Source organism: Calonectris borealis, chromosome 4, assembly GCF_964195595.1.
Source record: "Calonectris borealis chromosome 4, bCalBor7.hap1.2, whole genome shotgun sequence".
NCBI lineage: Eukaryota > Metazoa > Chordata > Aves > Procellariiformes > Procellariidae > Calonectris > Calonectris borealis.
Genome location: NC_134315.1, coordinates 43,113,735 through 43,185,823, shown reverse-complemented (window position 1 = coordinate 43,185,823; position 72,089 = coordinate 43,113,735). Strand labels below are relative to the sequence as shown.

The 72,089-nt window shown below is 39.2% G+C and overlaps 1 protein-coding gene across 4 annotated transcripts; it reads right to left on the bottom strand.

The window, feature by feature from the left end:
- Window positions 1-24,867: 24,867 nt before the first annotated feature.
- AADAT (aminoadipate aminotransferase) lies at window positions 24,868-43,616 on the bottom strand. 4 transcript variants are annotated; one of them, XM_075149332.1, is made up of 14 exons: window positions 43,390-43,616; window positions 41,973-42,041; window positions 40,112-40,280; window positions 38,935-39,067; window positions 38,201-38,275; window positions 36,707-36,916; window positions 36,114-36,179; window positions 34,807-34,889; window positions 33,447-33,543; window positions 32,558-32,619; window positions 30,173-30,237; window positions 28,589-28,695; window positions 27,814-27,915; window positions 24,868-26,632 (listed from the first exon to the last, which is right to left on the bottom strand). In XM_075149332.1, the coding sequence occupies exons 1-14, from the start codon at window positions 43,460-43,462 to the stop codon at window positions 26,582-26,584; spliced, it is 1,362 nt and encodes a 453-aa protein (XP_075005433.1). In that variant the 5' UTR covers window positions 43,463-43,616; the 3' UTR covers window positions 24,868-26,581. The 4 variants fall into 4 exon arrangements, with proteins under 4 accessions (XP_075005433.1, XP_075005432.1, XP_075005434.1 ...); XM_075149331.1 differs by having other exon boundaries at window positions 36,707-36,937; window positions 43,390-43,482; XM_075149333.1 differs by lacking the exon at window positions 43,390-43,616 and adding an exon at window positions 42,961-43,383.
- Window positions 43,617-72,089: the final 28,473 nt, after the last annotated feature.

Genomic DNA, 72,089 nt, shown 5'->3' with positions numbered 1-72,089 from the left:
ACTTTTCAGAATAGACAGAAGTACTAAACTTCTCTGAAAAACAGGAAAAACAGAGCAGAGTATCCATCTGCCCAGCCTCCCACCCGTAACCCTTCCTGCTCCGAAGGTGGGAATGGCTGCTGTGAATAAATTGAGCATGGTCAGGAAAGGGTAACCACAATAACTCCAACTGGCAGAACAAAGAGGGTATATTTGGTGTTTCTTCTGTGTTCTGTAGAATTTTATTCTGTCTTTTATTTTCATTTGTGCCAAATACCCATCAGCACTTGCACTGAGTAGCAGGGAATTGTACCTCCATTCTGAAGAGGAGGATGGTGTCTGTTCACCTTTACAGTCGAAATGCACTGGAGGGAAGAAATGTAGTGGCAGGAGCAGTACACCCCGACATGCTCTTTCCCCCATTCTTTATGCACTTACAAGCCAGGAATCATCTTAGATAAACCCAGCTGATGTGAGCCATGTTCAGCCACCTCACAGGTGCAGTTGGGCAAACATATTCAAGCTATCCACATCAGATATTCGGTGGGAAATGGAGCTGTGCATTTCAAGCAAATAGGTAATTCAAGATAATTGATTCCTCACAGCAACAGGAGCACACAGCTTTCTTTTCACTGCACATGAACCGATACGTGGGTAATTGGTTTCTCTTTGCATGATATATATAGCCCAGGTATTGATGACAAGCAGTTGTTGAAAGTATTTGCAGTTCTGGAAAAATAAAGCGCTTCCACTCTTGGTGTTTATTGTTCGATGAAAGATACATAATTTTGCTTGAGGAGTTTATTTCTGGAGTCCAGAGAACAGCTTAATCACTTTAGAAGGCTAATTTATGAAACTGCTGGAAAATATCACAGTCCATAGAGTAACTTAACATGTGTACAGTGTGGCTCATAAACAGTATTTAAGCATAAAAAGTGAGAAAATTATTTGATAGTATATCTATTATTTTAAAAATTTTAGATGGGAAATCAAGATGTATTAGAAAAAACAGTACTCTCTTATTTTATTTGGAAAATATAAATTGGTGGTAAAATGCATTAGTTGTAATATCTATTGATTTTAAAGTCAACTGAGACTTTTAAAATGAAAAAATTAAATGGTTATTCACTCAAATGTCATTCATTCTCCTAAAAATAAAGCAAACTGTCAGTTTGTCTGCGTGGGAATTTCCTATTATTTGTTTGTTTGGAAATAGTTTATGAAGACATTTTCATAACTAAACTTTTTCTTTTGAAATAACATTATTATTAAAAATTACCAAGATGTTAAGGAAAAGGGACTCTGCGCTGCAAAAGAGATTTAACTTTGGTGACATTTCTTTATGGAATGTAAGGACCACTTGCTTAGGTCCTGTGTGGAGGTACGTAGAGGTGCTGCTGGGTGGTTGCAGGCTGCTCTCATGGTTCTCCTCTCCCTCATATGCTGTGCAAGGAGGATTGCAAATACTCAGATTTTATGTGGGGAATGTAGAATTCATCCTTTTGGGTCTGCTCTGCTCAGAGCGCTAGAAAAAGTATATGAAGCCACCAGGTGTATGCAGCCACTTTCTTTAGTATTACAAACCTTATGGCTGACATGGTAGTGATACTGCTGAGCAGCCAGTATTTCTTTCTCATGGGGGTTCTTGGGCTGCTTGTTGACGAGCATAAACACACTTATTAAAAAGGAAACAAAATCATTGTGCACTTTGGTCTCACAGAGAGGCAACAATAGTCTTAAGTCACACGTCCAGGGGGCTGAATGCTCTGAACTCCCGGGCTCTCAGTAAGGTGGGGTGTATTCTTGAGCAAATTGCTTAAACTCTTTGCCCTGAGCTGCAGTTTATACACCAGTAAAATGGGAGTAGTAGATTCATAATTAGGTTACAGAGATACTTTCAGGAGGTCATTGCTGGATGTTCTGTTGTTTGCATATACTGTGTAAAGTATTATTATTTGGAGTTATTGTGCAATTCTTGATAGTCACTGAAGGTAAGATTGTTACTTTTTTTCAATGTCTCAGTGAAATTAGAGCCACAATTTCTATACATTAATAAATGCAGGTTTCAAAAAATGCCAGTTCACAAGGAATTTCTTTTACAGTTTCTGATAGTGTCCTAAAATTCTGCCGTTGAAAATATAGGAAAAAGCAGATGAAACAAGTGTCGTAAAAGAAGAGAAGCTGGAGTTGACTTAATCCAACTAACACACTGACTGCTAATATCAAACAGTCATACTTGTAAGGAACTTCAGGCAGTAGTGTCATTTCACATGTTAAAAACCCCAGGCAAACTTTCCATCTTGCTCTCCTCCATGCCATTCCACTTGATGGCACTTTGAGCCTTCGTTCTCTCAAGTCACGATTGACTTGACTTGATTGTTTAGGATGGCATATAGGCTGATGTCTTACGCTTCAGAATTTATACTTCAGTGCAGCAATTTGTCAATGTCTGAAATGACCCTGCTCTGAAATGAACTGAATAATCAGTCTAAGGGAGTGGGGGAGAAATGGGCAGCACTTCTACTTGCCTGGGACAGTCTCCAACATCTGGAACCAGCAAACAAACACAACAATGGTGTCTCTGAAAGCTGGTGAGATGCACAAATCGTATATGAGCTAGAGATAGATGGTTCAGCTCTGGAGAAAAGCCTATGGAAGCAGTGAGGTATATCAGGAAAACTGCACTGATTTGTCATGTTGCATTTGCTCCCTTCCCTTGGGCAGAGGGGTGATCTTGCTGTGCACCTTCTGAGCAATGGAGCTTGGCACTGCAGACACCCAGTGCTGACTCTGTCCTGCTCATCTCGCCTGCACCATACACTTTGCATCAAAACAGCTCAGAGAACTCTGCAATAATAATCTGTATAGCTGAAGCTCGCCAGGCGTTAACAATTATGAGTTTGCCAGTATTGTAAAAATGAATGTGACTACTTACAAATAATGAAAATAACCACACATTAGAGGAGTTGAAGATGGGTGGTTTTTGGATGAGCCCATTAGGTAGAGAGAAAGCTAACCATGTGCCATTATCTTGCTTTTTGGTACTCAAGCTGGTGTTGGTCAGTGTGCACAAATCCGTTGTCTGCCTGGGCTGACTGACTCTGTGAATGGCTACGAGTCCATTGCTACCACATCTGGAATTGCTGAGATCTCCAATGCCTTGACTCGGCTACTACTGACCACTTTGATTCTCACACCCAAACATCCCTTGGACTTTCTGACCCACAGGGTGAGAGCCAGTAAGTATTTTCAGAGTATTCCTACGACACAGGAAAGGAGGGTTTGTGTTCATGTGTGCTATGTCAGCTGCCTGAGCAGGCTTGAGAGTTCAAACCTACCAAGCAGAGCTTCTAGCTTAGTCTTCAGAGATAGCCAGCCTTGCTAGTATGGTACCACCTCTGAGCTAACGAGCCTTCTCATTCAGTTTATGCACGTCACCACTCTAATGTAGCTTCACTGCTGCCAGTTCCAACCCGAACCACCTCTGCTAATTGGGGGATGTGCTGCATCCCCTGTAGCCGTCATCTGCTCAATCAGGTTTGTAGGGTTCCCAGTGTGAGGCTGCAGATCCCTTTGTGCAGTAAGGGGCATTGCTCCTAGGAGTGAATAATAATTAGGATCCACTCTGGATTTTACTCCCAAAGCTCCAACTGTAAAACGAAGATTTTATCTACGTAGTAGGCATGTTGTGAAAATACCTACATTGTGTATTATCCAGCATTCCAGTACTATGGTAGTGTCCACCAAGCAGAAGCAATGCTGCTTCTGATTTTGTTCGGGATACCACTTCTTAGGTCTTTGTGACTTCAAGTAATTACTGACATGCAGGGTCACATACCAGCTTTAGGCTTTTAAGAGAGTTTTTAATAGCTAATCTCACCACTACCTGGCATCTCCTTCCCCTCTCCTGGAATTACACTGATCCCAGCTCAAAGTGAACAGAATTGGCTATAATGTCGTGACAATGTCAGATGTGATTATAGGCTATAAATAACTAACTAAAGGGTTATCACACACCCTCTAGGCTGATTGACAGAAGAGATCATGGCTAACAGGAGCTGGGAAAGAATATAATTTCTTCATTTAAATGAGTAAAATCCAAAAAGCAAATTTAGAGTATGGATATGCAAGCCAACTCCAGTGGGGACATAAAAACAAAGTTGTTAATTGCATTTCTGTTGCCAGATGATTGGAAAATGGATGTAAATATGTGACAGTGGTGCAGTGCAATCGCTGCTAAGTGTCATTTTATATGACTTGGGCACTCATCAGTTGTTTAAAACAAATCATTTGCATGTGAAGGGAAACAAAAGTGAGAAGGATTTGACAGGATTCAGCAGAATGAAAATTAAGCATCTCAGTCATCAGCTTTAGTTTTCCTCACAGCACACTCATATTTTTTTTCTGACAAGCTTAGATATAAGGGTTATCCCTTCTCTGCCATCTGTGGAGATTATGCCTCCTTGTGTCAGAAGCTTAATCTGAGCCTTACAGAGCTTCAGATAAGTAATTGCAATTGTTTTGGGCTAGATTCTGATGAACAACCCATACAACTATTTACAGAAATAACCGAGGGGTTTTCTATTTTGTGGAAGTATCATTCCTGTTCAGTAGCAGAGGAAGAGTTAGGTGCCACTTTAGTTATTGTATGAATGTCTCTTGCCAATAAAATAGTGAAGGAGGATGTATTGCAGACCTAGAAAACTCCTGTAAAGTCCTTTCTGCTAATTGAAAAGTGGCCCACAGTGACTGTAGGATTAGGAATATGTGTCTGGTTTTGTCCTGGAAGAAAGTAAGTCAATGGCTTGGTTACAAGTATAATTGATGTTAGAACAAAAATTGAAGATTGAAAGAAAGCTAAGACTATTGCCAGGATATTTCTTAGGTTTTAGAACAGCTGGTTTTTTTTTCTCCACTCTAAAGGGTTTTTTTTCTAGTTTCCTTTTGGAAAAGGTGTTTGTTTTTGGCATAATGTTTGTAAATTGCATAATGTTCCCAAATATTTATAAAGAAAAAGTAATCAATAAATTAATTTTGGGGCTTCCAAGAACCAACAAGCTCACACGATTTGAAATTCTCTATAGTCTGTGTAAATACATTTTTCATACTTTTATCTAAGGTGCAGGCCAGGTTTCACTGGGGCTGAAAAAAGCCAGTGGAAAAGCTGTTATTGGAGACAGCATTTTTGAATATGTGAGTGTGGTCACTCAGAAGACCTTCCAGGCTGATGGCGTCCTTATAATATTATATTCATATTTCTTCTAGTGTTTTACATTTTTTAGTGTAAAAACTGTAAAACTGCTAAAAGTTCACACCCTAGTCTTGCTAATCGTGTTATCTTTGCGGTGATACTTCTTGCTACTTGCTAATCACGTTACTTCTGCAAAGAATCAGGTAAAATAATTGGCAGAACCTTTTAAGTCAGTGGGTGAGAGAGATTGCTACAAAGATTCACCCATCCTGGCTTTTATCCATGCCTGGGGAGACCAGCATTTTTCTTTGTGAACATTTTCTGTGTCCATCTCATTTAATGGAATTTTATTATATTACATTCCCAGAGGAAATGACGTACAAATAATGGATCAGATCCAAATCATTATAATAACCATGTGATTCCCCCTTCCCATCCCTTGAAATTTTACTGTCTTCTGAAAAAAAAATTCACTTGACTCACAGCATATTCAGAACAGCAAAAATTCATAATACAGGCAAAACTACTTGCAGAATAATTTCCCCCCACCCCAAGTGGATAGTTTTTACTTACCCCTCTCTCCGTGGCTTCTTCCATGATCAGCTGTTGTGTTTTGGAGGTTTCCTTAAATGTAATCCACAAAACCATTCCAGTGGAAGGACAGTTCTACACTGCCAAGCCTGGCAAAAGAAAAGATATAAAAGGAATGTTTTATTGATCCTGCAACTCTCCAACACTGTCATACTGAAAGTAGCATCAAGATGGGCAAGATTTCATCTACAATACTGTGGGTAATTTGCTACACCATTTTTTTACAGCCATGTTTTATGTGATGACCAAGCAATTCTCTCTTTTTCTGGAGCCTGGGCTAGGTTTCCCTTTGTCAATCAATGATCATTCCAAATCAGTGATGTACACAGTTCAGCGTAACTTAATCAGTACTTGTTTTAAATTACATATTTTTAAAAAATAATTTTAAAAGCAAAAAAAAATTTTAATTATCCTCTGGCACAAAAGGTAAAGAAATGCACGAATGCTGTCTTCATTTGCACCGGTAATGGTCACGCTAATTTGATCCTTTTCTGTGCAGCATATGTGTGTGTATGCAAGGGTGCACGTGTAGACCCTCTGGACAAATATTCAGAGCCTGGCAGCTTGGTACATCACCTCTTTCCATCATTTCATTATGTGATCTGTGCCTGCTGCTAAATCATTATATTTGCAGCAAATCATGGTACCAGTTTGCCTTGTATTTCACTGTGAAAGCTGTAACTTTAAAATTATGCATCCTCTTTAAAAAATACTCCTTCCAGACAGCCTGTTTGCAGCTAGCACCTTTCAGTGAGAGGCCTGCTAACTTCATTTGCTACTATCTGCTTTTACACAAGTAGTGGCCTATAGGCTCATTGACAGAGAATTTTAGGCCCCTAGTTTTTTTCCTAGCAGATTTATATAGGCAATGCCTTCTGATTATCAGCATATGCAGCTGTTTGAATAATAGTTATTCCCTCAGAGGATTTATTTCATTGTCCATTTTCTCCTCATTGTCAAAGAAGCTGAGCAGTGTTTTGTGGAAAGTTCATCTTACCAGGTCAATTTTGCATGGCAATTATTTTTTAAATAAAACAGACAGCATCACAAAACAACTTCCTGGGAACATACATGTCTCATAAAATTACCTCTGAGTAAACTTATGCTGTGAACGTAAATCTGAACTGCAGGGTTGTTTGATGCAGTTAGAAATCTTTCTAAATAATTTTAATATTCATAGCCATTCTTAAAAGGAAAGTCCAGCGGTTTTAGCGAGACATGCCTTGCATAGCTTATTTATCCCACAGAGAGTGACTACCTCTACCGTTCATTAGGTGAAAAAATATTTCCCTGAAGGAAATGAACCCCTGTACTCTGTACTAAGCAGCTTGTATACAAGCTCATAGTCTGCAAACCAGCACTCAGTTGCCTTAGCAGTGCATTTTAGACACTGCTCATCACATAGACCAACTCTGAGGCAAGCAGCTCATGGCCCCAAGGCAGTAGGACAGGCACAAAGCTTTCCTTTCCTGTTCTGAGCACAAGCTGCAGGGGTTTATGAGTTACTGACCATTTCCTTTGCCAAAAGCAGTAGTTTGATTTAAAAAAAAAAAAAAGAGATCTAATTAGCTTATGTTTTATGCTTTGTCTGGAAGTCATGACTTACCTAGGAAGAGATGAATCTAGCAGAGTGCAGTCACTTCCCATCACCAGAGTGACTCCAAAGTTAGGTGCCTCCAGGTGCTTTTCTCTCTGTAAGGCTCCCGCTCTTGGCCGTGCTCAGAATGTCTTTTATATCCTTGCTAGGCAAAAGATTTCACTGGAACTGCTTCCAGTCGCTGGCCTTTGACAGACAGCAAGACAACCCTTGGCAGAGCCGAGGGTGATTTGCCTTCGGATCTCTGTGACGTTCCTGCAGCAGAGAGTTGCCTGCTTTGAGAGCGCTGCAGTCTGATGGGCTTACATGCCTAGCTCCTGCCTGTGCATTGCTCTCTGATAGCTTCTGGTAAAACTGCAGGTATCACTTATAATCTGTGATGACCTGGGTGATTTAGGCTTTCTGCTCTTTGCCTCTGTCTATCCCACTTTTTTGTGCGAGGAGCTCACTGAAGATGCGTGGCGGGGTGTCCTTTTCAGGATGGGCTCCCAGCTGAAATCTCCCTAACTCTCACGTTCAGAAAGCTATGAAAATTGTCCTGGAGTTCATCCACGCGTAGTCCTTAGTGTCTGCCTGTTCCTTAGCGTCTGCCTGCACTTCTGTGCGGAAGTGACTTTGTGCTTCAGGTGAAGAGGGGCTTCTCTGCCAGGCTAATTTCTGGTAGCCTGGTGAGGTGTAACAGCAAGTGTGACCTGTAAGTTTAAAGCCAGAGATGATTACGCTAATTTAAACCTTTTCTATACAGCAGTTTGGCTGTATGTGTGTGTAAGTATACATATGCAGATTCCCACTTCTAAAGACAGGCAGAGACTGCATCACCTCTTTCCCTCATTTGATTATGTGGCTCACCGCTGCTGCTAACGGATTACATTTGCAGCTATTACCAGCTGCTCTTAGTTACAATTTAGTCTTGTTAGACGCTTGCTATGACGTAGGCAGAAAACAAAACAAAAAAAGGCAATTTGTTATCAGATCGTAGTACTCTTGCCTCATAAAACCTTTCCGATTATTACCTTTAAGTTACTCAATAATGTGTTCTGATGCTATAATGTAAGTGGAAATGTGGCATCCAGAGTAATACGAGACAGTACATGTGCACAACAGACATTGTCTCATCTCTAAAACATCACTGTATCCCTACTGCAAGAAAAATAAGTTAATTTTCATACAAGCTCAGAGAAACTCTCTGATTCTTGTCAAGCTTTGAGCATTTTAATGTGTGTTAAGTTCTCTTGGCACTGCTGCTGCCTTAATAAAAGACAAAGTTTTCTGCAAGATAGGCAGATCTGGAAGGCTGGTACTCCTGGCTGTATATTCCTTCCAAATTAAGGTTACATGTCCTGGTGAGAGTAAACAGATTTTGCATAGAATTAGAGGTTGTTTATGTAAATTTATAAAGTCATGTAATAAACAGTAATTAACAGGGCCTGCTAAACTAAACTGAGACGCGGTGCGATCCAGTGTCATTGTGAAATGAGCTCTGAGACGGGAGGTTGAGTCACTGGGTAACATGGTGGGGTAAAGTAGGGTTTGACCTCCAGAGATAAAAGAAAAAAGGCAAAGCTTTTGTTCATAGCAGGTTACCAGGGAGGCTTTTCAGAGTTCAGGCATAAAACACTGACCTGTGTTTATGTTGGGATCCTAAAGCAGTTTTTAGGCTATGATTAGCTTCGGCTGGGATGAAGGTGAGGAGTCAGACTGAGTAAAATCATAATTTATGCAAACCTAAAAAGTAATCCTAAACTCCAACATAATCCTAGTTGTAGTTTCTAGCTGGCCTAGAAGAAGTATGGGACAAAACCACATCTGGGCAAAAGAAGTGGGGTGCAAAGGCTGAAGCTAGAGTTGGGGCTTGAGTTCACGGAGCTCCAGGGTAAAGGAGAGTTCACAGAGCTGCTGTCCTGTGTTTCGGCTGGCAAGTCAGTGGCAGGCTAGGAAATTCCACTGCAAAAGGATGGAGGTGAGATTGGGATATATGTTGAGTCGAGGCTAAGGTGATGACTTGTTTCAGACTGACTTAAGAACTGATGCCAAATTCAGTTTCTGAGTCACTTTTTGCTCTTAATGGGGCTTAAATGCAAGGTTGGATAAAAGATTAGTATTAAGATTGGGGTACAAGCTGGGATTTGCTTCTGCTAGTGCCAGTAAGTGTTGCTGACAAGTTGTTGCACAGAGGTGGCCAGACTATGTTGGGTGTCAGTGCCAGTTTGTGTCACTGTGATGTTCGTACATGTGGGACTGGATGGCGTCACTACGTTAGGGGAAATGTTAGGCTTGTACTTAGAGTGAGTCTGCAAAAGAAAAGGTGTAAAAACTCAGATTCAAGCCTGTTTAAACTGATGTGGACTGTCCCGCACAAATGTATAAATAAAAGTTAGCAATGATGGGTATTTTTCAAGAGGCTGAAGTAGAACTCCTGGTAAACACTCCTCAAATATAATTTCTTCTTTGAATTTGCTTGGACCTTGGCAAATATAGCAGCAGAACAGATGCTACCGATGCGCACTGAGCACACTGACTGTTCAGCAATTTGCCTGCGTGTCAAGCATCGTATCCTTCTGGGCCCTGGGGATCCCAGGACGCTGGAAGCAAACCCACGTAAAAGTATAAAAAAATCAATGCTCTTGTTTTCAAAGAACAGCAAAGACATGAGTCAGTCACAGAGACATCATTCCTTATTACCCTCCCTGTCATGCTCGGCCATAATTTCATTGGAAATCAATTTTAAGTGCTATCCTAGATGGAGCTTCTTCTGACTATATTTTTCCCAAGTCCTTTGATTTTTTTTTCATGCAAGCTTTAAAAAAAAGAACGAAGTTGGTAGCTGACCGGTGGCAACTGATGAGTTAGTTGAATGCCTGGCTTTGAGAGGAAGCAATCAGGCAAAGAAAATGCAGCTAACTATTGCCTGATCACTGGAGAAACTGTCCAGCCTGCTGGCATCTGGCAATGAAGCTGCACAACCCTTGGGGAATAGCTGTTTCTCATGGTGTTATCTAAAACTAAAATAAAAAGCAATGTCAAATTCTGTTGTACGTTACATGTGTTCTGTAAGTGTAAGTTATGGTAGACTTTGGTCTATAATGCACCACTGATTACATGGTGAGGAAGGTCTTGTGGCTGAATCAGAGAACTGAAAGTCAAAAGGTCTAGGTTTCCATCTTTACCACAGGCTTCCTCAAGAACTTTGGACAAGTTGTTATTTTTATGTCTCAAGGTTCCAAACTACAGAATAAAAATATTTAAACTATGAGGTAAATGTACCATTTTTTGTAAAGAACATCTTAGAAATAAAATGCTTTCTGGGTCTGCCAATATGTTGCTTGCCTACATCCGTCTGAGCTTGTGAGCCCTGGCATGAGATAGTTCACCTTCTTACCTGAAAACAGGTACTTTTCCCTACTTTTGCTCTGATGTTGTGCATAGAGAAAAAGAAAAAGCATCAAAACAAATGCGTATGATCTGCAGCAGTTTATATTAGACTGTGGTTTCGCTTCGTTAGAATCTGTTAGGTAGATTTCATCATGTTTTGGGAAGCTGATGAGTCACTGCACTTGCAATGAGTGGATCTTTGTGGGTTAAATTATTGTCTCCTATTACATCATACGCGCAGTGCACATTATGTGAAGTAGCTGTGCCTTAATTTGCCTTATCATCAATCATTACAAGTCAAAATTGAATATAGAAGGAGTTATCACACACATGGAGTGTAAGGTTTTATCGATAGACTGAGGGGTGATGCCTATTTGCTGTTTGCCTTTGCTAAGTAATATAAAGCCTGCTTGTCAAGGGTGACCCCCAAAGGAACCACAAATCTACAGATTTGTTTTTTTAAGTATAATCTGTGAGAGGCCGCTCTGTGGTCATTCATAGGTGAATAGAGAAAGAACAATACTTATTTTCTCAAGGACTTGTCGGGGAGAAGGACTACCAAAATCAGCCACGCTACTTTGAAGCACCGCAAAGGGCATACTGCTCAGGAGTGTGGTGTCAGGGAGAGAAGGAAGATGTTCTTAGACCTGTGTAATGAAGCATGGTTTCTCCACTGATCTCAACTATGTAACTAGAGGTTTGCTTTATACAGCACATGACATTCCAGCTTTAAAACATTTTTTCAGCAAAGGCTCTTTGTTCATTTGAATAGTACAGAAATCATGAACGTCTTCTGGAAGTTGGTAATATGAAAAATATTTTGAAGTTGTGCTTGCCCAGCAGAGATGATTTTGGAAAAAAAATTAAACTGACCACTTTACCAATGTTCATGAAAAGAAAAGATAGTGTCTTGGCCTTTTAATATTCATTTAAAAATAGCCTAGATGGCACAAAAATAACCTAGATGGCTTTTCTGGGATAGTGTAAGGAGGCAACCTCTTTGACTTTGTATCTCTGTGGAGGGTCGGATGAAACTTAGAAGAACCTCACTGTGCTGAGCTAATGTCTGTGGGAGCAGAGCTTCAGGGAAGCTGAATTTTAAGGCAAGTTCAGTGAGAAGTCTATGGAAATTCTCCTTCTTCAGCTAGCTTGGCCAACTTCACCTGCTGGGATCTTTGAGGAAGGGAGTGGTGCATTCAGCATCCCTTACAGTGCGTGTTACCCACCCCCCATTGTCCAGTGCACTGCTGGGGCTTCAGGAAGCCCTCAGCTGAATATTGTGTTAACCAGCAGAATTGTCAAGGTAGCCTGATAGGATCAACACCGACCACCTACTTTTCTCTGCACAGGTCCATGCAGCAGTTGTACTTTCCAAACATAAGCAGCAGTGAGTTTAAGCAGCTCTTGAGTTTGCATGTGCACAATTGTATACGTTTCACTCTTGCAATAGTGTAAGTGGTTTGTGGGCTCAAATTTGACCACTGGTGAATGACAGCTTGGGTGGTCTCTAGCTGCCAAAATATATTTAAAACAAAGGATTCTTTCAATATGTTTGAATATTTACATGTTTTAACTGGGGCAGATGAAAAGACATTGCTTCTTGTGAAAGAAAAATCGTTCATGATAGGAATACTAAAAACCACAAGCAAGTACTTACCTATTCCTACTGAAGAATATAATATGGGTCATCCTCTGTCATAAGGAAATCAAAATTTTGCAAGCAAAAAGGAAACTGTATTTAAAAAGGAGCTATATTCTACAATTGCTTCATATCACTGAAGCATACTGACAGAGAAGAGGTAGTGTGATCCGTGACAGTGCAACAAGAACCAGTGGAATTAAATTCTATTGCTCCTGAAGCTGTTTTATTCCTCAGATTGAGGAATAGTTAACGGGCCAGGTGAACTGGAGGTTTTTCTAACACCTGCATGTGCAGAACCAATATTTTTCTCTCTGAGTTATATTCTGGTTATATTCGCCGCTAGGAGAGACAGAAAAGAAACTTAAGTCTGGTCAAAGTTACATTACAAATTTGTCATTGACAAAAGGTGCCTTTCATTTACACAGACTTACCGCTGCAGGTTTTCTGTGACTCAGCAAACTGAGGGGTTTGGCTGTCAGAATAAAACAGTCTCTCATGGCACAACGCCACAGTTCAGTGTGCTTTCACTTAGTGTTATCAGAAACTGAAAGTCAGTAAAATTTATAGCAGCAAAATTTTCCAGCATGACCTTGCTGGAGAAAGTTGTGCATTCAGCAGTGCCAGCAACCATCTCTCATTGTTCAGAGGTTGAGTCCTCGCTGTGGTTTGTATCCAGACAATCTTTTGTATGGGAGGAAAAGGATGGAGTTTCATGACATTTTAAATTCTAGTCTTATGACGTGGTGCAATTGAAACGAGAATATACATTATAAAAACACTATGTACTGAATTGGTCTCTCCATCTTGCTTTATCAAGAAGTGCAAGGCAACAGCTCTCCATAACAACTTTGAAAAGGGATAATTTTCCTTTCTGCTGGGGGAAGTAAGAAAAAGCTTCAGGGGGCAGAAATCTGGCTTATTTTTCTGGACATGCTGTGTATAGCTTTCTAGCTGGGATAAGTTCCATTACTTTATTATGAGCCCAGTCCTTAGATTCATGAAGGCATTTGCTAAATTTTCTGAAAATATTCTGGAGAATTAAAAATGGAATGTAAATTCAAGAAATCCTATTCCCAGGTTGTACAGTCGAGAGAGTGCGTACCTTTTCACTTGAACAGTCTGATGAAACAGACCCTGCACGACCTCGCTTTGGGCTTCATGATATTGGCTATGGCTCACTGATGGGATTTCTAAAGCTTCCCATCATCTGGATGCTCTGTGCTCTCAGTAGTCTGTTCTTTTTCTCTCTCTTCTTAATAGGATGATTCCTCTCTCTTGTTAATAGGATGATGACTCCTTTGTTTTCAATAAATCTAATACATGGCTCACAAATCATTTGGTGAAATACGTCACCCCCGTTTCTGCTGAAGAAATACTGCAATGGATGCTAGTGTTCTGCTCCATGTTTTTGGAACCTTTCCCATAAAGCATTTAATTATGTTTTCTCTTTCCCTGATTATCTTCACCCTTATCTCGATCATTTTTTTCAGCTGCTTCATCTGTCTATAAACTAGATAGCAAAGCAGCGTAATCCTTGGGCTGGCAACAGTGTTGTATGTTGTTAAGGGACCACTTGTTTTGTAAATGTTGAACCTGGGTCCCGAAATGCATTCGGATTAAAAACTGTGCTGTTACATAGTAACAGATGATACTTGCCAGAGCTTGGCATCAAAAAGCAAAGACAAGAATTAAGAAAGCGTGACCTGCTTGTAAATTCTCATGAAAAGCCCCTGAAATAAGGTGGTCTCTCAAGTAATGACCATGTAATTTCAGTGAATAATAAAGGCAGTTAATATACAAGTGCAAAACCACCTTCCTTAAGTTATAGCTGTTGCAGCAATTGATCTATTTACCACCTCAAACCAAAGCAAACAAGACCTGGTTTGATACTGTCTGGTGGAGGAAATAAAATCTCATTTTGCAGATAAGATTGAGCAAAAAAATAGGGCCCCAGAACACAGAATAAATACAAACATCTTCTCCTGAACGACATTATCAGATATATCTGTTCACCAGGGCTATTCATATTCAGCAGCACTATGCCCATTTGGTCCATCTGGTCTAGAGATGCACTCTGAAGGGAGATTATACAGCATAAACAAGATCTGTGCCACCACTGAATGCATGACCAGAGAACACAGTACTTCAGAATTAAGATACTGCAATAGTTTTCTTAATATGTGCCTTAATTTGAGATAATTTGCTCTATAAAATGAGCTATAAAAATAACCTGTGAGATGTAAAAATAAATTTAAAGGAATGAAAGTGTATTGTTCTTTGACAGCATAACTACATGGAATTATTTTTTCTTATCTGCTGTTCTTTGCAATACCTCTTCAGATCAGACACTTTCTGAAAACTTGAGTTTTCTTCTTACACATCCAGGAACCAAACTATGTGAGAACAGAATTCTGTATCTGTGATTGTGGTGGGATTGGGCAGATTCAAGAGAAAGGAAACTTTGTGCCTGTAATTAAAACATGTGAGACAAAAAATAAAGAAGTTTCTTAGAAATAGTATCAAGCAATTCCTGATGTAATTTTCATTTTTAAATGACAGGTAATGTTCCAAGTGGCAGATGTTTGGAGACCTCCTCATTGGGAAGTTTACATCTAAGTCCATGTTTATTGTTACTTTCTCTTTTCTCTAACAAATGCCAGGTTCAGCAATGGAAAAGGAAAATGTTATATAGTAATGCAAACACATCCCTTACCTACATGCCTCAGGAAGCCTTATTTCCATGTCTGAAGAAGTTGGGATAATGGTACCCAAGAAAGAATTATCATTATTACTGCTTAATAATTTGAGTGCTGCTTTGTCATTTAGTGATCTTGAATACACTTCGAGTGGTAGGACAGCAGTTCTGTCTAAGCTCTATCTAAATATTATCACCTGGAGACTTGCTAAAATATTTTATCTTTCTGCTTCTTCGCTGGTGTGGTGAATGACACTTTAGTTTGAAACCACTCATTGCTTTCCAGCCCATTTTATATTTTAATGAGAACAGCCCAAGGCTCTACATATTCATACTTTTCTAAGAGAGGTGTTGTGGACCATATTCTTAATGCTGTAAGACTTAACAGAAAAAGCTTTGCTCCTTTAAAATTTTCCTTTACTGGCGCAATATTGTTTCCACATGTCCTGCCCTTTTGACAGCTCTGTAACTCTGCTCCTGTTTAACCTCATGCAAGAAAGTGGAGCTGGCATGCATAAAAAGGAAAGGCATTTCTTTGTTATTTGCACATTGGTACTCATCTATGTGAAAGTGCCAAGATACGGTTCGAGAATTGCATTCATAGAACTGTGCTGATAATAAGAGCGTTGGGATCAGATAAAAGGCCCAATTTTATTTTTAATAAATCTCAACTAAGTAGAAAAGTGAACTCTTTAGGCCTGCTATAAAAAGGTACCTTTAATTGCAAAGATGACTGGTTGGATGTATGGCCTTAACAATGTGACTGGCATAGAGTTATACCTGTGAGAAGAATAACAGAGTGCTGGGAACCACAGCTGTCTGCACATCGTAGTTATTTCCTGGTCGCTATTCTGGAGCAGTGCTTATCCAGGAGGAAAAATAGCAGACGTATCAGGCCCTCAGCTTCCATTAACAGAAATATAGGTGCCTAAGACATGAAGGGAAAAATGAAGTGATAAGTGAGCTAGTATTAACACCAAACCCACCATTTTTATCTGCTTTCATTAACCAAGAAAACAAAAAACTTCCATTAGGCTGTCACTAATACACATCTCTAACAGGAGATCCAGTGTGACACGGAGCAACAAAAATGTAATGTCATGAAAAGAACTATGGAAGATGAGATTCTTCTCACAGAGTTTTTGATAGCTATAATGAAGTGAGTCACTGTCTACAGAAGGAAAAAGGAACCTTAGAAATAGGATTCATCTGACCGATTTTAAACCTCAGCTATAGAGAAGGTGAATTGCATTGACTGATGTGAATAATTCAGATGCAGATATGTACATTGTGGCCTTCATAAACTGACATTTGTGTAGATGGGTTCCCAGAGCAGCATCTAGTAAATAAGCCAGTTTAAAAAGCTTTGTAAATATTAATAACTTAATTTTCCCTCATAATTACTGCTAATGTATTGATGATTTTTTCCCCATTTCCTGCCCTATGCTTCAAATAGAATTGAAATGAAAACACTATAGGACCAGTTCTTGCAACAGCTCTAATCAGGGAAATGTTTTTAGGAGGTGCTTATGAGGGGATCTACAAATGACAGGCGCTGTGATTCAGCGACACTGCTGATGGTCTGCCACAGTGAGACTTCTAGAGCAAATGCCACTTTAAAATCAGTCTGCGTAAGAATGCGAGAACCACTATGGCAAGTCAAAAGGCATGTATGCTACCCTGTAGTATCCAACTGCCTCATTTAGCACAAGATTACCTCAAATGCATCTCACTTTCTGCATTCAGAACTGTGCATTTTGGGAGGCTGAGTTAGAAGACAGTCTTCCCGGGCCCCCCGTGTACTCGGTGTAGAAAGATGGGATAATTGCCTTCAGTGCAGCTAGAGTGACTCAGAGCAATGAAGCCTCCTGATCCGGACATGCCTCTCTTTCTCTGTTGCCTTCAGGGTGACTGAAGAGATGACCCTCCTAGCATGGAAGTGATACAAGAGCTACTAGTTTAGATTCTTAAAGACAGGGTGTATACTCTTATCTTTCCGCTCTCTTCTTCCCCTCCCCTGAACACTAGAATTTTTACCTCTGAATCTCAAGAGATGATACGGATCATCCTCTTCTATAACAAAATAATATTTTGCTGCTATGAAAAAAAAAGAATCTTAAATAAATTTGCATGCTTTGTCAGGTTCTACTAAGTAATTAGATGATGTAATAGCATCATCAGATATCAAAGTTCTGTACAAAGGAGGGTATCCCCCATGGGAGTAGAGAGAATGAAGAGACTCGTTTGAAGTTACTCAGAAAGGAGCAGGAAATCTGGGTCAAACCCTTCTACAATGCTCTGCCCATTTCGCAACACCGTTAGGATTTTTTTCCCTTCGGTACATAACCCCCATGTTGTTCCAATGCAGCTATTCATTCCATCCATATTCAACTGCAGTTAGAAAGGGGAAATAAGATATTGTTTATAGACTCTGCATGATAATGCAGCCACTGGCTTAAGCTGAGCAACAGAAGCCAAGACAAGACTGGAAAAAAAAACCTAAAGAAAAGCTTAAACTTACTTAGCAGCAAACTGACTTGGTGCCTGTGCATGAATTGAGGATTACTTCTAAATCTTGCCCCTAGATTTTAATTCTCACTGTCACTAACTTCCTACACAATAATCTGTTTTGCCTGAATTGTCCTTGCTAAAAACAGAGGGACAAGCTAACGTAAACACCTGTATTGACATTCTAGTTTATACCAATGGTTTTTAGTCCAGTATAATGTCTCTGACAATGGCCAAAGCAAGGGCCTAAGAAATGGGGAAATATTTAGTGATCCTTTGAGCTCCTCCCTCATTCAGGCAATCATTGGATTAGGAACTCCTGATCTGGCCCATGTGGATCGTTGTGTTTAATAGTCTTTTATGGACCTATTCTCAATCATTGTATTTAATCTTTTTTTCAGACTCGTTCGTATATTTGGCCCGCACAAAGTCCCGTGTAATGTTATGGTGCATGCAACAGGTTTTCCTTATCTGCTGACTAAATCCCCCCTACTGCTTTTGCGATGAGAAGAGTGCACGCCCACTCGCTATGCCCTTTGCCTACACCATTGCTGGTTTTGTAAAGCTGTCTTGCATGCCTTCAGTCTCTTTCCAAAGTGCAGTGCCTGGCCCATTTAATACATCCTTTAGGGATGTTTTATATCCCTGCATGCATTCTAATGCTGTGATGCTGGATGCACATATAAACCAGTTATGATTTTCTGAATGAGGAGTGCTGCATAAGAGCAAGAGAACAGGTTTTCTTGCCGGTTTCAGTTTTTGGCAGGGGCAAAACATTTGTGTAGTTCATGCATCACAGTATATTGTATCTTCTGTGCTCTGTGAATCAGTTACTGGTACCAAGCTGTGGCAGCTATTAAGTTTCCAGTGTGGTGGTAAAGATGTTAGCAAAACTATTAGAAGAATTCTATTATAGCCTGGGGAAAAAACAGAGTAAGCAATATTTTCAATGAGATTCTTCGAAGTGTCAGTAGTTACATAGTCATATATGACCGTTTTGGCTGATGTTTATCATCCTTAATATATAAATAAATTTTAGAGAAATAAAATATTTTTGTCTCTTGAAAAAGAAGGCCGTTTCACAATCAGAAAGTGTGGTTAGCGCTGTGAATGAGTATTAGAAACATCTCTTACAGAATAAGTCTCTCAAAAACAATTTGTATGTGGCTTTGGGGAAGACTGCTTCTTGTCTGTTATCACTGGACTTTTCTTATATGCTTTGTTCTGCTCTCCTTTTCTCCTCTGCTGTTGGACTTTTCTCCAGTGTTAACCTTCTCATTTCATTTGTCCTCAGCACCACCCATACTTTATTTTGAACAGTGAGAGAAAGGTCAGAGCATGCTACTAAGCTGTTTGCAAAGACCTTTTCCACTGTCATTAGGGTTCAGAGGCAATGTGTGGGTGTACACGTGGTCATGGCGTTGCAACATTTCATTCAGGAAGCTCACAAGAACGTGGCTAAGATTCCCTCTTGCCCTTACAATTCTGAGTCATGAAACTTTTATATGGTATTTTATTAAAGAGGACATCAAAACCATGTAGTTGTCTTAGGAATTTTAAAAACTAACCTGGTCATTCAGGAGTCTAATTTACAAAAATAATCGGTAGGACTTCACCTTCCTAAATACTTTAGTCACTCTGAAAAACAGTTTTACTTTTAAAAAACAGTTAGGGGATTATAGGAACTTTCTACCCCATCCCACCTTCACGGCTTTGGTACCACAGCTAAGCAATTCCAAATTATTTTTCTGAACACCACTTTTACAAAATAGCCCAAGGCCTAAACTGCCAGGATGCAAAACAGGCATATCCAATGGCCTTCTTAAATAAAATGCTACTGACATCAGATGTCTATGTTTTTTATGATAATGTAATAATCACAAAAGGCTCAAATGTGATTTCCTTATTTCTGACACCAGACAGCAAAGGGTGATTTGCCAGTACAGAAACTATTTCCATTGGTGTATTTCCCACCCGCTCTCTTACCTACTTTACAAAACCTTCCTGTCTAAAAGGGAAGTTTCATGTTTCCCTGCTTAGGATAGGTTTTGAGGAGACTATGGAGACTCTTCTGAAAGCTCATTAATTAGGAGAGGAGCTCCAGACTTCTGAAATATATCCTTTTTATCCCTTACTTTTGGCTTTAAGGAATTAGCTGAACTCATACTGTGACATGACTGGAGAGAATGCCATGTAATGAAGGGCTCTTTAATCCCATAGATTATTCTGGTGGGTTTTCCATCATTTTAAGCCTTAAAATCAAGACAGGAGATCTTTCTCAGAGATAATGAAAATGCGTGGCCTTTGTTAGAAAGCTGTTGATGATTTCCTCTGGCTTTGAAACTCATGAGTCACTGGGATTCTTGTTCACAGCAAACACCACTTGCAAACACGACTGTTGTCCACAGAATTCAATCCCTGAATCATCTGTGCACGTTGCTTTCTAAAAGTCCTCTCTGGACATCTATTATGTGGAAACTAATTTAACATCTAAGGGTTATCACAGAATTGCTAGGGAGCGAATTAAACACGGCCATAGAAGACTGCCATTGTAACAGGCTTCATAAAAATACTATTGCTGAGTAACCTCATTCATCTTGAGAGTAAAAAAAAGGAGTTCCTAAAGGTATCCAATAGAAAAGTTTAACAGAGTAACACAAAGTAGTCAGCTTCCTGACAAATATGTCTAGTTCCTAATTTATATGACTGGTAATAAGTAACAATAACTAAATAAAAAGGAATAAAAAAGATGATTAAAAATAGGATACATTTTATTATGCCAGTTAGGAAGCAGAAACAAATAACATTCTCATTCATTTGGCGTAACTGCTGTTACTTGAAGATATAGGCAATATTATATTCCTGACAGCTACCCTTCTGAGGTTCATCTCCCCAAAGTCAGTGCTGGTCTCCTATAGTGATGCTAACTGCTTTAAATGAAAAAGTGTTTGGGTCAGACTTGCCACCGGTCAGAGATTAATTATGGATGGGATTATGTATGATGTGACCTACAACAAATGCAGAGAATAAGGTAATAGCATATTCGGTCATCAGATTAACAAAAGAAAAACAAAATGGTGGCAATTTAAAGAAAATAATTGGCCTTGATTATTGAAAAAATGTTACCTGGGTGGCCTGTGGAGGAAATGATTGGAGAGCTCCATGAAAAGAGTTGAACAAAGATTAAAAAAAATGCACTGAGATGCAAAAGTGTGGGTTAAATACTTGAAGTGGAAAAGATATGAAAAAATTGGGTACTGAATAACGTATCTGTAAGAATCAAGGCTGTTGTCTTTTGGGTTAGGTTTGTGATAAAGTATTTCCTTTCTCAGGTATTTCTAAAGGGCTTTTTGCTGTTTCCTTTCATATCTGTGGGATGCCTAAAATGTTTACAGTTTAACTGGCTATGCCCATACCAAGACAGTAACTCTTCTCAGTCTTCCTCAGAGATGCAGGAACTAGCTTATTTGCTTATTGAATAATGTCTTCCAAGTTCTTGGAACTGTGTTGAAAATAGTATTTCACATAGTCCACCAAGAAAACTGAACTGGTGTTTCCATCCCTCCTCTTTATTGTTTTGGGGGAGAGGCAGTGTATTAAATTATACATTGAGAGAGTGTATTAAATTATACATTGTCTAATTGAAAGAGGATTCCATATAAGGCAATAAAATAATTTGATCTTGTCAGAAAAACTTCTTTATCCCAGAAAAACAGAAAACAGAACTCATCAATACAGATGTAACTCCAAAAACTTCTCCTGGAATAACTAGGCTAGCACTAGTCCAACTTCATAACATAACTAGCATGGGTATAGGGATTAGTTTGCCCAGGTAAATTTCGTTTAATATTGGCTTTCACTAGATGCAATTTAAATTTTAATTTAAAGACATTTAAAACAATAAGTGTAAAAATAAAGTAAAGAAATTCAGTGTTTCAAATTGTTCCTGCACTCTGGTGGCTACAAAATGGAGGCGAACAAGCCATGTTTATGATTGCTAAAATCAAAGTTTGCTATCAGTTTCATAGCAAGAGGTGTTCTACCTTCTGCTAAATTTTCATGGCTAAATAACAATAGAAAAGCTAATGTTATATCAGTTAAACTGGGTATTCTCTTAGGAGCCAAACTGGATGGGTTTTCCTGAAGTGCTTTTATATGCAGATAAACTGGTGATAATACACATTGATGACACAAATAAGCAGATTTCTGGATTCAAATGATGTGATGTAACAAGCTGAAAAAAGAACAGAAAAGACTTCTCATTTCTGCAAAAACAATAGTTTGTTTTTATATTCTCGGATTCTGGGTTTACACAGACGGTTATATTCTCCTTCCTGAAAGCAACGTTGCAGTGGTTGCTCCTCTAGGGTTCTGGGGATCCGGCATGCATTTACATACTGAAATGTGCAGCGTACAAAAGCTGTGACCTTGTCCTTTCTTTAGTGCTGTTGCCCACCACTAATTCAGGATGTGCCCGCATCATCTTCTGGTTCCATTCCGGTACTATGGAACTACACAGTTGCTCCATCATGTCCTTAGTGTCTACAGGCTGGTAGTGGTGTGCACTGAAAAGACTGAGTTTTCCCTCTGGATACCAGAGGGTTTTAGGGCTGGCATCTCAAGCTGGATCTAGTTAGAAATTCCAGCGTACAATAAACAGGAGCCAAAATCCTGGGCCAGGCCAATGGTGTTCTACCTCTGTTAATGCCTGATTTTTTTGAGGAAAGTGCAGGAAAATATTTTTAATGTTTTGAACCTTTTAAGTTCAAAGTTCATTATTAGCCAAACGTAGAGAAATTTCAAAGTTCTATGTAAATCAAGGAACAGAAATACCTTCATGTTCATTTTTTCCAGGTCACATCACAGCATACTCACTTGCTATATCAATTCAGATCTGATTTAATCCAAGTTGAAAATAAAAAGAAAATATAATTTTGAAGGTATTCTCCAAATTCTGTACAGCTAGCAGGGAATCTTCTAGCAGCAGTCAGATTTGTTTGTTAACATGTTTCTGGGATAGTCATTCCTGAACAGAATCAGCAAGACCCTCATCCTTCTCCCGTGGTGGTATCTGACCTTTGCTGGGTTACACAATAGCTTCCACAGCCATTATGAGAAAAGTGAGGCACTGGTATTCCTGATAGCAATGTTAGAAGAATGAAAATGTATGTTTCTTTGTATTTGCAGAGTGCTTTTCAGTCAGAATGATTACAGTTCAAACACTGCAATCGTTCTGTTCCCATCTAAGACACAGCCTACAGTGGGGTGCTCAAAAACTGTTATTAAATAATAAAGAAAACAAGACAGATTAGGGCATGCACCAGTACAGCTCAATGGAGTTCTTTTAAATATTCGCCCCAGTGTATCACAATCCAGATTGCAAAGGCAGAACTGAAAGTACTGCAGATCTGAAGGCCACAAGGTTTTAAAATACAAGGTTCCACACAGAGCAAATGATTTTTAAAGGATGAAGTTTAAAATGAAACTTGCATTCAGAATTTCAGAGAAAATCCCCCAAAACTAAGCCAAGTGTTTTCCACAAAAACTATAAATTCCTGAACACCACCAGTGATGCTCAGGGACTGACATTCAATTAGATGAAATTCTCCTCTACATGCTCACAGTTTAACATAAGAACTGTCATATTGTATACACACATACATTCTCTCTTCTAATGAATTCCCCATAAAAATCTTTTTTTCTCAATTATTCGTTAATCACAGCTGTGCTGAAGGGCTCTTGTTTGGAAGTAAAGGGGGATATTTTCCTTCAGATCAATGACCTGTGTGAACCTAAAATTTGTAAATGTATTTTATGCAGAAGTTCAGGAATTATGTTGAAGTCGTTACAGTTAATATTTCCAGTCTCCTAGGGAAGAACTACTCCCCATTGCTACATCGCAAAGCAGAAGTGGGATGCGTCGCACAAATCTAAATGTGTGGAACAACACGTGCACACGTGATGTGCATAGGATGAGTTGAGATTATGCCCCTTGTACAGCAGAATTGTTTGGGTCATGTACAGTGGCTATTTGTCCGGAATTTTTAGGTGGTTTTCGTCTGCCAAAAGCCTGAAAATCCAGTGGAACCAAAGTGTAGGTACAAGAGAACGGGCAGATAACTGCCCACTCCGAAATAAGTCTGGAGACCCAGCCTGCCCGAAGCTGCCCACATCAGGCAGCTCTCTACAGCACTGCTGCAAGCTCTTCCACAACTGTCTGTATCTAGGTAGCATCGGAGGATGTGCTTACCACACCGAGTCCCTTCCTTCCCCTGTATCCTCTCTTCCCCAACGGTAGATTGTGTCACTTGCATCAGATGGCTTAAACCCAGCTATGAATGAGAGAGGTTATTTGCTCTTGGGTGGATGAAACAGAAAGGGAAGAGCAAAACTTCCATTTGCCACCTCACTTCTTTCTACGGGAACCTGTTGCCCAGCCTTTTCCTTTTGTCTGTAAGTGGCTTCCTCCAGGAACATTTAATCACAGGGAATGCTCTCTCCCAGGAGACCAGAAACTGTGCTTTAAGAGGTTCAGGGAAACAGTATGTGCATGTAAGATTTCACTGCCATTGTTCAATCTGCATTGTTCAGGATATTAATTTAATTTTAGATGCTTCACCACAGTCAGGGAAAAAAACGAACTCTCTCTAAATTAAATTAGCTGATAGCAAAAGCATCTAATGTGTAGCAAATGGAATTGCATTTTGCTTACATTCAACTAAATTAACATTTAGATCTCTGAAAGTTAAGAGGTGTATTATTCAACACATCGCCAGTATAAAGCTTGCTTAATAATATCTTGATTATGTTTTTCTAATTCAGGTCTGGCTGAATGACAATATGACAATAGTATTTGACAATGACAATAGTATTTGCCTGAGAACTAAAATCAGTCTTAAATGACATTTACATTTATTCCTCTGTAAAAAAATATTATTTTAATTAAACAGACACATCAATTCATTCTGTTGTATAAAATGATTTTCTAAATTGAACCCAAGATAAAAATTGCCTTACCGATAGTAAAGTCAGAGCTTTCAAAATTTCTATACATGGTTAAGAAACTGAGTTGAAATGTGAAAACTTGCTGTTAAGCAGCACTGCACACAGAACACTGCTAGTTTAGACCCCCTGTTAGCACCATCAGTGTAAAAAGGGACAGGTTTGACTTTGAAGACAGTGTTGGTGCCCTGAGAGCAGCTTCGGGACCGCGGGCTCTCCCCACACTATGTCACTCCGTGGGTCCTGGCTGCCCAAGCCCAGCCTGGCTGTGGTGGGGCTGACCCCATCCACTGCACCAGCCTGCCCACCTGCCCGCCAGCGGCAGCCCCACTCCTGCTGCCACCAGGGAGGATCAGAGGGGAATCTGGAGATGCGGGTTGGGTTGCAGATGAGGTGTGGTGGGACAACAGACCCAGCCCCATGTTTGCAGAAGGAGGGCAGGAGTGACAGACAAGTTGGGACCATAACAAGTACTTTGAATGGGACTGAAGAAGTCGCATACTGATACTAAATTGGAGAAAATTAGTCTGAAAATCACATGGATTTGACTAAAAGTCACAGTAATCTGGGAAGAGGGGAAAGGACTGAGCTTGGATATGCTGCTCAAGAAGCTCCAAAGTGCAGAGATGGCTTGGATGTGCGACTAAAGTAAAAAGCTTGAGATAGAGATAAAAAGTGGTGCTGGGCTGAAGGCACTGGAATGATCCTGATGATAGGAGAGATGCTGGGAAAGGCACACATCTGTGCTAGTTTGTTATGACACATGCTATTTACAACCAGGGGGAAAAGAGGAAATGAAAATTATTGTTACTACTAAAACCATGACTCTTGTGAAACTTCCAATTAAGCAAGGTTGTGCCTGACCCATATTTGATTGGGTTACCTGAGCTGCTGAAGGATTGGCTGGATCCTTGAACACATATTTTTACTTTGAAATTCTGAATACTTGCATATAAAGAAACATCCATCTGCCAGTGGTGGAAAACTACAGTGCTTTCATCCAAACAGTAAACAAAACTTAAGTCACTAAGCAAAATAGGAAGCCTTGGAGAATCTGTACAGTTAAAACTTTCTGAAAGCTTTGTACATGTTGGCTACTATCAAATGTTTAGGATGATAATGACCAAGGGATTAGAGATCAAAACATTTCTTTATTTTTTCATTTTTCTTTATTTGTACGTCTGGCAGTGTCAGGGTATTGTCCATTCCACTATGTCCTCTGTTCAGTTACTTATGCTCTCCATTCAAAACCACATCTGATTAATGAAGAGCAGAGAACAGTTCTATTAGCACATCCACATGCCTTTGCATATCAGAGCTTTTCTAACACAGGTACAGGGTAATAAGTGGAAGCCAGCAGTCAGAAAACATTTTACAAATTAGAGAATAAGCTGCAAAACCCACGCAAATTGCAAGGGACCTTAGGCCAAATAGTTTTATTTGTAATCATAGCCTAATTTTGCTGGACCAGTTTCAATTTTTTAACATCATTACATCAGTTTTATCTGACAAAAATTTAGTAAAATTAAATACTGATCTTCAAATCCAGATGCCATAGAGCAGGTCAAGAAGGAAAGTGACACACAAAAACAATTCCAACATAAAGTGTTGGAGGAATGGCTCAGTTGCGATTAAGTAGTAATGGCTAAGCCCACCTCAGGTGCAACTTCTTAAGTAACTGATTTCCCTGTTTCCCAACCCAAATGGAAAACAAAAGCCAGAACAAAAATAAATTCAAATCTAACAAACCCATGGATTTCATGGGAAACAGATCATTTTGTTTTTGAGTATTTTAAATGTTTCTGAATTGGAATAAATTTAGTAATGCAATGTCCTATCAAAAAAATTAAGCAAATTGTTTTTTAATCTTTCTTTTTTGCTTTTTTAGCTGAAATGATTACGGAAACATCCACTGTATTGTGCTTGCTTTTAAAGTGTTCTGATGAAATCCAAATGTTAATAAATATTTTCTGGAGACGATTTTGATTGCTGCAAGAGCTCTACTTAGCTTTTTGACAAAGCTTCTTTTATAAGGTCAGCCAGTCTCTCGAAGGCCTGCAATGACACAAATATGGTTCACGTTCATATTCCAGCATTACTTAAATAGGCAACACATCAAACCTGTAAAGCTACTAAAACTACCCTAACCATATATACAACCATACTGCAAAATTGTGCTGAAATTCTGTGTTTTCCTTTTATTAACAACACGTATGGGCTTTGACTGGACAAAACTTCCACTTCTCTGATAGAAAACAAAGAGCAGAGTTTTCTGAAACAGAAAAATACATATACTGATGCTCAAAGGTTATTCAGAGTTCAGATGCAACTAAACAGTTGTACTTTTAATACAACTAGTGATCCCCGGAAGAGTCTCTCTTTTAACTTAATATAACGGCCTAGAGGCTCCAAAGGTGAAAGAAAAGGAAGAACAATTGAGTCGGGAAGTGTACAAAAGACACAATTTGACTGTCAATAGTATGGTTATGAATTACTTTTACAAAGAAAAAGGAAGAAATAGAAGAAATACATAAGAAGAAGTAGAAAGGCGATAGAAGTGCTTCTCTTACAAACCTTCACAACTGAATGAAAGTACAACTACAAATACTGAACTGTTTCAAGCACCTGAATCAAACGAGTATTAAAACTGCACAAATAAATATGTCCTATCTTTCTTCCCACTGATTTTACAGATACAGCCAAATAACATCCAAAATGTTCCTAAAATACATAGAAGATTAGTTCCTGAGAAATGAAATACAACATATACGTCAATTGTATAAAAGAAAAACAGTATTCTTCCTTTTAAAGGATTGACAACACAAACACACACAAAAGCAAGCAGGTAATTCCATCTCAGGAATGGAAAGTCTGGAAAATAAAAGATACGTGATGCCTGCTAATGCTAAAGCAAATAGCAAAACTTACTCTGTCTTCAGTAAAGCCTTTATGAATAATGTCTGGGAGCATTAAGTGTGAGACTCTCCATGTATGAGATACACAGAAAAATTTTAAGTGGTCCTAAAAATTTGGTACCTTTCAGGTCATTTGGTTATGAGTATCTTGCCTTAGAAACAGCTAATACTGCTTCAAAAGTACTGCTTAATCACTTAAATACTAAAAAAACTACACTAACATTCAAGAAAACACTAAAGGAGAAGTAAGTAAAAACTAGGGAGCATTATTATGTGAGAAACTGTCTTGGTAAGAATGTGAAAAAAAAAAATCTCACTTACCAGATCCATCTGGCCTGGAGAAGACAGAGAGAAGGAGGCTCTGACATAAGAACTAGGCTCTGAACTATCAATATTGAATGCTCCTCCAGGAACCAGTAGCACCTAAGAAAAATTCATTAGCCACCCAGTTATCACCACTCCTACAGTTTTAAAACACTATGTTAAATTAAATTCGAGAAGGCTCTCTGCTGAAACACTGGTATCAGAACATGGCTTAATGTATTTCTTCTCTTCAAAATGAGTAGCCAAAAATATACAACGTGGAATCAGACTTTTCGTAACAAAATCAAAGGGCTCTTAGGTTTAGGTTACCTAGGCTGGTGGGTTACCAGGTCTGGCTTATCATCACAATGTTTAGAAGCACCAGTGAGGTGGGATGTAGTTTACTCAGTACACAATGCTGGCTCTTATAAATTGTAGAAATAAAATCACACTTAATTTCTCTTAATAAAAAGATATAATGGACAGCCATCATTCATATAGGTATATATATTAATATTATATGCATATGTTGTATACATGGCATCATACTATATATTATAATGGTTTAAATTTAAGTAAGCTGATTAAATATCAACGTCTGAATACAGACATGAAAATATTTTATTAATGAGTCACTACGCGACAATGCCTGACTTGCAGACTCAATGATGGTGCACACCAAGTTCCCCTGCTTCTTTATGTGTGCACATATGTGTGGATAGATATGGTAAATTTATTTTATCCTTCCCTCATTTCATTTTAACATCATAAGCCGTTAAACCATAGGTCATACTTCCTTCTGCAAAGCTTTTTCCATGATCAGCTGCTGTGTATCAGAAACACCCTTAATTTTGATCCATAAGAACATGCCAGCAGCAGGAGGGTACCATTCTGCCAAGTCTGGAGAGAGAGAGAGAAAAAAGGAGGGAATCAAGAAAGAGACTTCTGCCCCATCTTTAACTGATACATCATAGATTCAGTGATGTTATAGATTTGTTGCTCCAGTGAACTCAAAGAGAATGTGGGCCAAAGAGCCAGGATACCACTTGCAAAATTTAAAGTACTTGTTTGGGTTTATTGCACTTGTGCTAGTATCCTCAATACGTTTTGTGAAAGTGATTGCTCTGAATTACAGAAATCCCAAACATTAACAAACTATATTTGTTGATTACTTTCAGATCAACAAATCTGAAAATTTAGATAATATTTTTTCTAATGCAGTTTCTCCTAATATCATATTGACTATCAATACAATTTAAAGTGTAGCAAAGCGCAAAACTGTTTTCCTTTAAGTTACAATGATTATAGATTTTTCCCCAAAGAAAAGGAGAGCCTAAGACTTATAAGGAGGATGGGAAGGCTTAGAGAGGATTTATGTCTTAAATTATGTATGCAGACTTACTGTATACATTTTGTTTACCTAGAATTCTTTATCTGGTTTTGGACATATTTTTGAAGAAAATGTTTATTTGACTTGACATCTTCTCCAGCTCTTCCTTGATGTATTTAACCATTGAATATCTACAAAATAAAGGTCTGTCTTCCATAATATGATGGCTCCTATTACTAGAAAACATGAAGATCCTATAGTCTTTTACATACAGGTATATTCTCACAATACACTTTAAGGCAGGCCAGTGCTATTATACTGTTTTGATACTTGGGGAATTGAGACAAAGAGGGCCTACCTAGGTCAACAACCCATGGCTGTTCAGAGCCATGTAGAAAAAGAAGAAATACTTCATATCTAAAAACCTGGAATTAGCAAGAGTAAGTACATTAATGATTGTGTGGTGCCCAAGTACCCATGTCCCATGGAAGTATCATCTAAGATAGGTGGGCAGTTCTTAAGCACTTATTGCTGATTCCACTTAGACTCACTAAAAGGAGTGAGTCACTAACTGTGATTGCATTATTGTTGATCAAATTCTTTCTATGCTCTGTGATTAACCACAAAAGGGGACATTTGAAATGGATTTCTGACAAAAAAATTATTATCGCTACTGCTATATTGATTGTTTATATCTTCTTTTAAATTATGGCCACTAAATCTGGTTATTTCAGACAGCGATCTTAAAGACAGAGATTTTAAACATAAAAAGTATAAGAACATTGTGAAGTGAAATATATGGTCTTTGTAAAACTGCTTTATACAGTAATGTGGTGAGCTTTTTCCTCATCACCATCTCCTTGTCCCACCAGAATAGCTTGAAAACAGCAGCACTAGATCATTTCTCCTAAGCTTAATATTTAATGTGATTGATTTGCTTATCTGTCACTTCAGTCAGGAGATGAACTTTAGTGATTTTTCTTGAACACAAAGATGATAAATAGCTAGAAAAAAATCTAAGTAATTAGCTGTGTTGCGCTCACTGACCTTTTAACCACTTGTCAGCAGCAATGAGCATTGCATCCCGCTGGGTCCTGTAGAACTCTACCACTCTGAAAGTGAAAATTCGAAGTCATGATTCCCTAGCACTTCAGAGTCCATTTGTTTCCAAAGGCAGAAACAAAGCTTTTCTACTTGAACAACCTAAGGGCACATTTAATGGAAATATGAGTATATCCTAGATGGGCACAATACAGTATACTGTGTGTATAAAACTTTGTGTATGTATCAGAGAAGTCTTGAATGCTTCAGTGTGTCTCCAGCAAAGCACCGATCAACCAGACAGAGGAAGTGCCTGTGTGGCTGTGTGGCAGCCTGTGTGGCTGCTTCTTAATCTTTATACATTATATCCATTCTGTCTATTATATCAGTGGATACACCACACAGAACAGGCATACTGAAGAAAATGAAAGATTTATACATATGCAAAAGAACAGACTCGGTATTTCTGCTTTTGGATTGAATTTGTGTAATAGGTACACACGGAAATGATATTTCACAGGGTAAAAAGCAAATCATATGATAAATCTGTCATGACTATTTGACAGCTTCCCGTTTTCTAAACTTTTGAGCCTATCTATCTATCTCCTTTACAGTTTAAAACTTGGAAATAGTTCAATCTCTTACTGGGGAAAATAACCCAAACCAAAGTTTCAACACGGACAAGTCTTGTGCAGTGGCTTTTGCTGATATAAAATGAGACAGCTGTGATTCTGCAACACGAGACACAAGAGAAATGCCTGATACAGAGTTCATAAATCAGATGTAAATGTGTTCCCTTCTCTGTAGAGAAACCATACTTAGTAATTTGCATAATTTTACATTTAGATTTTTTTTTAATACTCTCTGAACCAATAGTTTTGATTTCTGGATGTATTTTATTACACCTGATACCAAAGACTTATATAGTTTTGGGACTCAACCTGTACCAATTGCTACATTCTGCATGAAATGGTAAATCTCACTTACGCAGTTTTTACCACATCACAAATTCTGTTGCAAATTTTTTGCCTTTCTGTTATCATTTTACTTTCATGTTGGAATGAAATTTTAAGTGTTAGTGAGACAAGACTTCCACAAAAATGTAGCTGTTCCAAACAACAGGCTAGCTCCTACTCAAAAGCATGATCTAACAAGTCAACCTTGTCCAAATGAAATCACCTGGAAAAGATTGCAGTCAGCAGTTGGGCCTCATCAATGAGTCACCTGACAACAGAGTCTAGAAGGTTATAAAGGGTTGCAGCTACCCTACTAATGCACTATTCTCATTAGTCGAAAGGAAGAACAGCATTCTGCCTTGAACAAGGATGCTTTTTGGCTTACAAGAAAAAGGTAAGTGAAAAGATGCATTTAGGATATATTTTTCTAACTGCTGAAAGTTGAGCTAAAGTGTGGTCCAAGTTTCCCTGCAAAAATTCTTTATAATCCTATTTCTTAAAACAAGGCAAAGCCAGGACTGGTGTGTCTGTTGTTTTTTTTTTTTTAAATATTGGTGTTTACAGTATGGACAACAGGGAGGTGCTGAGGGGACAGAATTGGCTGTTACAGTCAGATATAAGAACTATTTCCATGCTTTGCTCACATTCCTGTTACAGGCCTCTGCAGAGTGTAGCACACTACCCACTGAAGTAGAAAGCTTGGGGTTTTAATGGCATCCAAGTATGGCATCTGAAACGAAGCATGGATACTCAAGACAAACAATGCTCCTCCAACATAATAAATGAAAAACAAATGTGTGTCAGTCAGTATGTAAGAAATGCCTTGCTGAGCTAAACCTTAGCCCAGCCCTCTGTCTCCAAGAGTGGTGACAGAGGCAACTTCTAGCGAGTGTAGGTGAACCTCACTGCTCTCTGTAGTTCTTTCCACCAGCACCCACAATCATTAGATTAAGGATGTTAGAGGGTGAATCCCTGCTGAGTTAGTGAGGCAAGAACTCTTTATAGAAGCTATGATGACTGTTTCTCAATAGATTATGTGCTCAGTGATCTTAGCCTTTGCTATAGACCCTACCACTTTAGCAAGGATGAAAACTTTATTTGCTGACTTGGACCTCCCAAGTTCATCTTAAATTCCCTTCAGATGGGAGTTGCATAATGACTGTGCCAGTGGACTGGCAGATTGTCTGTCTGTAGTGGTAGTTTACATGCCCTGACCTGCACATCTGCAACTTCACACAGAGGTCCTTCAGGACTCTTGTGTGAATACTGTCAGCCTTGGTGACCTGGCTTATCCATTTGGCCTAATACTGATGCTTATCCATTTGGCCTAATACTGATGCACCCCCTCTGACCTGTTTACTGCAAAGAATGTTTTGTGTAGGTAACAAGAAGCAGAATGACAGATGATGGCATTCAGCATATGACATGACCCTACCTGTCTATATGCTCCAAGAAACCCTTTTCTCCCCATTGCTGAAGCAGCTGTGATATCATAATCTAAAGAAATAAAACACATCATCAATACCATATTTTAAACAGGACTGTTCCACAATCATCAAAAGATATATGGCCTGATGCATTATTCAATGTTCCACATAGGCAAAAAATTGCACGCAGGGTCTCTTGGAGCCCTTTATAAACAGAGGTGGCAACAGCAACAGGCCATTGTAGTCCATGTTACTGCTGTCTCCAAGGATCATGACAGTGTTTGGAAGTTGAGGCAGGGGGGAGGGAAGAATGGATGGAGAGCTAAGTATGGTAATCAGGCAATGTTATATTGCTTTACCCTCCTGCCCCTATCAGCCTCTGCCTCTCTGCTTTAATACCGCCTCTATGATGAACTAATCGAGCTGGAAGATGGAAGCCATATTTAGATGTGCTCAATGTCTCCTTTCCTCATTACTAACTACAAAGGGACTGTAGTTGGCAGCCTGCTTTGTAAAGTCTCTGTGGGCTGCCAGTATTGTTCTAATTACAAAGTAGAATGAAAAACAGAAAAAACCTAAGTGCTTCCAATGTACGCTTTACATTGAGGTTTTCCAAGTGAACCTACTAGCAAGAGATACGAAGTATTTTAAATCTTGACTCTTGAAATTTGAGGGTTAAGGGCATATTAGCTGTGCTTCCCATGCACTGAGACACCCTCTAGCTCTGGTTGCAGTATCTATGGTGGTCTCTCTTCTTTTGGCAGAATTGACAATGTATGTGCTTATTATAAACACAACTGCAGAGCAACTGCAAAAGTGCAAAGCTGTTTGTTTTTGGTTTCTTATGAATTGGAATATGTTATCTAAATACAATTCAGTTGGCAGTTCAGTACTTGCCTGTGTGAAAGTGCTGGTGTGCATTGTTGAAACCTGAATGTGTAGAATAACTCTGTCAATAAGAGGCTTAGGACCTGTCAGAAAACCTATTCTTAACCTAGAGGAAAAAAGAAAAAAATTACTTCAGAAATGCAAGGTGCTAATACTTTACGTGAGTTATGGTTTAACTTATAACTGGGAAAACCTGTAACCATTTCATTGATATTGTAAGGATCTTCTGTGCATTTAAGTTTATCTATATCTTAATACTGCCCTAAGCCCCAGGTTTATACAACTTATGAGCTGAGTATCAAAGTCATGAAATAAAAACATTTAAGGGTTTTTAATGCTTATAGTTGCTTCTAAGTTCTGAGACTTCAGGACATATCCTACATTTGTAAGCTTTCCTCTGCAACCATAAAGATTACATGAATCAAAGGGAAGGAAAGATAGGTTTTTACATAATGAAAAATCATGAATGCTCAGGCTTTATGAAAAACAGATGGGAAGTGGCAAACAGCTTTACTCTTCCACTCCCTTTCAGTACTGCAGAATAAATAGAATTTAGACTGATAAACCAGATTCTTATTCATGCTTCAATGCTTATGACCTATCTTCACAGATTGGCTGAAGCTTTTCTTTGAAGAAAAATAGAACCAGTAAGCTCATATGCGTCTTTGACAAAGATAAAATTGCATCATGCCTTTTTGCAGTGTCACTTCTGAAAGTGCAATCACACTTAGCATCATGTTGTCTCCTCACTTTCTCAGGGATGGGGTTATAATCCATTATCTGCCAGTGCAGAATTCACATTACTTTCTTATATCTATTAGAATAATAAACAAAAGCAAGTTAAAAATCAAATATGTGACTTGTGTGAAATGGGAAACAGCCAGCTTAGTTTTTCAGGCAGGTGGAAACAACCTGAAAGAACTGGAAGATGAGATCACTCTAACCCTGTGAGTAGTTTGTGGAGAATGATGCCATCATTCCTCTTCTGTATTACAAGTTCAGAGAGTCTGTAGGAATGGTAAGAGATAGAAGGAGAAATAGAAGAGAGAAAAGCTCCTAGGAGTTCCAGGAACAGAGCTGGAATCCAGCATCTGTCTTTCTGCCTATATGGTGTCTGCAAGAGTGGGCTGCCTGGGGAGAGTGGCTTAACTATCAGTATCAGAAGAGAAACAGTATCTGGAGGTAAATGACTGCCAAGAGATGACATGAAAAGTGAGCAGACTGAGAAAAGCTGCGGATCCAAAAGTACATTCCAGAAATGGATAGGTATTAGATAAAAAAACACTACATGTCTGATCATTTTGTGTGAAGTATTAGTCTTGTGCCTTAACTGAACAGGCAATGCTGAGCAGTTTGAAGCTGGCCTTACCCAGATGAGAGAATTTTAGAGAAAGAGTCAGTCCTGATAACTCGGCCATCCACATCCATTGAGAGGAAAGTTGGAGCCCATGGCTTGGAAGAAAAATAAAAAACAAAATTCAAGGTGCTAGTAAGGATTACGATGGAAATATTTTCTTTACTATGAAGACAAAATTATTTCTTAAAGAAATATTTTGATAGTAAATATTTTACGGATGCACATTCCAAGGAAAAAAATGCAGTAACTTGCTGACAAGTGATTGTTTAGGCTAGCTGTCTGAGATGTGATTACAATATTCTATGAAAGTCATCAAGAAATCAGCCTTGTTATTTTTTGATGCTTAGCCCACTGTTCAGCATACAAGTGTTCAGTTCAAGTTTTGGTATGATGCCTAAGTAAGAGAGAGAAATAATGATTTCTCTGCCAAGATTTTTTTTATGGAGTAAACAGAAAGATACTGTAATTTTTAAGATGGGGCCCTGTAGCTTTTAGCTTTATCTTAAAAAAAGGAAATAAAAATTTCCTTTCAAAAAGGAAATCACCAAATTTTGATGATCTGAGTTCAGCACACTTTTTCCTTATCAGGAATTCTACTTTTACACCTTCTCCCCTTACACTCTCTAACAAAGCTACACAATGCTATTCAATGAGTAAGTGAAGCAGTTTTATTGCCTCCTTCCATAAAAACTATTTCAAAATAGAAAACACTGAACTTTAGCTTCTACCAATGTTTTACTGCTTTGTAAGACCAGCTTTTATTCCTGAAGTTAGGTACTTTTGCAGACTGTGCAACAGTAGATCCATATGTGAAGACAGGTCAACACTTGATTGTTACCCATTTGGGGAAAATTTACATGAAGAAGGGAAGCTGCCTATCCAGTACTACTTCCTGTGGTATCTGGGAGAATTTTCTTGGGTTCTTCAGAAGGCAAAGGGGTAAAAATAGGATATAGTAGACTGGGAGTAGGCAGTCTTCCACCAAATGAAAGAAGAGACTGGGCTGAAAGGAACATTAAGAGGCTGCTATTTTCAAGTGCTGCTTCAGTGGCATACTTGTTTTGCTCTGGAGGCAAAGCCTTTGTCATTTTCTGACTAATGAAGGAAATCCTGTTTTGTATAAGGCTTGAGGGATTTGACCCACTGATTAACAGGACTGAGGCAATAAAATGCCACAAAGGGGACCACAACTGAAAGTAGCATAGACTGTTGGGCCTACAACTAACTTGGTAGGACATGAAGAAGGAGCATGCAGGAAGATCCATAGTTCTGTCCTGGACCAGAAAAGGTGTTACTCAGGAGTATGGAAGACAAATTACCTTTTCAAACTGAAGAAAGTAGTAAGGATCATCTTCTATTATGAGGAAATCGTATTTTCTTGCAAGCTAAAGAAATGAATAAAAAGAAAAGATTTGCTAAAATGTAAAGACACTGTAAATTCAGTTCTTTCTATACCCTGGGCCTATTACCAGGACCATATTATGATCCTATGGATTGCTCATTCACTATATACAAGGCCCTATCAAGAGGAACTTTCAAATGTCCAATTTTTAGACATCAAGCAATTATATGAGTAATCATGGTACCTGCAGTACAAGGACACATGTATATAACTGAAGGTCTGTTCTATGTAGCATTCAAACTGTGTGGAAAACTTGCAATGTGTCTGGTTTGAAGCCCATGGCAAAGATACCAGCCAGTAATGGACTACTATTGCAAAAACAATTTATCAATGCATAGTCCACCTCTGAAGAGTTGCCATGCAAGAGGTTCTGTTACAAACAAGTTCTGGGAGGAATGTCTACTAGACCAATAATGGGCCCAAACACCACACATGGGGTATCCTCAACTGAAATGAGACTGACACTTATCCATTTCCACCTACATGGTTTACAAGGCCCCAGCTACCTACCTTGTAAATCTCCTTCTTGCGCTCTGTGGTCAGAGAGTTTCCAGTTGGGTTGCAGCCATTTGGAATAGTGTACAGGAATTTGGGGAGGTGGTGGCTATGATTTTTTACATCTTCTGAGTTCCAAGTAGATAGAATTTCTTTCAGAGCTTTTGGAATAATGCCATGTTGGTCACTAGGAACATTAATTATGTTACAACCCAAAGGTCTCAGCTGTTGATAGGAGGAACAAAACTGTCATAATCCTGTAATTCAAAGGTCTTCCTTTTGTCATTGGCATTGTAAAATTTCAGTGATACAAAATCTTTCTGACTCTATAGCTATCTCAAACTCCATTTGCTCATGACTCAAAAGAAAGTTTGCCTGAATTTGCTGCGAAGCTTGTCAAAATTACCACATTACTCTATTTGCCTGGTTACGCCAACTGAGAAGAAATGTCCAATTGCTGCTCTCCTCTAAGAAATCACATATGGTTTTCCAAGCAGAAAGGGATTTTGTAAATTTGAACTGTGTTCTCCTAGGACTCCTCTAGGGCTTCTGATGCTCTCACCACAGACAGTAGGTTCATAGCACCTTCAGTTCCTACTGACACTCTACTTCAGTGGAAGTGCCAGAACTATAAGCTACTTTTCACTGACAATGGGCAAAGAACCTGTTCTCAATAGATATATTCAGCAATACAAGGGAGAATGAAATGATGCTACTGCAAGGACATGTTGACAGCAGTATGAAAAAAAGCATGTCATCTCCTCCCCTCTGTGGAATTTCAATTTGTACCACGTAGTGCTCTGCATTTTTAAGTAAAAATGCAAGTTGCTGTATTGTCAAAATATATTCCTAACAAAGTATATTTGATTAGACAAGATATATTCAAACTTAGCACAGCAAACAATAACAAAATTCCTTTTGATGCAAGGGGAGACTAGACTGAAATTGTGGTGTGTTATCTATTCTAACCCTTCTTACAGTTCTTATGCATTTTGAGCTGACATTTAATTACATACTGATTAAATTACTTTTCAGAAATAAACTTTGCTATTTTTGTATAGTTCTTACTAATTCACATCTTCATACTCATATATGGACCTTTCAGGCCTATTCTGATTTTATACTATTTATAGCTATGGTATGATCAGACCATGAAATACTTCAGGTGAATGTGCTGACATGTTAAAATACCCACTTGTTATAAATTTGCTTCAACCTGACTAGGTTGTGATGACTTTCTTTCCAATCCCAAATGTGACCTTAGCCCTTGAATGAATGAGGATTCGTAAGAGGAACTTCTGTCCTGGGAATAGCTTTTATAGAACTTTTAGTAGAAAAGCTTCTATGAATTAATATTTGTGAACATAACTGGACTAACACTAAAAACTTGATTCTTGGGTATGTTTTTACAGTAAATACAGAGTCTATATAAGCCTGCAGATCAGGTACTAAATTGCTGTTCGCTTCAAATGTAACATTCACAATGTTTTGTAGCTGAAGAATACTTACAGCTGCTAGTGTCCCAGAGTATGTAGGTGCATCCAAAAGGATGTTGTCCCCAGGATTAATGAGCATTTCAAACACCTGTGAAAGAAGAGTCTACTTTAGAAAGATTGTGCCCTTCTTGTACACATGCTTCATACTTCTGACTTCTTAGTGGGATTAAAAATCTTGATTAGATATTAGTAATTCCCTAACCATTTAATTATGCTGTCTGTGAGAAAAGCAATGAACAGATGAAAAATCTGCTTTAGAGCCAAATGAAGCTAGGTAATCAGCTAGAGAATACCAATGTGAAATGGAAAGACAATGCTCTATTATACAATAGAAACAGTGCTTCAGTTACAGAAAGGATCAACTAAGCAGCAGTGAGAGTGGACTGGAAAGAAACTGAAAAATTATTTAAGGAAGTTTAACACAATTAGAATTGAGTTATGGTAAAGCAAATAATGTACTTATTACTGGCACTACTTGAGTAACATGAAATGCTATCTTATGGCATATTTTCTGACGGGCTCTTTGGTTTACCCAAATATTCATGCAGTCCTGACAGATTAGATTGCCACATCAGTTTTATTTCAGTTCTACTATCTTGTATTGATAATACTGAGAGACATATATTTAACAAACTAGCCTGCATATAGTTATACAGTCACACTTAATGCTGACTGTAACTGAACTGATGGAAGAATAAACGTATCTCTGAAAGAAATGCTTTTAACATATGAAGCTTTTGGTCGTACTTTACACAAGCCTTCCTGGCTGCCGGTTGTGACACACACTTCCATTTGTCCTTGCTCAGGACTGTAGTTGGCTGTGGGGGGATTATGTAGATGCTGCTGGAAATCCTTTAGCCAAGACAACAGCTCTGGAATCCTGAAACATGAACAAAATAAGGGGTATCTAACATCTTATATAGGCCAAAGCTAGGCTGTTCTTCCACATCACTGCCAAATCTAGCACACAGTCCCGAGTCTGATTTTAACTGTCACACAGACACTGATTTTATGACTGCTTTATCAAATGATGAAAATGAGGTAAATGTTTCTTATGGAAAAGCAGAGGAGATGCGCATCTTGCTCCATACACCAAATTATCGTAGTGAAATCTGGGCGGAAATTATTTGCCAAGGAGGGAATAAGGATGGAGGCTGAACAATATCCACTCTTAGGAGTGATCTTTCCATACTCAAATGTGGCAATGTGACAAAGTTTGCAATACTGCTAGTAATAGGCTGCAGATAATAAGGATTTCTGAAGCTGATTTTTCAAAATGTATGTCTTAAGATCTTGTAGGATGTTCGCAAATGGCTGGGTTTGTTTAAATATTAAGAAAAGTCTTAACTTCACTGATTAATGCCCTGTGTGCCTCTGTAGGTACCTAAATATTTTTGCAAACCTGTCACAAGCCTGACTCAGTGCCGTCTGCTGGGGAATTCACATGAGTGCTAATGTAACTTAATGATACGCAATTTTTGTACTAAAAATGACAATACTATAAATACTTCCATTCAACTACCACAAGTAGTACTTACTGACTTTAATATATGGTATGAAATGAGAGCAAAACAAATACTCCAGAATGTGGAAATTACATATTGCGATGCAGTACTTTTTAATGAATATTTTATTGCAAAACAAAATGATTCCTCCTAGTGATTTGGGAGTCTGGATTCTCAAATACTAACAGCTAGGAAATGCTCTGGCTTGAGAATTACTATATTAGGGTTTTTTTAAAATTACTCATCTGCTCAAAAGTTTCCACTGAAACTGAAATGTAAATAGTGAGGCAAACTGAAAGGAGTTAAACCTGTTTTTGTAAAATGGGTTTTTAAAAACACAGGTGAATTAGTGCAATAATAAAGGATTTTATAATCCTTTGATTCTGGTATCTTGAAGTGCAAGCAGCAGTGACAGATACCCTGCTGAGGCGGAGTACTGGAGAGCTCTCTTCATCAGATCTTCCCCAATCTCAACAGCAGTTCCATGTCCAATGGCAATGGTAGCCCTCTTAAATGGAAAAACATTAGGGTTTGGTGCCCCTCCAGCCAGAGAGATGAGAGATGGAGGAGACTTCTGCATCAATTCAGCTAGAGTAAAAGGAAAAGACCTTGGTTACAATTTGATTATTGCAACACTGATTATATCTTTTAGTCAGTATATAATAATGGTCCAAAGAAGTTTGTTCCATTTTTCACTTTTTTTAACTGTCATGAATTCAAAAGGATGATAATTCTTTTTAAACTCACTTTTCTACTTGGATTAAATAAGTGTTGGGGGTGGATGGGCAGGGAGACATGGGCAGGCAGACCAAAACAACAAAACATCTTTGTTTTAAAATAAATTATGAATAGCTTTTTTAATCTTATCTGGACTGTTCCACTATTATAAAAACTTTTTCTGGGACTGATGTCTCTTAAGCTTCAAGAATTTAAGGTCTTAATGATCTTCTGTTTAGAGTGACTTGGAATGATTGGCTTTTGTTTTTTGTTCAGCCTGTCTTTAGCTGATGTGGCAGTAGTGCAGCTACGCTGATAGTTACATCTATGATTACAGCTTTTCCATAAGGGAGTGGGAATGTTTCTGGCAGCCCAGCTGCAGTAGCACCAGAGGCACTGTGTAAATAATTCAGTATGAAGAAAATGTTAACAACTCTTGCTTTAAAGTCACAGTTTCACAACCATTCAGATCCAATCTATGCAGCATAGACCGGACCTTAATCCAGCAAGGGCACTTGATTGCATTAAACCTAAGAGCTCATAATATTGCATTCATGCTGGCTTGACACTTTTACATCAGATACGAGAGGACAGATGACACTAGATCTGGCTTAAAGCCTCCTGTTATCGAGTTTATTCTCCACTACGTATTAGTAAACTTGAGCATGGGGAGTTAATTCTTATCAGTGCAGCAATATGGGTCATGCCTGTGACTTTTGGTCTGGTAAAGAGAGATTTACTTTGTCATCAAAACTGCAGCCTCAATGTGTCTTTCTGCACAAGCTGTGCTACTTAATATTTGTGTTATGATGCATATCAATGTATTATTTGAAAAAGTATAGAGACTGACCAGAGTGAATTAGTTGACTTAGCTATACCTGATGAAGCATTTTAAGCAGAATAGCAAATGCCAACCCCTTACCAAGAGAGGAAATTGACTCCTGAAGGCTTAACTAGTGATGTATGCCTCATGCTCTGATTCTGTCAGGTCCCTGTAGGTTTCAACTGAGTAAACAAGTAGGCAGTTAACCTGTTATATCTGTCACACAGAAGACTATGTAACATGGTAGCCTAGAGATAGTGTAATATAGAAAAGGAAAGTGAAGTAACACTGAGTGTGTTGGCGTGGTGAGGAATTTATGGACATTAACAGGATACAGAAAAACTAGGTGGAAAGAAACATTATGTTGGGACTGAATTTCAAGTCATTAGCAGTTGCTTGTTCCTGGACAACCAGAGTAAATTCGGTAGTGAACTGTGCCAAAAGCCCTGCTTCAGAGGCAGTAGCAGAGATTGTTCAGACACATGTTGAAGTGACAATACTATTTCTTCTGTCTGGATGTGTTTCTGAAATAGTTCAAGGCTATTCTCTTTATTCTTCTTTATACCTGCTTGACATGTCAACTTGACAAAAGTCAAACAAGTTAACTGGCCTTGCTTGTCAGCTTACAGCATGGTTTTCTTTCAAGCCTTTTAAAGTCTTCAGCTATGATAACCCAGTGAAGTCCAGAACATAGAATAATACCCTTCCAGAGAACCTGTTAAAAACAGGTGTATACTCACTCAGAAGTCTTATTGGAGATGCTTTTCTTGCTGCACTCACAGTGGTGATGAATCGAGAGTAATTCATATCTATGGGGAAAGAGCTATTAGTTGGACATGAAGCTGAAAAACTGAATAGGAACACCTGTGCTTTTGGTATGTGCATCTCCTGCAAGTAATGCTTCCAATTCGTCATCTCCATTGATGTGCTCTATCATGAACTAAATGTCAATTTATTTGTGTTAAAATCAGTGCTGGAATTTATTTTCTTTTATGAATTCAGGGAAAAAGTTTCTACTTCATACTCATGGGTTCTGTCACAGCTTCCCAATGACACTGGCACAGTGACGTTAGGCCAAATGCTGCTGTTCTGATAAATGCAAATAGCAATACAGCTTTGATCTGGGGAATTTGTTGGTCTGCAGTGAAAGGAAAAAGACTTTTTCCCCTCCCTTTACTGCCAGCTGAGGAGTTTTAAAGGCAGATTACAAATCTGAAGATCTGACAGATCTTAAATGCTCATCAGCTCTTTTTTAATTTTAATCCATCTTTATTTAGCTGTATTAAGTATTGCATTTAAAGTGCTTTAATGATTGCAAGCCATTATTATGAGTCACAACACTTGTCAGGTTAGAGGTGTTTCTTTAGGAAGGATAATTAAGAATGTCTTTCAAAATGCTTCAGGTAAGTGTTTTCCCCCTTTTCCCTGGCGCCCATAGAGATTCAGTGGATAGCGAGCTGCAGTCCTGCAGGAAGCCCCAAGGCCTGCTGTCACAGGAAAGCTATCTGCTCCTTCATAAGGAAAGCACAGGAATCAAATCACGGGCAAAGAGACGCTGTCATTTTGACCACCGCTCCCAAGTGTGCTTCTACTGAATTCACAGAAAATAATCCTCCATCTACCACAGCAACACGCATGTGCTGGCAGTTATTACAAGTGATCTGTCGAGCAAGACTGCTTAAAAAACCCCTTATGCTTTCTGAAAATACCGTTCTTAACTTTCCTCACCCTCAAGCGCGCTTCCCTCCGCAGAAGCACACCAAGGCCCCGCCGTGGCGGTGCTGGCTACGCACAAAGGCTTGCTCCGGCCTTTCAGGCATGGCTTCCACTCTTCTTCCTACCGCCCGCTCCAGCCGGGGGCCGCCAGCCTGGCTCCGGCTGTGTTTCAGGGGATATCTGAGGCAGCGCTTCGGCCCGCTCCCCAGGTGATTCCCGAGACACCTCACCGCTGCCCCCCTTCCCGGAGGGGGCACGCCGCGGGGACGGTGCCCCCAGGGCCACCCTGAGCGACGCGACCCGACACGACCGCCTTCCTCCGCTCGCTGCGGGTACCCGCCGCGTCGTGAGCCGCACCGCCCCCTCCCGCGGCCCCTCACGGCGGAGAGGACGGCGGCGCCCCGCTGGCGGCCGTTGGCCGGGCCGCGCGCGCGCACCTACCGGCAGGACAGCGCGGAGCCGGCGGCGGCGGCGGCCGGAGAGGGCAGCGGCGGCTGCCCGCGCTGCTGGGCATGTGCGGACCCGCCCGCTCCGTGTCCCCGCAGACAGGCGCTGGGGCGGCTCCTGGGCGCCGGGCGGGGCCGCGAGTGTCCCACGGGGCGGCTCCCTCAGCGCCGCGGGGCAGCTGGCGCCGTGGGCCGCGGCCGGGCCTGGACTGGGCGGAGCATCTGCCTGCGAGCTGCGAGGGGAGCGGGGCCGGCAGCCGCTGCGGTAGCTGCAGGTGGCGCGGCCGTGAAGGCAGCTCGGCTGCGTTTCGCTGAGCGGGTTTGGACGCCGATGCTGTGCAGATTCGTGCAAAACTCGTAAAATGCACGGCTCCCCCATCGGCCCCTTCTGTGTAATGCCCTAAAAACAAGGGCTGAAGCTCGACAGGTGCGGGGAGAGGGGAGGTAGCCGGGCAGAGGGCAGCGCCAGGGCTGCCGCAAGCAGTGAGGAGAAGCAAAGGGGGTGGTGGGGGGAAAACGGAGGAGAATGAAACCTCTCGTCGTTTTCTTTTCATCTGGAAGTTTAGGACTAGCGGACCTGGCGTGTTTGGTCAATGCATCAGGTTTTTAATACAATTATTAGTTTATAAATCGCTAAAAAGAGGCAGCACTGTGGAGCAGGAGAATTGAACCCGGTGGTGTCTTGCAGATCTCATTAGGGCAGCAATAGTGGAGTAACTGGGGGTATCGTTTATAAAGCAGCAGCGCAGACAGTCTGTGCTCCCACCACTCGCTGGGGCTTGCTCTGCTGGAGCCGCACGGGATAAAGGAACTCGCTTCAGTTAAAGCGAGGCAAAAACGTTCTCATTTTTCAACTGAACTATGCTCTAATCCGCTTTGTCGTGTTTTCACTAAAGCTTTTGCTGATAAAAGGGAGCAGGATGTAGATCAAAATTTGAAGTGCGACATCTGAAAGTAAATTTTTTTCACAGGTGAACAGGATCAGTGCAAGGAAAAGTAGGATCAATTGTGGTGTGACATGTCCCCTCCTCTCTGGGTGTCACATGCTGTTGTTTGAGCAACACACGTGACTGTAGCTGCTGCTACTTAGAAAGGTCCAGAGACACAGTGTCATTTTCTAGTCATGGCTTTGGACTTTAGCACTTCAAGGCTGCTGTGGTCCTTGCTCCTGAGTGCAAAATGGAAGAGACGGGTCTAGGTATAAAAAGGTGCTCTGAAAAACCAGTGCAAAGACATGCAAAATCAAGTGTGCTTTGCAACATGAAGGTCTTCCTAGTTAGTTTGGAGGCAGGAGAGTAAAAATGCTGGAAGGGATAAGCACTGGAGCATTTCTAGGCTTTAAATCAGTAAATCACCAGGCTTTAAGGTATCCAGTGCTTAAAGCACTGGCATCTTCCAAAACCTGCTCAAGGCAAAGCTGAGGTATGAGAGCAAAATGACTCTAGAAAGAAGAGGAGGTGCTATAGCAAGATACCTTTTCCCTCTGTTATTTGGGTGACTTTGTGCAGTGTTTGGATCTGCTGAAAGGCTCTATAATTAGATGGAGTGGATTCAAATGGCAATGGAGTTCCTTCCTATTTTTTGATGTAGGTGAGGAAGGATTGTTTGCTTAGTTGGTATGTGAATGCTGTTACACTGAAAATCAATTTTGTTACTAACTTTCATGGCCTGAAGAATTTCAAATTTAGGTAATTACCTTCTAATAGTGTGATGTACAGACAAAAATAAAAGATGGGTGTATAAATATGAAATAACCTAGAGAATGACAACCTGTAAGAAAACCACCGAATGTATTGACTATGCCCCCAAGCAGCCACAAATGGAGAGATACCAAACTTCTGGGGAGCTGGCTGTGAAAACACCGATTGAATCTGAGCTGCTTTTTGTGTAATCTTGTTTTTTCATTTCCAGGCTGTCAGTGTTGCAGTTCGTGGCACAGACCAAAGCAGAGAAGTCAAAAGAAAGATTTCCATTGATTTCTGTGGGCTTTGTGTGGTCTCTTAGCCAATTATGGTGTCATGCTATTGAAACAAATTAAAAAAAAAAAATCAGAAAAATGTACAAATGTTTGGATGCTTATCCCCGCTGAATTCACATGGCAGATCTCTGCATCACTGTTTATATCCCTTAGCAACCGCAAGTCGAGTGCTCTGTTTTCCTACTGTGTAAGAATAGTTATTTCCTTGCTGTCTTGTGTATTATGTGCACACTTAGAACAATGGCTATTTGGTGTGAGTCTTAGATAATTCATGAAGTATTGGTAAGGCCCACATATGGTTGTTTCTAATGAGAAATATCTCCTGTCACCTTAAAATGTACTCTGCCTCTCTCCAAAATCTCTACATGCTGATGCTAAGCTAGCTCCAGTTATGTGTTAAAAAAAACCACCAACAAACAAAACAAAAAACCCTAAAGAAATTTGACTTAAGAGAACAAGGAGGTTAGGCAAATAATGTTCCTGCACTATTTCCTTCTCCCCTAAGGACTTCAGAAATACCAAAACAGTATTCCTTTTAAGAGGACCAAGAGGAGAGCAAAGAATTGAGACAGTAAACACCAAAATTCAACTGAGATGCTGTTTTTGCAGCTGTATCAGTTTTAGTGTAAAGTGTAAATAACCTTAAGAAGCTGCAATGTAGCCTGGGGTACTATGATTTTTATAGTTCTAAAGCATGTTTATTCTGTAAGATTTGAGTGCCCTATTTGAAGTCATAATTTCACATCTATTAAATGTGAGTCTATGAAAAATATGATATAGTCTACAGAGGACCTAGTTGGGAGTAAAACTACTAGAAGGCTTAAAACTTCAGTGGTGCCTTTGCAAAGCCTGGTTTGTGGGCTCGCATCGGCTCTCGTTGACCATAAGATGGCGCATACACACTTCGTTTCCACGTAGTGAACTCGAACTAAATAAAAATTTCAGCTAAAATCATATTGGCATATTTTATTTGACTGTAATTGCTTCACTGCAGGCAGTTTCTGAAACTCGAATTACGAGTCCCACCTGAACAGCTTAGCTATCTGCATTTCAATTAATTGGTTAAATTTTGGCTAATAATGCTTATTACTGGTTGGAGACAACAGAATTAAAAAGTGGCACTGTCAAAATGGTGTTACGATGTGAAGGTGGAAATTTTAACGTGACGAATTGGAATGACTGCCCATGAGAAAATTGCATAAGACCAGAAAATGGATAAGTGTGAGATCAGCCATTTTAAACATCAGAAGCAAATTGTTGCTGCCAAGGGCTGCCTTCCACAGGAAAAATGCTGACTTTGGCAGTACCTTTGTGTTTGCAGAACACTCTGTATGCAGTAAACCATAACAGGTGTGCAGCAGCCATGAAGATCAGGAAGATCTCAGCACTGCAGAACAGTGTGAATCTGGGATGTGAACATCCACTGACACAGTTACTGTAAAGATCAGAGGTACCTCTTTTTCCTGTGGGAAGCCAAAACTGCTAGGAGAGTGCTGGCTCTGTGTCTAGAGAGAACTAGTGGAAGAGGTGTGATGTTTGTTGTCCTTTGACTTGCAGATTACTTGAGTAATTTCTTGACTTTTTCTCTGTCTTCACTGTAAGCTCTTGGGAAAGTAACTCTCTTATTCTTCCTTTATGTAGTGCCTTTTTCAGTGGGACCCTGATCTTGCTGGCCCCTAATCAGAGCTACTGCAAAACAAGTAGAATGCTGTCACTTGCTCCTCTCCCTCTTTTTTGAGGCAACTGCATAGTAAAACCCAAAAATGGGAGAGGGCTTAGGGAACAGTGAAGAAAGATTCTCAAACAGTTACAAATCCTGCTGCCTATCCAAATAAAATTAAACAGCAGCCTAGGCTCACCTATATGCTGTTCGTGCTTGTTGACCACCTCAGGATTAGGAGGACATTGTTACTATGTCAGTATGCATTCTGCTGGTGCTGGTTTTGTTACACTTCTTTCCTTTTTTTTTTTTTTAACGGCTGGCTCCTTATTATTATGCTTCAGAGACTGTCAGATGAAGGTAACGGGACATCCATGGTATTCATAATATTCATAGCAGCTGTCAAATGATATTGTCTTAGAGTGAAAGACTTACGGTTCTGCAGAGTGACAGCTGTAGCTTGTGTATGTTTGAAGCAGCCCTCTGTGGTTGAAAGGTGGTTTCACCCAGACATGTAGCAGTCTTATTCTCTAATTGACAACCTTTTTTTTTATGTGTGTACCAGGGCTATCATCGTTGTTTCCATCTTTGCCTTTTTCCAATGAAGCAGAGGGGAAAGCACAGTATCTAGAAAAACACAGTTTTCTAGACATTCCAGTACAGACTCTAGAAAAGCTGACTTTAACAGTAATGTATTCCTCAAAAGCAGTTGCTTGTTCCAGAATGTGTTCCTTTGGTAGGATGTCTCATACAATGAAATGTTTTCCTTAAACAAGCGTTAGACACTCCTGTGCTTTAAAAAAAAAAGAAAAGCGAGGAGTGATATTTTTCAGATCACTTTGTCCATGCTATGGAAGCTGAAATTGGATGGAGCAAAGATCAATAATGTATCCAGTTAATACACTAACGTATAAATGAAATGAATCATAAGAAATGAAATGACTTCTCCTGACAATCTTGAGATAAATGCTGTTCCATAATACCTCAGTCTTGTCAATTTGAATTTATATTATAGGCAAACAGTTGCTGACATGTGAACTGTATTGTGTAAATCTCCCAGGAAGTGGGTACTCACTATTATTTATAACGTATGTTATTCCCTGGGCTCAGCCTTTATTACCCGTTTTCATTGAGTGCAGGCAAAAGAGTTTTTCTCCCCTGGCCTTGTATGTTCTTCTGTTTCTTGCAAGGTCCCTGTCGTGGTTTAATCCCAGCCAGTAAAAAGAAACCCCATGCAGCCGCTCGCTCGCCCCCTCCTCCAGTGGAATGGGGGAGAGAATCGGGAGGGCACAAGTAGGAAAGCTCCTGGGTTGAGATAAAAACAGTTTAATAATTGAAATAAAACAAAGTAGAACAGTAATAATAACAATGAGAACAACAACAATAACAGAATACACAAAGCAGGCAATGTGCAATGCAACTGCTCACCGGCCACGTGTCATGAACGGGGGACGAGCCCCGCCCTCCACCTCCCTTTTTTATACTGAGCATGATGTCACATGGTATAGAATACCCCATTGGCCAGCTGGGTCCACCACCCTGGCTGTGCTCCCCCCTCCTGGTGCAAGCACCACCCAGCAACAGCCAAAGCATCAATGGGCTGTCAATGCTCCTTTCACACCAAACCCAAAACACAGCACACCCCTCAAGCTTCTGGGAAGAGAGATAACTCTGTCCCAGCTGGAACCAGGACAGTCCCATGTTTTAGTCTGATGCGAGAGTGGCGTGGAATAAGGAATGATCCTAAAGGCGGCATGCGATCATGGAAGAGTGAAATTGTTGCTTCATTCTTGTCATTGCCTGGAGAACAGGTGTTTTTCAGGTGTGGTGACAACTGGTACTAGAGATGCGTTGTGTTTCTTTGTGTATTTTGAACTTTGTCTGTTCTATTCAACATGGAATAATTTGCTGGTTTTGCATCTAGTTGTCTAGTGTTCTTCACACTGCTGAAGATACCTTTTTGTTGTTGTTAATTCTTGATTAGAATTCGGCCTTTTGTCATAAGAGTAAGTTTATCTTGACTTGGGCATTTATCTATTCAATTTTAATTTCTGGGGTTTGCTTCTATAAACATAAAAAATAATTTAGACTATTCCTCTGTATCCTACTGCAAGCCAAATTTTACATTCAGCAGTTGCGATAGAATTACACTTCTGTTCCATTAAGTTTTGTTCTTCTTAAGAGCTAAGTTTCTTCAGTTCATGTTCAAATTACATCTGTAGTAAAAAGAAAATTATGTCACTTCTGAGAACAGTCGTTACTAGAGTGGGGTGTGGATAAGCAACATCTTCATATCAATCAGTCTTATGATGGTTATCTGCCTGCAGTCATTACATGACTCCAGAGATAATACAGAATTCCTAAAGCAGCCTGAAGGTGCTTCTGTCACTCTGAATATATAGGGAATCTGGGGAGATTGCCTGATGTAGCTATTGCCTTTGAAGTGTGCAAATTCTCTCCTGTGTTATGTACCCCATAATATCCAGTCTTAGCTTGTTATACTTCACAATTATTGCATGTAACTAGGACTCTTTAAAAATCTTGGAAAACTTTTGGAAAAGCATATTTTATATTTGTAGAGACTTATTAAATGGACCAACTTCATGTCCTGCTTATCTTCACTAATGGCTATTGTTCTAGTATGTTTGTTTTGACATACTGTGTCAAAACGGTATTTGGCATATCATACTTGCCTCGTTGTTGGCCAATGCCTTTGAGATTCAAACCTAAAATAGATGAGAAGCTTCAGAAGCTGTGGAGTCTGTTCTTTGATGTAAAAAGTTTTGGTAGTGTTGGACAAGAAGTTAATCTCTAATGAAGGTTAAATGTTCTTCAACATACTTGAAGAAAGAAAGAAAAAAAAAAGACTATCTAGGAATGGGGGGAACTGAGAAGGTGAGTGCCGTCCATTTATAAATGTGCTTCAGGGATACTCTCTGTAATCTAACCTCCCCCCCTCCCCCGACTGTCTCTTGTTTTGTCCTCCTTTTCTCTTTCATATTTGAGAACATCACCTCTGTCAGAACATGCTCAAAGCACTGGGTTTCTCTTCTGTGGACAATTGCTACATGTGGCTGCTCTTTTTGTAATGAAATTTCTAAATGCACCGTTGTTCTGATAATGCTAATCTGTTAATTCAGGTTGAAGCAAGGTCTGTTTTAGTTATGGCATCTTTTTCTACTCTGTAATCCTTATTCAAAGAAATGCTGAGCCCTGCAATTCCAAGAGTGAAAGTATGCATTGTTGTTCAGATTCTTGGGCTTCTATCCTTGCGGGTGGTCAAGGTGATCCTTTTTCATGAAGTGTATTCATATCTGCCTGAATTCTGCAGTGCTGCAGGATCTTTGGACATCATCTCAATTTTTTCTTCCTTTCCCTTTCAGACTCTTCATTCCTCAGTCCCTTGTTTCTCTTTCCTGGATTTCTCTTGTACCTATAGTTCCTGGAACTTCTTTCTCTTTGTGCTTTCTTTTGTATCATGTTGTTTCATATTACATGGAACAGCTCCCTAGTTAAAGCACAACCAATTTCTCTCATTTCAGAGGAGATCCTTAACCAACCTGTTTGGGTTATAACCAGGGTACATTTTGTTGTCTACATGCTACTTTGTACCAAACGTGGTGTGTTGGGTGTGTGGTTTTTTATTTTTTATTTTTTTTTAAACTGAACTTTTCCTTAGGCAGTGACAAACTGTTTTGCTGCTGCTATGTCTAATGCTGTAATGCACAATGTAACTTTCATAGGTCAATCAAAATGATGTATTATCTGTTAGAATAACAGGACAGATGGAAGCAAAATCATGAGTTCTACAGGTTTGGTAGATCTTGGAAATGCTCCTTTAGTGGTGACAGATACAGATTGAATAAGGTTATATTAATTCATCATCAACTAATAAAAAGAAAGTTCTAGGAGGGATAGTTTTATCTTGTTTTTAAATAGTACAGTTAGTTTCTTCTGATGTTGAACTTCTCACTCTCACTTTGTAAAACAGCTTTATTCCTGTGTCAAGTGAGTCTTGATTGTGCTATCATTGTTTAATGTATTTTGTACGTCAGTGTTTGTGTCCCAGACAAGTTCCTCATCCTTTTTCCCTCTGACTTATCTGTGGCATGATTCAAAACCCTCAAAGAGACAGCCTCAGCCAGCTTCATTTTTATGATCTTGATTTGTAAAGCGCACTAGCTTTCTGTGTTTTTTCATACACCACTAAATTTAAAAAATGATAAACAGTTCTGCGAGCACCAACAAGCCGTGGACTTGTACCTCTCTGTCAGCATATTCAGAGGAAGCAATTGCATTCACAGAAAGAATGATAAAATTGACTGTATTATATAGACTATGAACAGCATTTTAATGGCATTTTAGCATTCATCAAAAGCTCTTAGCTCTGCAGTTGCTTTTGTTTTGCTCCCTGTTTGCATTCATGCTATAAATCACTGCTTTTAAAATGGATTTAGAAAGTGCTTTTCTAACACTGTCAGCAATTAAACTGCGAAAGTTAATTCCTCAGGAATTCCTAAGTTACATAAATTAGTCTGATTAATTAGTAAAACTAAGGCAGAGATTGGTACAAGTAAGATGAACTGTAGAACGATGGAAGTAAACATAGAAAACAAGAATATTCAAGGGCAAATTCAATAGATGGCATAATAAACCAGTTTATCTTCATGTATAGAATATGTCTGAATTTCCTTCATTTCTCTGAAGCACTGAGTGTAAGTAAGTGTTTATACAACCATGTTTTTAGGGTAATTCTGGCTAACGCCATGTCTGTTGTGGCATGGAGCTGGAGGGGAAAGACACAGGGAATAGTCTGTTGCCGATGCTTATAGGTAGATGATCTTGTGCCACAATATTGCCTATAAATGATTAGCTGTGTTTGTAAGAGTGTCCTTGGGATCGCAGGAATTATGAATCAAAATTCTAAGCCACATATGAGTTTAGAGAAGTTCCTTGTTTCTGTGGTGTGCAGGAGTTCTTAGGAGGGATTATTACATGGATGCGAGTCTGGTAGTTGGTTGGAAAGATTGGTGCATGTTCTGGGATTCCCTGAAGTAGCTGGGGTCAGGATCTGAATGAATATGCTTTCACTTTTAGGATGGCTGCGTATTGCCCATGCAGGTACTTCAGGCTGAAACTTGCAATAATTTTTTAGAAAACTGTACTTGTGTTAGCATGCTTACCTTGTGCCTGACTTAATCAGATGCCAGCTTTGCTCTGACTACACCTACTGTAGACAGATGTAGGGGTGATACAAATATTTAAAAATATTATTTAGAAAATTAATTATTCACCTTATTGAGTGTTCTTGGAGTTTGCCCATGTATTCTTGACTTCTATCATGTTCTACGGTAGAGTGTATTACTACCCATGAGCCTTAAGTATTTATGATTTTTTTAAAGTCAGCAGATAAGTAAACTGTCAGACTGAAGGAGCTTTGAAGTTTTCTCTATTTTACGCTGCAAGAAAACCATGATTCCAAAAGGGAAGCATGTGTCCAATTCCTGGCCACCTGTTTATGAGAGACTGTTGAGGTGCTGTGTTGGATATTTGCTGTCGGACCTTAGACTTGTAAAGCTTGGTAAAATACCGGGATTTTTATTCTTTTTGCTATCTGGATAGACACTGTTGCAGCTTCTGAGGCTAGCGGGGCTGAGGTGTTAGACACATTTTGAGGATTTCCTATCAGATGGCATACTCGAGCCTTCTCTAGCTGTCAGTCATGTTGGGGGTTCTGACTTCTATGACAAGAGTCTCTTGACACTAAAGCATCTAGAGGTGGTGAAATACTCTTGAGAAGATTCTGTAGCTGAACTTCACTTTGGGGGGAAGAAGAATACTATATATACAAGGCTGTGAGCCTGTAAGAATGGAAGGAGTGAGGCTGAAATAGCAGAGTGAGAGTCATGGATGAGGAGCTGTAAACGTCTCCTTTTAGACATCTGGGTTGTGGCCAGCAATGAGTGGAAAAAAATGTGAGTGCTGGAGGTGAGAGGAATATAATGTATGAGATGTTTTTACATTTGTTTCTTAAATAAGTTCCACTGTCAAATGCTTTCAAATATTTTTCTCTCTCAAAATGAAAATTAACATCAGTTTCAAATTAGAAATATTACCATACATTGATCTGTTTATGAGAAGACACCATATACCCTGTCTTCAAACTTATTTATTTAGATGTTGCTGGAGTTTTCTAAAGGTTTTTTGAATTACCTACTTGAAACATTTTTTTACTAAGCTTCCTCTGTAATCTGGCAGTATTATGTCAAATGAAGTCTTTAATTTGGATAAAATATGAAACTGAAAATTTTAACACCACCCACCCCACCCTCCAAATCCCACTTCTTGGTTTGATGGCTCTCTATTCTTTATTTAATTTAATATTAAATGACTACAGATTTTTATATGCTTTGGATTTGCTTGCTCTTAGTAGGTAAACGAAAGGGAAAGATTTCATCACGTAATATTTCAGCATGATTCTAGACATTTACAGATATGCTTGGATATCACTGAGACAACCTGAAAGCCTGACCGGCTCTCCTGATTATTCTTTGTCTCATGCAGGAGTGATGAGCATATTTTGTATTTTTGGGGCTGCATATAAAGTAAATCTTGCAGAAAGTAGCAGAAAGGCCTTGAAATCCATGCGGTATTAAAGTCTGTATGGGCTTAACGAGAGAGTTTAAAGCCTGAAACTGTGCTGAAGAGTACTGGACAGTTCAGAGGGAAGCTGTCCAGCTGAGCGTGCCTGCTTACGTAGCAAAAGCCATTGTGTTGAAGCAGAAGTGGGAAAAGTCTACTGGCATATTCCTCAGATCCCCATGCATCTTTGGTTATTTCCGAATGTACAGAACACCTGGAAGAATGCAGTATTCCATAATAACCTGTTGTTTAAAAAATTTTTTGCATAACTGGTCACTTCAGAAGCTTTTCTTCAGCTTCAAAGGATACCTTTTGAAGCTGTGGGAGGCGTAAGCCAACTAATAGGTTTTCCACCCTGCTCTAAGGAACTGACCTTGGTGGAAGCAGTTGTTTTAGTCTTCCAGTTGCCCTTTCTTAAGGAAATCTTCTTACAGTTTAAAGCAGAAGCTTCTTTCCCCAACCTGCAAATAAAGTTTCAAGGCAGAGGACATTATGATGCTAAATATTCAGAGAGTTGAGGTCTAATCTACCCATTTTCTCCCTGTAATTTGTATCCACAGCGTTTCATCCCACCAGAAGAAATTGCAGAAAATGCAAATTCAAGCCTCTTGACTGTCTGTATTTCCCATATGAGTGCATAGATGGAAAAGGGTGCTGGGATTTGCATTGGCAACTAAATTTCAAGTTAAAAGCAGTTGTCATTGGAAGAAGCTGCTTTGAAAATTGGATCTGATAACTCATGAAGATTTTTGGTTGCTAAATAGTATGCATACAGACTGTGGGAATAATGTATTTTTCTAGGTTTGACGAGTATCACTTGTAAACTGATTAAGGATCTATGTAGGTGCTTGTGTCACGGTGAATGAATTTAGAAACTGATTGTATTTGAGCATTTTAGACAAACCTTGCACAGCAGTACAGAAGGTGATTTTCCACTATTGCCCTGTCAGTTGTTTACTCTATTTCTCTATTTTTCAGTGACCTAGAAGATGGGCTGACTATAATCTGATATATTTCATAAGCCATGTTAGCCTCTCTGCTTTCCACAGAGAAATTCTTATTTGCCTGATTGTTAATTGACTTTTCTCTATCCAGGTATAATGTTGGTTTTACAAGTTCCTGCAAAACTGGCAGTAAGCTTTCAATAAATAAAATTGTTAAAATGATGTCTTACTTAATATCTGTCACTATGTGGAGGATCCAATATTATATGAAAGATTTTGAGATTTGAGTGAAGTATAAAAGTATTTTGAAAATTTCCAAAAGAAGAGAGGATAAACTCCCTTGTCTTGATTAAAATATTGTTTATAACTCATTTTGCAAACTCTTCCCCATCCGCTCTGGAGATATTTCAGACTTTTCCCCTCAAAAATACACCATTGAAAAAACTGATGTTTGTTTTGTGAAACTTTACCTTTGATATAACTGTGTCTCCTAACAAAGACCCTCTCAAAGTTTTGCCATTTATCTCTGTTGCATTTGTCTGCCTTATGGGCTGACTTTCCTAGCAATGTCTTGATTTAGGAAAAGTCACCTAAGAAGCTGTTGTTCTGATGAGGTTTTGGAATTGTCTGAACAGTTTTCCCTCCTCCTTTTATGCTGATATTAACTTTACTGTATCTGATAGTTTAAATTTAAAACAGCTTGAGTAACATTTCTTTTCATCCCTCTGGACTGGTTTACGTTGCTTTCATTCACCAGGTAATTGTTGGCTGTACTGTGGTCATAGACAAGATATTTGTCAACTCCCAGACTAGACTGAACTGGAAGTGCTGAGTTTTCAGGTTTGAAGCTCTCTTTCTATTTTATAAGTACTGTAGTCTGTGCAAGAATAAATTTAAAAGATCCTGTAAGCTGCTTCATCCTCAGAACTTGTCAAAGATCTGAAGTGATGGCCTTATGTTGCTTCTCTGCGTAGGAGAGAATGATGTCTGCAGTAGCTAGGACAACAGAGAGTACACAGAGTACAAAATATTAGTTGGAATGCATATGCTAACTTCTTGTTTTGCATTTGTTGTGGTATCTGAAGTATCAAGCACTGATGACTATTGATGACAGCATGCCGGAGGCTGGGTGTCCATTCTTGTGTTCAAGGCATGCTTTGTAATTAATTTTCTGTCTAAATTCTTGAGGCCTCCTCCTGTATTTGAGGTCTTTCTCATGAGTAATAATCCTAGAAGAATAATTAAAATATGCCTAAGCTGCGAAGGCTGAATTTCATAGCTGTTTGGACTCCAGTGTTTGCTTCCAATTATAAAACATAAAATGAGAAGGCTCAGTTTTTTAGACTCATGAAATTGGAGTTATTTAACATTGAGTTCTCTCATCCCTGACTTCAGTGAAGCAGTGTGGTTCAGTGAACAGAAAACAAATCATTTTTTAAGGTAATCTTTGAAACAGATTAACATAGGCTTTAGATGCACATAAAAGCTTCCTCCCTACCACCTTATTTTCTTTTCTAGCTTTTCTGTGAACAGTTAAAATTAAATTTCTGAGGTAGAACTTGCACAAAAATAGTAAATGGAGGAGAAAACATTCTTTTATTATACTTTACATCCAGATCACACTTCTTGTCATGTCATCTGAAGATGCAGCTGTTCTTTCAGATAGTTGATTCATGTCACCCACAATTAAAATGTCCTTGCTATTTAAAAAATGCTTCTCAGCATGTCTAAAAAGGTTGTCGAAACAATGACTTGTTCGCAGTGAGAGAAGGGCTCTTGATGCTTTATAGAAGACTGATGCAATAACTTGATAAGAAAAATCCGTTTTTATCTAATTTCCGATGAAGTAATACATTTTCTTGTATCTTGACAGTTAGTTTAAAACCATATCTTCCTGATTTGGAGCCAGAGATGGTAAGTTATGCTGTATTTATGATTCCTGGATTATACAATGTATTTACAAGTACGTTTGTATTGATCTCGTTCAACATTGCCATTTCTATCAAACACTGCATTTCTTGCACCAAATGCATTACTTCACTTGTTATAGGTACTCAGGGATATGCAGTTGAAACTTTCTAAACTCCAGACTTTTGGTTATTGATAAAGTAAGTTGCATTCTTTCTGATATTACTGAGTCCTTTAAGGAAAGCAACATCATGAGACTTGTTCTTGCTTATTTAGTAATGGTTGGGCATTTCTAAAATATTGACGGGAAAAAAAAAGCTTCTGTTCATTTAAGTTGATGAAAAGATTGAGTTGTCACAACTCTTAATATCGTAATAAGGTATTAACAACATAATTTTAAATTTCTTGCTGCCTTCTGGAATTCACTATCCCAAGTGGGACATGCAGGTATCCTGTACTATGTGTGGGGAGGGTTCCCATCTTTTGTGAGTATGGGATCCTGGTGTACAAACTTCTAATGCTTCTAATGTGTTTCTGCCCTTGGTACTTGTTAGGATCCTTACGTTATAGGGCTGCCTAGCTCCAGATTGTGGCAGCGTTTTTTGGCTGCAGTTCAAAACCCACACTTCTCTCCAGGAAGCTGCCTTGCAAGCAGTGGTTAGAGTACTTGCTGGAATACTGGAGAACAGAATCCCATTCCCTTTCTCAGTGAAAGTTCCTGACTGCAGAGTTACAGATGTTTTGTGGCGTGAGGTTTTTCAGTTTGAAGCTGTTCCTCTCTTGATAGTATAATTTGGTGTTCATAGACTGGATGTCTGTTATTGTTTATGGATGGAGCTTCTTTTCAGTGAAACAAAAGCATGCACTGAAGCAGGAACTGGAAACCCCTCTTGCTGCCCTAACCGGTAGGACTGTGATGTGTACTTCTAGGTGTTAGATCGCAGAAGCTGTTACTCCTTCTGAACTGCAACAGCTTCAACTGAAGTTTTGCATTTCATAGCAGTTGGTAGGCAAGAAAGATCTTTGCAACCTAGACTGTTGTAGCAGTTGAGTAGCTAGAGCACCTGCCAGCCATACTTCAAATGAAGAGACTTCCATGGGTTTCTTTGGTTTTGAACTGTTTCAAAGCATAATTCACAATTAAGGGCTGTGAATTTCAGGTGGGGGAGGTGTGCTGGTTTTGGCTGGGGTAGAGTTAATTTTCTTCATAGTAGGGGCTATGTTTTGGGTTTGTGCTGGAAACAGTGTTGATAATACAGGGATGTTTTAGTTACTACTGAGCAGTGCTTACACAGAGTCAAGGCCTTTTCTGCTTCTCACCCCACCCCACCAGTGAGGAGGCTGGGGGTGCACAAGAAGTTAGGAGGGGACACAGCCGGGACAGCTGACCCCAACTGACCAATGGGATATCCCATACCATATGACATCATGCTCAGTATATAAAGCTGGGGGAGGAAGGGGGGAACAGTTGGAGTGATGGCATTTGTCTTCCCAAGTAACAGTTACACGTGATGGAGCCCTGCTTTCCTGGAGATGGCTGAACACCTGCCTGCTGATGGGAAGCAGCAAATTCCTTGTTTTGCTTTGCTTGTGTGTGCGGCTTTTGCTTTACCTATTAAACTGTCTTTGTCTCACGAATTGTCTCACTTGTACCCTCCTGATTCCCTCCCCCATACCACTGGAGGGGACTGAGCAAGTGGCTGTGTGGTGCTTAGTTGCTAGCTGTGGTTAAACCACGACAGGAGGCCACCTTTTTTGCAAAGCAAAACCAAGACATCTGAATTGCACTGCTAGGTGGATTTAGGGTAAAGGTGTCTATTTTGCTTTTTCTATGGTCTGGTCATTGTGAGGAGATTTGTTAATCCATCCTATATATTTGTAATTATCACCTGTGTTATTAAGGGAGAAACAGAAAAAGCCCTCAGGGCTTGTGCGATTTGTCACAGTTTCAAGATATTTAAAAATTTGAGTACCACAGTTCTAAGCATTGCTATGTCTAGGTCCTTTGAAAAGACCAAAGTACCTAAATTCAGTTAACGTTTGATCTGGTGCACTTGTGCCACTTAAGCCTGAAGATTTTTTTTTTTCTACTTTGAAAGGGCTAAGCCATTCATCCCTTTCCCATTATCCGTTCTGCGCACAGATGTGCTCAGTGTGATTGTCATCGTATTCCTTAGAGATGACTGCAAATTGGTGTGGCAAAGGGTTTGACATTGATGTGAGTTTTACATGAGGACTTCTAGCAGTCAGGTGCTCTTGCTACTCTTTGAATCCCAATGACTCTACCATTTTCATGTTGCACGTGGAAGGAAGTTTATTCCTACAAACACTACTAAATAGTCACTATTTATCTTTTCCCTTTCCTTCTCCATCTTCTGCTTGTTGATAAATACATGATGTGCATGTAGCTTGACCATTTTTTGAGGCAGGCATCATGGTGATAAAATCTCCACCCCAAAGAAACTGATAGGAATTGGCTTAGGATTTCACATTTAACCCAGCATATGTTTTTAATAGTATCCATTACCTTTGGAAGAATATGCATCTCATCTAGGAAGACCTGTTTACATGCCAATCTTTAAGCCCATTTCCCGCAGCTATTTTTTCACCTCGTTCAAAAGCAAGATGCTCATAGTCTCATTGTATTAATTGTCTAAATCGACCATTTACCTGTCTAACTTGTAATGTGCAATAGCAACAAAAAATATCCCTGTTCATGTGAGCGATACTTTGAGGCATAATGCAGGTTGCTGCAGGCAAAAAGGAATTTGCACTGTAGAGGAGTAAATGTGGTATGGCCATGAAAACAATGGAGATGTTTCTCCTCCTTTGTTATTCCCCCAGCTCCATATGACTTCCTCCTTTACGTCTCTACTAGTCTTCAAAAACTCATTTTACCATTACATTATAAGAAAATATTTTCCACAGATAATGGAATTAAAGAGGAGTCAGGGACAAGTCAATAAACGATTATGAGAATCACAAACATAATAATTTCACAAAAATGACACATGGCCTGCTCAGAGCTACAGTTCTGTTGCTCTGGTTTACAAGGAGACTAATGATTTAGCAGTTATCTTATTTTTGGTTTTAGAGAACAGTAACTTAACATTTCCAGTTGAATACTTTTTTTAAAAAAAATTTTAAATCCTCTGAAAAAGGGGTTCAAGCTGGTCAGATTAAGTCTAATGTGAGTAGTCTTCATTAATTCTCAATTGCTAACAAAAAGACTAGTTTCTTCTGGTAATGATTTAAAGTGCTTAAAGAGAAGTTTTGTTCTGAATTGACTGCTAGGGAAGGACACACTGTCTCTTTGTAAACAGAGTGATGTGAGTATTTGTGAATGCTCCACAGGTGAAGAGTTTTGAAACCTTATAGTTCAGGAGTTTGTGAAGCTTAGTGCTGAGAGTCCTAACTTGGACATCAAGAGTATCAGTTATCAGGGCAATAACACTAATAACAGTGTGAATGGGGGAAATAATTGGGTTTTAGGGTTCTGATAATGTTAGCATTTGACTGGGGGTATTTGGATCGAGTGGAAACTTTCCTCCAAGGTTTAAGCAAGTTAGAATGAAAAACAACACTGAAGTCAACCTCACACAGTAATTTTAATTAACATGAAGCTTAAGGATTTTGTTTTGATGCCAGATGTTTCTCAATGTGTATTTTATATATAATTTTTATATATTAAAATATTATACATATATATGTATACTTTAAAAATGAAAGGTTAGGGAAATATGGCACTTTCAAAATGCTGGAATGTTCTTATAAAGGTTTTTGTAGTATGAAAAATTCAGTGTAACTGACAAATTTGCAAAGCATTTTATATTCCAGTTAAATTGCATGCTTTACTAAAAGCTTGGGTAATTTTTTATTTTTTTACATTTTCTAACTTTTTATTAGGTCTCTGTGTCTCGATCTCGCAGTCTTTGGTGTATATATAGTGCCAAGATAGAGTAGATATATTTCTACAATATGAAAGAAAGGCATATTCATCTGATATCAGCTTGTTTCATTTGTATACATGATTGGTTATAAAATGTATCAAGTGAGCCATTTCTATCTAACGTGAAGGTTGTGCAGGACGTGGCTGAGGAGTGACTACTTCAAGAAGAGCTGGATACCCAAGCTTAGAATAATAAAAAGAGAAAGTCCATTTGGCTGGCTGCTGTCTCAGAAAGATGCACTCTGAAATGTGCAGAAATTGTAAAGATAGAAGTTATAATATTGCATTTGTGTGCCTTAAGACTTTCAGCCTGACCCATCCCCTGCCCTGTTGCAGGTATTGTTTCTGCTTGGAAAGGTTAAAATTAATTACTTGAATTCACTCATATGAATAGTGTCTTATCTCAAAAGAAGCCAGCTGTGGGGACTGGCTGAAGCGGAGGGGCTGGCGTCTAAGCTGTGGTTTGCATGGTCCAGAGAGAAGCCCAGGTGCAGGCTGTCTTGGGCAGGAGATTTGAGGCTGAGAGTTTTGTTGCTTTCCCCTGTTTTCTGTGCTTCTGTTGAAGTAAAAACCCACAAAAGGAGGTGAATTATCAATTCAACATGGGGCTGTTAAAGATGCAGCTTCCTATGAGACTTAAAATCTATTTCTTTACTTTACAGACCAGAGGTGAAATCCAACCTGGAGGGGTGGTTTGTTTGCCAACATGCTTTTCAGTCCTGATGCCCTGAGTCTCTCGCTTTGGGGATATGGCAGGTTAATACTGTTTCTTCTCATCTGCGTGCTTGCGTTTCTTTCCTGTGAAAGGGTGAGGGCAGGAGCAGTGTATGAGGTAGGGTCTGAGTGCTGAGAAACACTCTGAGGAGGTCCTACCCTAGGATTGTAGTCAGAAGGAAATGAATGGTGGGCCTTGAAGATTCCAGTATGTGTGAAAACTTGTTATTCAATATGTAGGAATTCTATCACTGTGGATGGGACTATGTTTTGGCTGAAATTAAGATATCTAATTTAACATAGACAAAGGTAAAATACTGTGATGTCTATCACTGAGGAAAGAAATGACTTCAATATTAAATGACAAAATGCATACCTAATACATACATAATAGGAATTAAATGTTTTTAACCTGATCAAAACTCAAGCGTTGGATACATTTCCACTTGCTTCTGTTCCATTAAGCGAATAGTGTTTTGATCATTTGTTTAACTGTAGCTTTTTAAGTCTAAGATGGACTATAACACAGACTGTCTGACCCCTGGAGTAGCTTCAATCTCATCTTGAAAATGTCTCTTCTATTCTATACTGTTGTCTTGACCATAATAGCACTTGTATTCAGATCATAGCCCTTGTAGCTAATCATACTATCAAATGAGTCTCTTTGGTCCCTGAAATTAAAATGTCAGCATACTACAAGCCCTTTTCTCCTACTTGAATTACAAATGGTAGTTTGTTTCTTGAATCTGTTCTTTTTCTTTGGAAATCTTTGGGTTTTTAAATGTGGCTTTATGTTGTGGGATTGCACCTCCTGAAAATTGTCATCAGACTTGAGGCATATCCTGAAATTTCTCCAGGCAATTAGTTTACAAAATGGCATGTGACTAGGACAGAGCAACCTTGCCTTTGTAACAGGGGAAAAAAAGCATGTAGTAAGTTTTGCATTAGTATAATTCTGTTTGCATGTATAATACATACAGTTCTCTTTACATACTTCGTATTATGATCGTACTTACTTGCTTGACCAGGAAAGGACTCCATGCATGGATTTTGCATGGGTTCCTTCTGAATTTTTTGAACTCTCCAAAAATAAGAATGTCATGTATAAAATTTATTTAATGTGACTTAAATATTTACCTTAAATATGGCTTTTCCCTTAAATATTTTTGAAATCATGCAGGCATCTGCATGTTATCCCTTGTTAATTTTGGCTGTAAGAGAACTAAATCATTAAAAACAGTGAGCTTTGCACTACATTGTTAAAGTTAATGGGAGGTTGGTAGTTTATAGCACTGGGCTTGCAGGATCAGTAGTCACCCAAGTACTTTTAAATAAGGTCCTAATTACAAATAGAAACATTGACTATGTGTAGAAACCTTCATCTCTGCTGGAGTAGAACATCAGTGCCTATTCATTTTGCTAGATAACCATCCTCCCATCCTGTCTTATATCAGTATAATAATAGCATTGCAGAGAGAAGGCCAGTGAAATTTGTCAGGGAGTTCCCATCTTACTAAAACAATGAAATTAAGGACAGATTTTACAGAAGAAGCAGCTGTTAAAACACTTTCTTGGGTGGTGGGAGGGAGAAGACTAGCTTCAAGCATTTGTTGTGCCATTCTCTGGAGGCTGCTTATCTGTACAATGCTGTGTCTACTTTCCAGAAGAAAATATCTCTTTCAAAGAGTTTGCAATCTAATGCCCTAAACCTGCGTTGGAATTCAAGGAGCAGAAGACTGCAGACCTGTTTCTTATTACTTTGGTACGTGTGTGTAGATGTCTGTATAGGTCAGGCTTTCCACGCTGATCACAGTATAAGACGGGGAGGTGGGAGATAGAAGAAATACTAGTGCTTTTAAATGTGACGCTTTTTTTAACAGCACAAGTAGCATTATGACTTTTTCTGTCACAGTTCCTTCCAGTAGACAGAGGGGTTGATGGTTTGGCTTTGCAGTTCCCCCTGAAGGTGGGATGGTTCAAAATTAAATAAATGGATACAAAAGTTGTGGCAAATTTCACATCACTGTGTGAAGACATGGGACTTGAGCCTATACTTAATGGTATGTAGTTACACTGTGACTATGTCTTTGAAATACTGATGCTCCAAGAAGAACTTACCTGTTTCAGGTGACCACATGAAGGTTCCATGGTTTTGTTTGGCTTTACCAAGCAGCTGACATTAGTCCTCAGAATGATTACTTAGGAAATGTTGCATTGGGTGCTTTAAACTGGAAATCCATTATGTGACTTTTTGTCAAGGACTTGCAGCAAAAATGGCTAGTCATTTAATTTTATTTCTTGGCATTAAGTAGTTCCAGAAGTTAACAGTTAGTCAAATATGCAGTTTATTTCCAATTACAGGAAATAAGAGCTGTGGTCACAGTGGAAAGAAATAGTTAAACAGGTTAAGCAAAGTTCTTAAAATAAGAATTGAAATTGGCTGACATACCAGTGGGAGATGTATTTGGTTCTTCACCTTGAACTTACTAGTATTTTCCTGACTTATAGGTGAATGAGAATAACAGATATTTAAAAAAAAAAGACTAAAAAGATTTTCATTATATGCCACTGGTATATTTGACTCAGCTAGTTGGGAAGAAATTTTAACCAAAAAAGCAGAATTCAGTGAAAGATCTTTCTGACATAATGTAATTCTGTTCCTGTTCAAGAACATTACTTACTCATGCAAGTAAGTCCCACTCAGCTGAAGCTTCTTGCAGTGAATTTGGGTAACAGAGCTGTGCTTTTTAAAAAAATGAGTTAATTTGGTGATTTGATTTAAAATGCTATTCCTGTTATGACCAAGGATTTCAGTGATGACACCATGACAGTAGCGATTCCCTGGCTATTTTTGAATAATACTGTTAACACAAATGTTGACTGAATCTTTGAATATGATGTGAAAGATACTGTGACATACATGGTGAGACTGTATACCCATTATTTGATTTATAGCTTGTATCGCACCTATTGGTAACTTTGGCCTTGGAAAGAAAAGTCTGTTTGGCAAGGAGTGGGAAAGATGCTCAGTTTGCCCGTATGACCTTGGAAAACTGCATTCAGGCTGTTGTGACACAGCGTAACTACTTATGCTTAATATAAAATTATATGTGAATGTTACTTAATTTTCAGACACCTGACATTGAAGGTAGATGTTAAAGCTTGTCTGTTTCAGTAAACCTTCTGACCTGCTGCTCTCTAACCGTTAGATTTACCCATGGGCATACTTGCTACTGCTTTTCTTCTGTTTTTCCTACGTGAACAAATTGGCCCAATATATGAATAACCCCAGCCATGCAGAAACAAAGACAGAGACCTGCTTTGCTCTTCACTCTCTCTCCCCCTGGGCAAATCAGATACCGAGATGCTCACCATCATTTTTAAATTCCTGTAGGGAAAATGCATGAAGAAATCCTGCCAGAAGGGTAACAATTCAAGCATGATAAACCGCTGAAAACCAAACAATTCTCGTCCAGTGACACCTGCTTTCCCCTCCCCATTTTCATTTCTGAAGAAGTTAAATGATCGAAGGACTATGTTCTCCCCCTTCCCATATCACATTAACGTTGGGGAAGATGGTGTCTGTGTTGTTTTGCCTTTAAGTTCTTTGTTGTAAAACAACTATAAAGAGTAAGCCCATCAGAAAAGAAAGTAACACACCTTCTCTGATGGACCATGCTTAACAATTGCTTATTATAGGAGCTTTTGAGGAAAGTGTCTTTACCTGTAATAATTCATTTAGTTGTGTGGTACTTGTAATGCAGCTCATAAGGAAAAAGGCATGGATTTCATAAGAAGTTTTTGATCTGAGACTTAAAGCATTTGACCTAATAGTTCTTGTGACTTTATTCTATCAGATATGAGTAGAGACAGTGTTATTCTTGGGCCAAATAGTTATCCTTGGACAAGTTTTATAGAGGGTCTCTGTAGACATTTAATCATATTCATATCCATTTTTTCTTGAATTTTACTAAATTATTTACTTCACTGAACTGCTGCAGCAGTAAGTCTCATGAATTTATTTTACAGGACATAAAAATAACAGCCCTTTTTATATCTCTAATGTATACTGTAATTTTGTTTCACTAATTGAGTTTGTGCAATACCCTAGCTGGCCACCATTTACACAGTGAGGGTCAATAGGTTTTCCAGTATTTTCTATCTGTATGTGTGGGTATAGAGTCATTGTTTGGCATCACTGTGGAGCTTAACAAGTTTGAAGTAGACACATCTTTTCAAAACAAAGTTTTGGCTTCTTTCCCTTTGGTAAGCTGAAATTTTACATTGTTATGCTTTGATTTTTTTTTTCTTTTTTTTTTTTGTGAGGTTACAGTTAGTTCCTAAAATACCTATATTCCCTAAACCTGCATAGGTAATCTGTGCATGTTACTGAAATATATTCTAAGATAATACACATTAATCGTACAGTAAAAATTCTGTCCTAACACAATTTTGGTGTCTGTTTTGCAAGCTTACAGATCTGGAAGCACCATGATATCTACTTGATATGTGCATGAGGAGTGATAAGATTAAACTGGAAAACCCTGTAACAGAGTTAGAACTGTCTTGGTTTCAGAGGCTTGAATCTCAGCACCTGAAATGTGTGTGAATTCCAGTATTTCTATAGATTTATCAAGGTCTATGTATCAGTGTACATGAAGGTAGATACATGCCAAAACATACATTTGCTTTAAAATGTTGGTTTTGAGGAAATGGTCATCAGCCAGAGTTGAGTTGAACAGCAGTGTCATATCTCTAATTGTTTTGCCTTTTAAATTGCCCAGTTTTTACCTATCTGACCACTTATTTAGGATAACATTTGTTGCAAGTGAAAAAACCCCGAAGAATTTTATACGTACATTAGGGAAGATAGGGGTCAACTGATTAAAGTACATTCCAGTAAAGTGAACTTAGACATTTAAGGGGGCCACTTTGGATAAGTCACTTTAGAAGCTTTAACTCTTGAATAAGGTGGTTATTTTGAGGAAAAAAAACAGGCATACTTGAATATTGATTTCAGGTTATCCCTTATTTATCTGTTCATTAATAGCAGTCACTTTGAGTGATATAGGACACAAATTGAAAGACAGTTCTCTTAAGAGTGTCTATGCAAGCAGGCTGTTTTTTGGAAGCTTCACTATATATCATCACGCTGACATTGTACATATGAGGAGTGACAAGTCCAGCAAGACGACACCAAGTTGGGCGGGAGTGTTGATCTGCTCGAGGGTAGGAAGGCTCTGCAGAGGGACCTGGACAGGCTGGATCGATGGGCAGAGGCCAACTGTATGAGGTTCAACAAGGCCAAGTGCTGGGTCCTGCACTTCAGCCACAACAACCCCAGGCAACGCTACAGGCTTGGGGAAGAATGGCTGGAAAGCTGCCCAGAGGAAAAGGACCTGGGGGTGCTGGTTGACAGCCGGCTGAACATGAGCCGGCAGTGTGCCCAGGTGGCCAGGAAGGCCAACAGCATCCTGGCCTGTATGAGAAATAGTGTGGCCAGCAGGAGCAGGGAGGTGATCGTGCCCCTGTACTCGGCACTGGTGAGGCCGCACCTCGAATCCTGTGTTCAGTTTTGGGCCCCTCACTACAAGAAGGACATGGAGGTGCTGGAGCGTGTCCAGAGAAGGGCAACGAAGCTGGTGAAGGGCCTGGAGCACAAGTCTTATGAGGAGCGGCTGAGAGAACTGGGGTTGTTCAGTCTGGAGAAGAGGAGGCTGAGGGGAGACCTCATCGCGCTCTACAGCTACCTGAAAGCAGGTTGTAGCGAGGTGGGTGTTGGTCTCTTCTCCCAAGTAACCAGCGATAGGACGAGAGGAAATGGCCTCAAGTTGCGCCAAGGGAGGTTTAGATTGGACATGAGGAGAAATTTCTTTACTGAAAGAGTGGTCAGGCCTTGGACCAGGCTGCCCAGGGAAGTGGTTGAGTCCCCATCCCTGGAGGTGTTTAAAAGACGTGTAGATGAGGCACTTAGGGACATGGTGTAGTGGGTATGGTGGTTTGGGTTGATGGTTGGACTCAATGATCTTAGAGGTCTTTTCCAACCTTAATGATTCTATGATTCTAAGTAACTAGTGACAGGACAAGAGGAAATGGCCCCAAGTTGCGCCAAGGTGTTCAGAACTGTTGTGGCTGTCATAATTTTACATGGCATTATGCTGATACAACTGTCCTTGTATCATTCCCACTTTTGGATTGGTACAAATACTGGTATTTGTAGATATAAATCTTAGAAACCGTCATTCCTGCTTGAGTAACATTCCAGGGCAAGTAAAGAATGACTCCATTTGAAATGCATTGTCAATTTGCTTAGTACATATTTTGCAGCTGAGCGTTTGTGCTTTTAACCTTGACATTGCAATGGATAGAAGAACTCCAGGCCATATTCACAGCAGCTCCGTCAGTCATGAAATAAGTCAGTGAAGATACATCCTCCTCTTTGCACACTGCTTTTCACTTTTAATGCTCAACAAATATCCTATCATTTTAAATACTTAAAAGTTTTCTTTGATAACACTTCGCAGCGCACAAAAAATTGTGTTGGTAGTAATTTTTACCTTTCTGTAGGTGTTTTGGTATGTTTGTCACTAATCAGTTTTTAACAAGGGCAAGGAGTAAAATTGTAAAACATTAGGGGCAAAGAGTGAATCTTTGAGACAACTTATTTCTGGCTTGAACAGGTCAAAATCTCTACTGAAAGGTAAGGAGCAGAGAATGCTTATTTGGTCAAGGAAGAAGTGTATATTCTGAATTAGTGTTGGAATAAAATGCATGTCTTTTTGCAGACCTTGCTTTCAGGAAGGAAAGCTATTCCTTTTCAGAAATCTCATAAATCATGTGCGTACTAGCAAAGCTAGCATACCACTAAGAAAAGATAAAATACTCAAAGAAAAGCCATACTGCTGTAGAATGCAGAGTGCTGCTACGTTATTAATAGTGCTCTAGAAATTGTTGAAGTATCACAGTACGATCGTTTAGTGTTGGGAAGAACTCTTTTTAGCATGTGTTGAGAGAATTATTTAATGGAACAAGGAGGCCATGTTTTTGCTTGCTACTCAAGCCTTACATGTACCACGTAGTGAGAAATTTAATGAGAAAGTACTTCCCAGAGTAAACCGCTCCATGACTACAAGAACAGTGAATAGAAATATGCTAGTTTCAGTATCTAGACCATATCAAATAGACACAGTGCCTTTGGGAACTTTTTTCTCATACAGTATGCAGTCTTTTTCTGACATCCACACTGCTGACTCTGAAAGGTGCAGTTTGCAGCTCTGTCTTCAGTAGTTTAAACAGAAGGTCTTGGGGCTGACCTTTGAGAGTGATTGCGTTTCTCTTGACATCTTATGAGTGGGATTGTTGAAGATAGATTTCTTTCAATAAAAAAAGGGGAAGCGATGACAGGCAGGGGATTCTGTGCCTGCCTCCCTTGGTGTAAAACTTTGACCTTTCAGACACGCTGCTAAAGCACGGGGGTGTTTTGTTATTGTTTTCCAGATAGCCAACCCTCAGCTCACACATTTATTCCACAGCAGGAATGTGCATGAAGGTGTTTCTGTAAGTGCTGGTTCAGTCAGTTCCTTTGAATGTGATGTTAAAGTTCTCAATTCTGGTTCTTGGCTTCACTGCAGCTCACAGCTACAATTGTAATGAAATTCCTGATCAGCTGTATGTCGAACTAGATCGGTGCAAGTAGCATCTGTCAAAGTTTTGGCATTGAATCTCTGGCAAATCTTTATCTTCAAAGTGCACAAATGATGGAGACAAAACCTGTATATTTGTCTTAGTGGCCTGTTGCTGTGTTGTAGCAACTCTTGGCTGTAGATCACGTGTGTGCTTGAGATTTTGAGTATTGATGTGTCAATTTTTTGACATGGAGAAGGCGTCTTCAGAATGCGATTGCGTTGTTTCGGATGAAATTAAAAAAAAAAAAATCATTTACCCATTCAGACAAGATTGCAGACTTCAACCTGAGCAGTTAAAGTATGTGCAAAGTTATAAGCAACTGAAAAAAAATCTTATGATGAAGGGAAAGGAAGATCTTAAATATTGTCTTTGTAAGTCTGTTCTGTATGTGAAAACAAACTTCAAGCAATAATCAAGGACACTGTTACCTTGGAAGCTGGCAGAGCTTTACCAGAAGCTCATGGCTTGGCAACATGAATGTGTATTGCTGTCACCTTTCTCTTACGAGTTGCTCACGCAGATGCTGATAAGCAGTGCTGATTAGGAGACAGGATGGAAGAAGTCTTGTGTAGTGGTGTAGGTACAGCTGGGATTTAAACTTTGCCTCTGTTTACTTATTTAAAAAAAAAAAATCTGTGAAAGGAGTAGGTAACTCTGTGTAAATATCCAAGGAGCTGGGACAATCCACTTGCTGACAGTTGCTGAATTTCAAAGTTACCACCTGTTAACAGTACAACAATGCCTAAGTATTGCATCCGTTTTTTCCTGTAAGACATTGAATCTCTGTACGAAAAGCTTGACTCTTCAGTAGCATGTGGTGAAGATGAGTAGGAGTTCATCTGGCTGTCTAAATGTGGAAAAACATGCTGGCCTGCTCATTCTTCTTGATCTAGCCTTAGCATTAAAAGAAATTGTTTTGCATTATGAAGCTTGCTGATGTCAGAAGGAAAAAAAAAATTAGGCCCAGATGGCATGATGCTAAATAGAGCTGAGTATGAAGCGTGCATGTAAAAAGAGGCCAATCAGTTTTTGCTGATCCTTTATAAGTGTGGGGAGGAAGAAAAATTGCTTTTCAATTCATCTTCCTTAAAGAGACCCAAACTGTGTATATGTTATAGCTAAGCAGAAACCTGCATGACAAAAGCCTCTTACTGCTTTTAGCGGGACAGTTCTGTCATTAGTTCTCAGATTTCCCATCTCCATCATGTTTTAAAACTGGCTGTTATCTGGAAACTTAATTTCATAGGTAAACAAAGATCAACCCTCTAAAGATGGGGAAAAAAAGATTAGTTGATCACAAATACAGTAATTGCTCTTGATTTGTTAAAATCTTCAAGCAAGCGAAAATTTTTATGTACATTTGAGTAGGTTGGCTACTAATTCAGCTAGAACGGGACAAATATGTCCAAATTTGTAGTCACACATATTTCTAGTCAGGTTACTACTAGAAGATTTGGTTTTGAGTAAAAACTGTTGGTGCCCATAAAATGAAACTTGTAAAAGACTCAAGGAAGAAAAGCTTTAATGTTATTTATTTCTCGCCTGTAAAGTGGGAATACCAGGTGCTTTTTCTGTTTTTATCGGTAATAGTTTCCTTCAAACAAATTGGATACAAAAACCCAGGCAAGCTAAAATGTCTTATATGGAGCTAAGCTTGATTTTTTTTATACCATTTACACTTATTCCAAGATAACTCTAGGTTAGATTCTGGCTTCTATACATATTAAGGATACAAAATAAAAATCAAGCCTACATTCTTGTTCAGTTACAGGCTGGTCATGTAGCTCTTATTTTGCGGGCTTCCACATGCAGTAGTGCTATGCATCAGTGCTCTCACTTTGGTGTGAGTTTATAATGTTACATGTCCATAGCAAGTTGTTTTTTTAATTTGGATAAGAAAGGTGAAAACTCAGACGTACACTTTGATTCTTCTGCAGTAAAATTACATCCTTGACTTACATGCTTTTTGCTGTATAAACTTTCAGTTATCCTGCTGATTAAAATTGCCCTGAAATATTTTGTATATAAAGTCACTGCTTGTAAAGGTCATTGCTTCTTAACAAGAGGTGTTTTATCTTTACCAGACATGAAAAAACCCACCCTTGCACTGCTTTATCAGAATCTTCTTAGTGTGCCTCTTTTTTGCTCTTTTGATCACTTTGGTGCGATATGGATCTTTCTGGTGATACATATGTGCATATACTTGTGTTAAATATGTGCTATTTTTTCATAGAGTACCTGGTATCAAGGTGGTTGTGGTCTGAGACTTCCCCCTGCCCCCACCCTAAAGAAGGTACTGAATCACAATCCGTGTCAAACAGGTTTATTTTAAAGGATAAGAGGAGGAAGAAGCCTCTACACAAATGAAGATGACAAAAGATCTTTCATATATCCTATATATCAGCTTTTTGGCTTTATTTAGTGTTTTGTAATGTATCTGAAACTTGGGGAAGTAAAGCGAAGCAAAAACGTGAGCTGCACAGGATGTCTGTAGACTGGAAGGATTCAAAGATTCAAAGAGCTTCTCCATCCATTTCCTTGTCTAAAATCTAGCTGCACCCCTTATATTCACTAAGTTGCATTGTTACAGCATTCTGTGGGTGGCAACCTTTTCAAAAGCACTTGGAAAAAAAAGTGGGAAAAGGATTTATCCCATGTCTCCCTCTTCAGTAGCCACAGATAGTATCACGGCTCTCCAAGCTTCTTCCAGGCAATAAAGGTCCATGCTAATTCTCACTCAGTAGAAAACCAGTAGAAAACTACTGTTTTAGTAATTCTCCTCTTGACTTTGTTACTCAGAATTGATCCCAAAGAAACAAAAACAGAACAAAAGGAAAAGCTGAACCTCACACTCCAATGTTCTTTTAAATGAGAAGATAAGCAAAAAGCCAAAAAAGTCTGGTTTTGTCTGGTATAGCATTTGCACTTGCATCTGGAAAATTCGTTTAGGCCTGGAAACAGACGATGCAATAACCCCTTTTACACCATTGACTGCTTTTTATTAAGAATAGCCCAAGCAGGGGTATAAGAATTGCTTCCTAAAGCTTTTAAAGTCATGACAGCTGACTCTCACAGGTGTTAATTCAGTTTGTTGTAGCACTTAGCATCCTTAAATTTTCTGGTACCTTTCCATCAAAATTTTTTTTGAGTGATTAAGTTTTGCTTCCCTCCTCCCTCCCCCCCCCCCCCCCCCCCCCCCCCCCCCGCAAAAAAA

Coding starts and splice junctions, on each gene's coding strand:
- AADAT (XM_075149331.1), bottom strand. CDS start 43,462: ATGCCCAGCAGCGCGGGCAGCCGCCGCTGCCCTCTCCGGCCGCCGCCG. Junction 32,620..33,446: donor ACACCAGCACTTTCACACAG/GCAAGTACTGAA, acceptor TTATTTCTTTAG/ATTATGATATCACAGCTGCT. Junction 28,696..30,172: donor TGCTGACAAGTGGTTAAAAG/GTCAGTGAGCGC, acceptor CTCTCTCTCCAG/ACTTGGCAGAATGGTACCCT.